Here is a 71,191-nt window from a genome sequence, read left to right as displayed (position 1 = left end):
GGGATGCACATATTTGAAGGCTATCACCCAGGAAGTCCAGAGAAATTCAAGTAAGGGAGCCCAGTTATCTAAAGATGTGTGACAGCTCTCAGGCAAACTTTTCCTCACCAATAGAAAGATTGGCAAATTTTGTGGAGCTGAGTGCTTCTGGAATCAGTTTTGGATGCCTTGGTCATTTTATGTCCTTCTCTCATAGTTCTTTCTCCTGGGAGGCCCAGTCTTCTGAGGTGTAGCACGGGGCTTTGAGATTAAAAAGAGAAATGTCCTTCTTGTATTAAGCATCTGTGGTTGCCAGAAATCAAAATAAAATTAGCCCTGCACATTTAAGAAATTTAAAGATTTGGCTTTGCAACTCTAAAAGGCCCACAGATTTAGTTTGATCTGGACATTTTTATTATGCAATAGTATGGGTGACATCTGGACTGAAGTACTATGCCAGGGGTTTGTGTTTTACTTCTATTCCTCAGCAACACCATCAGGGCAAAGTGGAAAATTTTGTGGTTGCAATTCTGAGTATGTTGGTAGACACCCCCTTTGTGACCTTCTGCAAGTCACTTTATCCCTCTGCAGAAGTTCTCCCCAATAAAACAAGGGAGAAAAAAACCTTTCCCTGCACCAGGAGCAGCTTCTGAAGATGCTGCCAGGATGTGAGAAGTTTAGAGGCCACTGAGATGGGGAATGGTCCAAGTGCTGAGGTCCACTGCCTGTGACTGAGGTGGAGGTGCAAAGGTTGAGGCAGCCGTGAAGCTGGAGACAAAACTGAGATGGAAAACCTGAATATTGTGACAATTTCTGTATTGATCCTCCTGTTTGTGTCCCTGAAGTGCAGCAGCAGAATTGTGGTGAAGTGCTGTATCCAGAGAGCTTTCGCAGTAGTGGGTGAGCATCAATCTCCAGAGATAAGGGACACTGCAAACACTCTGCTCTGTGACCTGCCCCTGCAGACAGCTATTCTCTGCCTCATAAGCTATTAATTACCAGATGTTAGAATTTATTTACTTTTCCTATAAAGAATTCTGACAGCATGGAGTCTTTAGAAAAGAATGGAGGAGAAAAAAAAAAAAAAAAGACTACTCGTTTAAAAATTCCTCTTCCTCCGGTTTTCTAAATGCTCCTGGGTTGCTGAGCTGTGAAATATGATGTCTTTTTAAGAGTTCCAAGATTTTTGCCCAGAAGGAAGAAAATACTGTTCAGGTTTGTCTCTTGAGGATTTAATGATCACATCGTAAATTTCTCTGGAGAAATGAAGTAGCAGTCAGTGGGTAATATCCCATCTAATGCAGTTTTCCCCTCTTTTCCTCCTCAAAGGCCCAGCCTCTCTCTTCAGACCTCTGGGATTTTCTGCATAATGGGAGGATGCAGACACAGGGTGATGTGCCCTTCACGAACCAATTTGACACACTCAAATATTATTCCTGCTCCAGCTTAAATCTTGCTGCTTGATCTAAACCCCTCTGTGCCCTAAAAACAACACTGTTCAGTGTCCTCAAAAGCCAGAGCAACTGAAATAAGGTGGGTTTTTTTTATATAGCTGGTGTATGATAGTCCAAACATCTGTGCTCCTGCATCCCAGCACGTTTCAGAGGGATTCATCTTTTACTGGAAGGACACAGATACTGGAGAATAATGATTTCCCATCTCTGTAAGGCATGTGAAACCAGCCTGACTCTTTGCTCAGAAAAGTCTACATGGAAACCTGTGAAAGAATGAGAGAAAGGTGCAAAAAAAGCTGATATTTTTTAAACATCAGCCACCAGCCATGGAATCAGGGTCTCACAGAATATCCTGAGCTGGAAGGAACCCACAAGGACCATTGAAAACCATCAGTCCAGCCCCTGGCTCTGCACAGGACAGCCCTAAGAATCCCATCATCACAGTTCAGCTGCTCAGCTTCATTCCTGGACACAGGCACAGCAACAACAATCCTTTTTGGATGCTGAGGGTTTTTTTTTCCCAGAGCCACGTGTAGAACAAAGGGAAAGTCCATCTTTTGGGGTAGAAACATTCATCAGACTATGACCAAATTCTATGTTTTAGTGTTGGCCTCCATACTTTCTCCACCTAAACCCTTCTTACTATCTTTTAGCTTAGAGTTTCTGGCTCTGGTGTTGGCTGCTCTGGGAGCCATTCGTCTTTACCCACCCTGCACCCAATTTTCATCAGAAATACTACACAATAAGAAGGAAGGATTTACTATTTGCAAGAGAATTGGTACTCTTGGGCTGAGGTCTCTCCCAGCCTCAGAATTTATGCATTTCACTATTTCCTAACCACCAGCAGTGTGTGACTCTTGGCCCTTTGTTTCCCAGGCACCTTCAATGGAAACAAGCACAAGACTCCCTTGTTATCTGGTTCCCGTCTTGCAGCACAAATCAGAGCTCTTCTCTATCCCACTGTATTTTTAGGTCACATCTTACCCTATTTGCTCATCTTTTTCCTGAACAGGGGTTATTTCCATATATGAACAGGCTGACCACTCACAGCAGCTGCATTAGAGAACACCATGGAGAAGATGAAAATTACATGAATGTATGAAACCCTGGCCTGAGACGGATGGAATCCCCCTCTCATCCAAATCACCAGTGCTGGTGTGGTTTGGGGGAGGAAAATGCCTGGATCTAAAGTAGGGGGGACCACTGCCCTCTCCTCACACCCACTCAGTGCTGAACTTCAATTTGCAAGGCAGATGATGAGTGGGTTTAATATCTTTGGGCAGATCTCTTTTTTGTTCTCCAGGTTCCCTGCTGCCTTGATAGTCAAGAATGCCAGAGTTTGTGGGCATGGGCAGGAGAGGTGGCAGGTCCCTACTCCAGCCTTCTCACTGCCTGATGGGGCTTAGGACAGGTCTTCCCTCCTTCAGCCCTTGGGGATTTGGTTTCCTTCTCCTTCCTGTGAGTCAATGTGCCTGATCACAAAATAAATATTGTACAATATTCCTTTGGAAAACACGGGGCATCGGTGCTGTACCCCACTCTTACTCTGAATAACCCATTTCTGCACAAGGGCATACTGACCTTGAAGGACTTGTTGAATGTCAGGGTGGGACACCAAGCCTTGGATGTTGTCTCCTGACCACTGGCTCTGACTTAACACAGAAAAACAAAAGGCACTTTACAGTGCACCTGGAGATGGGCCTAAGCCGCAGATTCAAATGTGAATGAAGACAGAAGGCATTTGGCTCCAGGGTTTTGGTTCAGGTCCTTAAATAAAGCAATTTAATTTACAGCGTGCCTGGCCCAGAGGAGCTTGTAAGAAGGAATGGAACTCCTCCACCAGAAGTTGTGGGTTTCATTTGGAACTCTGTGGAGGAGAGTCCTACAGCCTCTGCTATGAAAACATTGGGCCAAATCATCAGCCTTGTCATTTAAATCTCTGCTGCAACTTGACAACACTTTCACTTAACATTGGCACACAGCGTCTCCACACACCTACATAACTGTTTTATAAAATGCTCAGCCTGGCAGGATGCAATCCCAAAGGATAAATTAATAATAAGCCACATATGCAGACAACTAAATACTCCGAATTGCGTAACAGTTCCAGAGATGAACAATCCATATTGAGTTGGGAAAAACTACTCTGTTTCAGATCCCAAGTCAATGGGTACATTCCTACTTTGTGCTGCCAATATTTGCTGGGTTTTGTGTGGCACAGATAAGATGTGACTCATGGTAAAACAGGCAAACCCTGCCCAAACTAGAAGCATCCCATTTAGTGTGTTGAAAAGGCACCAAATTAGCTATTTCCTCAACATTTGCATAATTTTTTGCATGAAACACACTTCAGGGTGTATTCCCTCTCATAATCTTCTGATTTATTAATCTTCATGGCATGGGCATAATTATTTTCATGGTTCTGCCATGGTTTCTACAGGCAATAAGCATCACCATGTCAAAACAATTGTATCACCTTCTTCTCTTGCTTCCTCTGTAGCCTTCCAAAGCCAGTGCTCTCCTTCTCTTGGCAAAGCCTGATTTCCTCCTTTCTGTTCCCAACCCACCTGAAAGGAAAGGGATTAAGGTGGAGACAGCTGTGCCGGCTGCAAGTCTGGCTGTGGTGAGGAGAGACGGGATGGCTGCAAAGCTCCCACAAAGTGGAGGCTCCTTCCAGCCAGAGCTTCTACCTGGCACCCTCCAGACACAAGGGTGGAAAGGCAGGAACAGCCAAAAGCAGCCTCAGTCTGCTCTGTCAGGGCAAGGAAGGCGATTGTAGGAGGCCTGGAGAGAGACAAGGCTCTACCCTGAGGATTCAGAGTCAGTCAGGGCATTTCTGCAAAGGGTGCTTTAGGTACTGAGAATAAAAAGCTCCACACCCCCATGGCCTCACACTGTGCTCGTTTTCCTGAATGCACCCTGTAGGCTTCTTTCTTCAGGTTTCCCTGGCTGAGGTGCTGGGAGCTGATCTCAGGAACTCTCTGAGGAGCAGGGACAAAGGTGAGGTCCCCTCACTCCTTGCACCCATCTGACCATATTGGCAGGTCCTCCTCCTTCTGCTGGATTGGCCTTTCAGCCTTGACACCACAATGCTGGCAGGGTCTCCAAATGGTCTCTATCAACCAACTTCAGCCCTGTTCTTAATCGATTTCATGATATTTTCTGTCCTGGGGCAGAGCTGTGGGTTTGACTCAAGGTGGGTGTCAGGTTCCCTGTGTTTCTCCAGCACTTGGGGACAAGTCTTGTTTGAACATTTCAACCTATCAATGCCTGCTTGGAGAAGCCAGCCCATGCCTGCTGGCAAGCAGATTGTTTCAGAGCCCTGTTTTGTGAATGTCTCCTGCCTGGACCTTCTGGACAAGGGAAAACGGGAGACCAAGCTTACTTGAGCTCGTTGTGCTTGGTTCCAAATAGAAATCAGACCAAGAAATGAATGCACAGTGATGTCTGTGCCTAGAACACCCCAAAATCACACACTTTGAGTAATCAGAGCTCTCTTTACCACTGAGAAAAAAAATTAAATTCACATATTGGCTAAAAGCCGAGTGGCAGTGTTGGCAGCCGGTTGCTGCTGGTGCCAAACGAGCCGGTTTCCTGGCTGGCAACAACCGGCTGCATTCCCATCCAGAAAGCCAAACCTGCACCCGAGAATCAGAGCAGGCATGCAGGCAGCAAAGCAGGGGACTGTGATCCCACTTAGCACACAGCATACCCAAGTTATTCTAGTGGATTTCTTCCAAGCTCCTGCCAATAAAACTAAAATCACAGTCATCTAGTCATTGCTTGGTTCCAGGGCCATGGAAATATTTTCTGCTTGCTGCTGGGTGAGCTCTCCTCACTGTGCCTGTCACTGGGATATTTTTTTTGCCCCTCGCAGCAATGCTCAGGAGAAGATTGTAGACATAAAAGAGAAAATTAATTAGAGCCGTTACAAAAAAAAAATAGCAGTCTCTTCTCTGTGATTTTTATCTCAGGCAGACGGCAAACCCACACAGCTGGGTGCTGGTGTCTGCCCAGCCTGGGAAGAGGAGGGAAGGGCTGCTCTGGGTGAGGTGCCCACCTGTGCTGGCTGTAGAGGGGAGCACTGTGAGCTGCAGCAGGGCCTGGCAAGCAGCAGCCCCCGGAGAGTTCCTGTGGTGGCTGCTGACACAGCTCCCAGCCAGTCCTGCTCGATCCTGTGCCATCCTCGGGACCCAGGGGATGGAGCTGCGGCGCCGAGGCTGCTCAGTGGGGTGGACGGTGGGACGCGTGTGGTCCTTGCCCAGCATGCAAAACTCTGCTGACCCTGTGGACATTTCTCTTCAGGAAGAGAGGCAATGGCCTCAGACTGCACCAGGTTCAAGTTGAACATCAGGAAAAAATTCTTCACTGGAAGGGTTGTCAAGCGTTTGAACAGGCTGCCCGAGGAAATGGTGGATTCAACATCCCTGGAAGTGCTCAAGAAATGAGTGGACATGGCACTTGGTGCCGTGGTTTAGTTTGGCCAAAGGTTTGACTCAATGATGTCAAAGGTTTTTTCCAACTCTAATGATTCTCTAATTCTGCAGTGTTTGAGTGCACGGGGTGCCTGGTCCCAGCATCTTCATCCCTTGCACTGTCTTCCTCCTACCTCTCACCCAGTGCTGTGCCTTCACAGTGCCAAGGCCACAGCTTTAGTGCAGGTAAAACCTGTCCTGAGGGTTTTCCATCAGCATTCAGCTCTGGCCATGCTCAAATCACACCAAGGCTGGCTGTCACTGATGCTGAGGAATCAGAGCCCCTTTTCCTGCCTCTCTGTGCTGGAGGGGTCAGGCTCAGACCCAGTGCAGACTCCAGGAATAAAGCTGGCTCTGCTTCACCTTGTGGAAGGCTGTTCCCCCTCCTCCTAGGAACTGACAACTCTATTAGTGGCAAATGTCCTCATTGTCACTGGTGCCAGGCAAATCTGCCCTTGGGCACCATTTGGGTGAGTAGCTCCAGGGCCATTACTCCAGAGGCTTTTTCCTGGTAATGTTGCTGGCACAGTGTGTACTTGGGCAGGTCAGGTAGCTGTAGGACTGTCCCCAAAGCCTGTCTAAGTGCAATGACTTGCACCTGGATTGGGATTTTTGACAGGGAAATGAGTTTCCATGACATTAACCAACAAACTTAGAGCAAATTGCATTCCTTTGTGCTAGACACCTTCTGCTTCAGGCTGAAGGAAACCTCTGAGGATAAATGCAGAGGAGAACAGAGTGATAGTCAACTCTGCAACGTGCTGCTCTAGGGAGGGATGAGAAATAATCCCACGTATGAGTGACCCCCATCAGTGCTCTCAGTACTCACTGTCCCTGTGTGACTTTGCTGAGATAGGAGACTGAGGGTCTTTCAACAGCAGCTCAACACAGTTTGCAGAGCAGGGAAGCAGTTGTGAAAGACTTTGGGAAGAATAAAATCCCAGTTGGAAATTTCTCTACCAATATTTATGACGCAAAGCCGAAGGCTCTCATCAGGATTTGGTAAGACAAAGTCCTGTAGTCTCCCTCATGAGGGCACTGGGGACCTCAGCTGGTTTCTCTCCCAAGGCGTGACGCCAGGCATCTTGCACGATTCCCAGTTCCCACGTGTCTTTGCTCATGTTTGCAGGCTTTTGAGAGTTGCAAAATTTCCCCTTCTACCATCATCCCAAGGAGGGTGGACACTAGCACTGTTCCCAGCCCCAGGGTCAAATTGCTCAGCCTTTGAAGATATTTCCTTGGAGTCCTTGAGCCTGAGTTTCTTGGCCTCTTTGAAGTTTCCCCTTGATGTTAGTGCATCTCTGGGTGACTCAGTTCCCTCCCTCTCTGAGTGAGATCAGATCTTGTTTGCCAGCTTTGTCGTATATCCCCCTGCTCAGATATGTGATCTTGGGCCACTGAGACAAAGGGCTCTGAATTTATGGTGGACTCTGCATGCACCAGCATCATCTTGTTGCTTCCTGTTGGTAGCACATTTCCTTGGTACAGGGGTCTTTGGGGCATCCCTGCTTTCTGGAGGTGAAATTCTACAGCCCAGCTTCATAGGTCCCAGGACTCTCACCAACCATGAAAACCCTCATTTGCTCCCAGTTTTTCTGTGGGGGACTGAAATGAGGATGTGAGAGCCAAAACACCTCTCCTAGAGTTGTGAGGAAAATCCTTTTTATTCCTCCTTCAGGAATGACTCCTTTGCTCACATCTTTCCTGGAGAACTTTTCCAGCTGCACTTGTATCCTGAGGGTTGTTGTGGTCACCTACAACAGCAGGAATCGGCCTTGAGCTCTTCACAGTGCCCAAGGCTGGCACGAGCTGCACACTGGGTTCTGATGTCCATCCTGCAGGCACAGTGAGCATGCAGAGCTCACAGCCACACAGAGCCAGGTTTAAGGGGAGTTGCCCTTATCTGACATCCATTGATTTAGGCCTTTAACCTGGGAAGGAATTTGCTGCAGGTCACAGGAAGCCAATGGATAATCCCACAATCCTCATCACATCCCAGTCTTGCAGTGTCAGCCTCTCAGGCATGTTTTTCAACAATGCAGATATTTGTGTGCTCTGGATATGGAAACCAATCCCTCAACTCCTTACACCCACTGACCCCCAAAACCCAGAATCTTTTTTGGAAAAAGCAAGGATTTAAATGCTAACAGTCAGAGGGCAGAAAGCAGAGCCTGTCCCTAGCTCTGCTGGCACTGCTGGAATCAAGTGCCATGGAGTGAGAAGGATGAGATGGGGAAACCCAAGATAAACAGGCTCATATTAGTGCTGGTACTCCAAGCCAGCAGTGCCTCTGCTCCCACATGAGAGTAACCCTCCCTGAGCTGGGGAGCTGGAGTGCTTGTGGAGCTACAACAAAGGATTTAAACATGTTTCCTCTTGGAACAGGATGAAGCGAACCTTCTGCAACCCCATCCAGTGGGCAGGTTGTCATCTCCCCTCTCCCTGCCTCCCTCCAGAGAAGCAGCTCTGCTTCTCATCCACATCCATCCTCCCCTTTAAAAGCCAAGCTTCCTGCTCTGGGCTATTTCTGACCTCCAGAGCCAGGCTGCCAAGCGCCCAAGGATGAGCTAGCCAAGGGGATCTGGTGGGGCAGGGCAGGGACCTGGGGCGCCTGGGGGTCATTGAAACAACTTTTCTCATAGAAACAAGGCAAGATCACAGAATCATGGGATGGTTTGTGTAGGAAGGGATTTTGAATATCATCTCCTTCTATCTCTCAAGATGCTTTCCTGGTCAGCTGTGTCCAAGCAGACAAAGTTCTCCCACCCCCATCTCAAGGCAAACAAGGAATTGCCATTTCTTGGCCCTGATTTTCAGATGTTCTGGTGTTTCTGTATGTGCATTTATTCCCTCCTATTCACACGGATGTATAACCAGGCAGCAGCTGTAATGTAATACCAGAGTCCTGTATATAACTCTGAAAACACCACTGGAGCAGCCCTATTATCGTGAGACCAATCTGAGCAGGAAATATTATCATTACCAGGGGGCATTATTTTTTCCAATCACACTTCATATCAGTTGTCATCAAACCCTGTGTTTTATATAGTGTTACAATAGCCACAGTTGCCATGAATTGTCTCTGGATGGACTGTAAGTATTAAAAACAAAATAAGAAGCATATGTTGGAATGTCTGAAACTAGCAGACAAAACTCAAGGCTTTGACAATGTTACGGGTTTTTTGGAAGGAGCCAGATTTTAGCAATAACATTCCACTTTTGTGAGTCTACCCACCAGCATCTAACCTGCCCTATAACATCTCACTCGAGTTTACAATTTCCTTCACCTCCTGTTCCTCTCTAATGTAAACTCTCTGGCTTTTCTTGAACGGGTGCCTTGGAAGAGGAATAGCTCCAGTCTCCCAGGTGCCAACTGGAAATCTTCCTTTGCAGTGGACAAGCAAGAAAAAAACGTACAATCTAAAGAAAGTGCTCATCCATAGCTCATTTTTTTCCCCCCTTGCTCCTGTTCTAGCTGTAGCAAAATGTCAAAGGCATGATGCACGCATTCCTTTGAAGCCATTCCATCGCCTGATGATCCATTTTGCTTACGAAAGGAATGTACGCTCGGCGCTGTGATTTTTGTTGGAAGGCCTCAGCAGCAATGGAATAACTGCAAGGAAAACTGCCAGGTTTCCCCCCCCTTTCCCTGTGCATTCCAAAACATCCATCCAGCGAGCAATAAATAGCAAAAAAATATTAATTACCCAAAGGAAGAATTCTCTCCTGAACAAATATTGGCTTTGTGACAAGAAGGAGCTTGTGAAATGTGTGTTTGCCTACCAAGCCCACTCAGTCTATTTCTGATTCCCAAAGAACATAATGACCTCTGTGCCAGATTTTATTTGGGCTTTTTTCTTTTTTTTTCTTTTTTTTTTTTTTTCATGGCCAGCAAGAACTGTAACAAACATTCAGGAAGGAAAACACTCCATTGTTGCTTCTGGTCTTATGGTGGGTTTTGTTCTGTGCTTTTAACTGTGCTCCACTTCTGGAACTGCACAGAAAAAAAACCCTGTTATTCTTTATTAACTTATTCACCAGTTCTCCCAGCTTTTCCCGAATTCATTTACTGCTTAAAAGTGTTCAGTAAATGACCTTGGGAGAAATCAGTTTTGAGCTCTTATATGCCACACACAAACACAGAAGTACATGTATATACATATATATATATATATATATTTTCACAGATACATGAGTAGGGGCTTGATATTGGGGCCACATGGGCTAATTAAAAAAGTATAAATATAAAAAAGCCTTCAATCCACACTCCAAAGCAAAAATGGTGGTCTCCATCCTGTGCAAAGTGCGGTGCACAAGGCTCGGTCTTTGAAGAACTTGTTGCACATGAAGGTGAGCAGCTGATTTTTTGATCCTGTGGCAAACACCCTCATCCCTGCCAGCCAGCCTGCAGGAGCTCAGCTCATGGAGCTACTGCAAAGAGCATGAGAGTGGCTGGACTGGGACAGAAGGAAGGTCCAGCCTGCCTAGAGCCCAGCAGAGCCAAGCAGAGATGCTGTGGGAGGGATGGAAGATGCTGTCCCCAAGGTCTGCCCCAGCTTCAGCCCTTCTCAGCTCAGGGACTGAGGTGAGTGGGGGCTTTCTGCATTTAATAACACTTTGCCTTTGACTTCTCCAATCTCCCTTGAACCTGCAAACTGAGAAGCTTTCTGCAGACTGGGAGGGAAAGAGAATTGGAAAAAGGGGATGTTTCTGCTCTCACTTTAGTCTGCTGGATGCAAAAAAGTAGTGTAGCTCACCCTGCTGTAAAACTCCCATGGCATTTCCCCAGCAGGCCCCACAACCTTCACAGGCTACTTCCCTTTCTAACAGGCTCAAATCTTTTGGCCTATCAGGAGCTAAAAAACCATGTTGGCATTTGCTCCTTGCCTCTCTTGTTTTGGGGCTATTTTTTGGGGGAAAACAAACAAACAAGCATACAAAGAGCATCACTTGGACAGGCACTTGGAGGAAACCAGGAGGGAGGTCAGGTCTGTGTAGCCCCAGGGCTTGGTAACCACAGTCCCAGGACATGGAATGCCAGTGCTCTCCTGCAGAACAGCACAGCAGTGACATTTGGAGTTTAAGTAAAATGATGGCAGCCTTCCTGAAAGCAAAGCCTGCTTCAAAACACTCAGAAGAGACCACCCAGAGAAGACATGCCTGGAGTTCCCCATGAGCAAATCTCTTACATCCTAAGCTATCCCTCATCTAAGTTGCCCAAGGCAGGACAAGATCCATTCATAGGTTGTGCCCTTCCCTGCTGCGGGGAGCTGCTTGTATTGTAAAGGCAGTCAGCAGTTAGGAGCAGTTACATAGAATTATTTATCCACATAGAGATCTTTTCATGAACAGAATAGTAAATCTTTTCATTCAACAATTTTTAGACAAAAGCTATTTGTTAATGTGACATTTTTCAGCTGTATCAGTGCAAACATCCATCCATTTAGTTTTTCACACACAGAAAACTTCTTTCTTGCTGTTTGCAAAAAAAAAGAAAGAGAGGGAGGGTGAATGAAAACTGAATGTATTTTTGTTGTTGTTGTTGCTGTTGTTGTTTGGGGTATATTTTGCTGGAAAATAAAAAAAAAGGTCAAAATAAGAAGATGCTGTGAGTCTTTAATTTAGGGGAAAGGTCATTTTTAACCATCTAAAATCACTTGATTCAATAAGTGTTGCCCAGATCCAGTGTCATGCTTTGCTAATCAGATTTCGGGAGGCATTCAGCACAGTAAATCACGCTGCCATGTCTTATCAGCCAAACTAAACACTGTGGTTCCACCATGAGGAATGTCACAGCTGGAATACTCTGCACAGCTGGCTCTTGTAGGACCCTGAGCAATGATGCTGGTTTTGGGGGGTGTGCAGAAAAGAGGACCAAAAAGACAGGGAGCCCAGGAAAGGGATTGCAAAGGTCAGTAGCATTCACTGGGATTCCTCAGGGCTGAGATTCACCCAACTTTATCTTCCCTTCCTCACCTTCCCCACAGTGACTGTCTAATGGGAGGGAAGCCGCCCTCTCTGCTTGCCATGTTTGCCCTGAATTTGTGCTGTGGAGTTACAATTTCTGATCACTGTCTTTTTTTTTTTCCCCCTGTGCTTGTCTAGCCTTTCAACAGGATTCTTTTCCCCTCCACCAGCAGACATGAGAGTGGATTACAAAGTGATTCAGCTGGAAAAACTACCAGGAAATGAAACAAACAATTGATTAAATTGTTTTCTTCATAAAAATCCAAATTCTGGCTTGAATTTCTAGAGCTGTAATACCACCCAGGGGATTATGTGCAGTTATCTCCAACCACTGGGTATTCATCTTTCCTCCTAGCGTGTTTCTCTGATCATCAGTGGGTTGTAGGAGAAGATAAATTTCTTCCAGTTTGATGCTATTCCTGGGGCTTCTGTGGCGTTCCCACACAAAACTTTAATTGTCATAAACACCTTGAAATTTGCTGCACATAAAGAAATGAACTGATTTGATAAACAACACTCATCGCACCAAAGTAAGCACAGACTTGATTTCTATCATGCAAAATCAGATGTGGTGTCAGAGTCAGAATAGCAAACAGGAGGTTTCATGGGAAAGGCTGCTTGTTTGCAGCAGGTAGGATGCCTTTGAATGTTTCGGGTGTGACTCATTCGGCAAGAGGAGACACCCAAATTGCCCATCTGAGCAAGTCTCCCCAGTCTCACTTTGCAGCCACTGGAGATCTCATCAAGGGAGACTGGGACTCCACGAGCAGGCACCTAAGCCTGGCTTGGTGTCCTGTGCTCTCAAGCCTGACCATGGCAGAGGTGCTGGCTTGTAGCTCATGATGAGGTGAATGGTTTTCTTTCGTGCTGGAGCAAATTCTAGTGTTCTGGCATGATGCAGGGCATGTTAACAGCAAAAATGATAAACCCAGACCTTGTGCCTCTGCAGGAACAATCCCCTTGGTTCTGTGTCAGGTTTAACCCCACCCAAATCTGTGTTCAGTGTGAATTTTCTCATTTGGTGCAATGCATTTGTGAATACCTGGTGGTTTTTCACATTCCCATCACTCATGAGGTTGCACCCTCAGCTTGCTTGGGCTGCATGCAAAGCCTTGACTCTGCATGGAAGATCTGGCTAAAATCTCACTGTCCTTGGTCAGACCTTGAGTTGGCAGCTGGGTATCTTTGGGGTAAGATATTCCCCTCCCTGGTCCTGGTGTCCAGCTGAGTGGGGATCTGAGAGATTTCTCAGCACACCTTGGGCACTGGGGGAAGGACAGACCTCCTAAAATACTGACTCATGAAACCATGCAATGGTTTAGGTTGGAAAAGACCTTTAAGATTGTCCAGTCCAGCAGTGCCAAGTCCACCACTAAACCCTGTACCTCAGCATCACAGCTACACATCTTTTATGCACCTTCAGGAATGATTACTGCACCATTGCCCTGGACAGCCCCTTATGATGCCTGACAACACTTTCAATGAAGAATTTTTCCCTATATCCATTCTAAACCTCCCCTGGTGCAACTTGAGGCCATTTCCTTTTCCTATTAGACAACCATGGCCATGGGGAAGGTGAGGACATGGATCTAAAGCCAGATGGATCTTACTGAAGGATTAATTCCTCTGCTCCCCAAGCTTTGAGGGGAGTAACCTCCTGTCTTGCCAGCAGGAAAACATCTCTTTTTGGCCAAGGCAGTCCTGTAAACCTCTTGGAGTAGTCAGGATTTGCAAAGAAGAGCAGGTCTGGTTTAGCTGAAAGATAAATCACCGTTCCCAGCTGGCCCCTGGAGCTGTCAATACCCTCACCACACCTGGGCATTTCCAACAAAATGTCCAGTTTTCACCCATGCACTGCTTTGAAATCCAGCATAATGCATCCACCACAATTTCCACCTCCTGCTCTTCTTGTGTGGTGATGATCTGTGTTTGAGCTGCACAAGGACCTCAAGTGTGGCATGTATTTTCTCCTGCTAAGGCAGAGACAGCCTGTCTTATCCCTGTGTCCTGCATCCTCCAACACAGTGGGTGCCACTAATAATGAATCTGAAATTCATGTAGCATCAGACTTTTTAAAATCCAATCTTGGCCCACCTTTGTATTCTGAAGAGATTAGGGATTATTTTGCTGGTTTTATTATTTTATTTATTTATTATTTTTTTTTTTTAACAAAAGAAACCCTAACCCATTGAAAAATGTTAGAGGGAAATTGCAAATGTCATGCTTGTCTGAACAAGAGTCACTCTGGGAAACACACTACAAACACACTAATTTCTGAGAGAATCCCCCCCACCTTCCCCCCATCCTGTGTGTAACTCAGATGAGGAATGTTCTGGTTTAGCTTATTCCCATCTTCTAATGCACACAGACTGCTTATCAGAGATGCACTAGTTAAGGTGGAGGAAATTAAGGTGACCTCTACTAGTTCAGGTCCTTATGCAATTTGAGATGGTCATTAGTCACATATCTTGGCATGCAGTGAATTAAGGTCTCTGACTAACAGAGTATCTCAGACCTTTTGTTTTGTGTTTTGCTCTCCTTTGTGTGGCTGAACACCCAAGAAGGTTGTTTTATTCATGTGACTCTTAAGACTGATTACTTTATATAATTTTAAACAATAATATACAATTTAAAAATCTGTATGTCTTCTCTGGAGCTTTCACCTAATTATGTGTGAAAAGTCCTTCCAGACTTGGTGAGAAAAATGTTTCTCAGCTATTAATCAAGCCATTGATTTAGGAATTTTGCTCAAGGAAAGAACTTCGCCCTCATGCAGGGAAAGGACCATAAATCTGTGAGAGGAAGAACTTGTGGGGCTCTGTTACTCATCCTCTTCCTGCCTGTGTGAATGGAGTGACTTTTGCAGACCAGATGCAGCAGTCAGCAGCACAAGAGTGCCAGGGAAATCCCTGCTTCCCTCTCAGCATGAAGGAGACACAATTTGAACATGCTTGGCTGTGGCCAAAGAGGAAAAGGTGGAAAACAAGGTAAAAATCACCCCTGGGCTCTGCAGTTGCTGACACACAGAAGATGGACAGCAGAAAATGCTGCTGATGATATGATATGATATGATATGATATGATATGATATGATATGATATGATATGATATGATATGATATGATATCCAGAGCTGGAAGGGACTCACAAGGATCATCGAGTCCAACTCCTGGCCCTGCACAGGGACCCCCCAAGAGTCACACTGAGCACCTGAGAGCATTTTCCAAACAATTCTTGATATCTGTCAGGCTTGGTGCTGTGACCACTGCCCTGGGGAGCCTCCTGCAGCACCCAGCCACATTCTGGGTGAAGAACCTTTCCCAGTGAAGTGGTGGGACACCCACACCTGTACCACACATGGGTCTAAACACTGCACAATGAGATGCTGCCACACTTCCCTTTGCAACACACCTGGACCCACACCACCTTCCTAATCCCAAAGCTTCACAGACCACTTCCTCCTCTTCCACCCCCTCACTCCCCCTGGCCAGTGCTTCCACCAAGGCTGAGGTGCCCCTGGGGACAAAAACCCAACAAAAAAGCTCAGTAACTGCAAAAAAGAGCACCCAGGAATTGAGGGGAAGGTCCTGAATTTGTGCCTTTATGGCTAAAAAGGGCTGTGCTCAGCTGATTTGGGTAAGTTATCTCACTGTTAAAACAAATCTTCTTGTTTGGGAAAACATTGCTCAAGAGCAAAAGGGCCAGTAATTGCTTTTAGAAGCTGATTTTTTTGTGTGGGCTTACACACTTTTTGCCTCTGTCCTAAGAAGCACAACTCCCACTGGCTTACTAGAAATATTAAGAACTAGTGACTCAATTTCTAAGAATAATTTTGGGTGTTTCTATTTATAGACATCAGCCCTAAGCTCAAAAGCACTGGCAACACCCAATCATCTATTTTTCCATCATGCTTTGATATCACACTGAAATAGCCTGGAAATCAACACTTTCCACTGTTCCTTGTCTCTGGATATCTGCACTTTCCAATCCAGATAGCTCACAGCACTCAGGAAGGGACACGAGCCATCAATTATTTTCAGGAAGTGCCTGGAAGCCCAGTTTAAAATAGAAATGGAGATGCTGGTGGACAGATGCAAAGTTGTCCTGTGGTGGATTAAAGACATTTCAGAGCATTTCTGAGGGGCAGCAGGTGGGCTGGAAGTGTCACTGGTGGAAAGGGTGTGGGTAAAGGGAGTTCTTTCGTGGGGCTGAGCATGGAGAAGGAAAGGATGGAGGGGCAAGGCAGGGCATGCAGAGGTAGAGGTTGGAAAGGCAGGGCATGGATAATCAACCTTGAAATTATTTCAACTTGTGGCAATCAAAGTACCTTCACAAACATCCCCAAAGATGAATAAGCAGACCCACTCCAGTCACTTTTGACTGCACTTTTCAAATGTAACACATGATTTTTAGAGGAAAGGCAGAATCATAGAATCACTAAGGTTGGAAAAGCTCTCTGAGGTCATTGAGTCCAAGACTTAACCCATCACTGCCAAGCTGAACACTAAACCCTGTCTCCGAGTGCCACATCTACACATCCTTTAAATCTCTCCAGGGATGGTGATTCCACCATTGGCAGCATCAATAGTCACCACATATCAAAAAAAATTAGGCTAGAAAGTCACTCCTGAGCATTTAGACCAAAGAAATCTGTAGTGCTGTATATATGTATTAATATCTGTAACCAAACAATGAAAATAGACACCTACAGGATTTAAAAACTCTGCAGAAAGAAGAGACATCTGCATGTCACAGGAACCTCCTAAGCCAGTTAGTGTCCTTTTTTTAGGATTATAGCACACCTATTGCTTTAGGGCAAAAAACCTGCTTGCTCGTGTTTATCATGATCCCATTGGGAAGGTGTTAGGGGAGGGATGAGCTGTACTTCCCCCCTTCAGTGCAGCATCCCCACACCCACAGCCATTTCCAGCTCACCGAGGTGAGCTTACAGAAGAAACCCTGAATGTTCTCTTGCTCTTCCTCCGTGCTGCCCTGGGCTGGGGTGAGAGGCAGGATGCCGGATGTCAGCGCGTGACTCATTCTCTGGGAAACTGAGCGTGGTGTGGCTTTCTGAGGAAAGAACCCATGAGTAAGGGCTTTTAATTTTTTTTTTCCTCATTTTTTTTTTTCTCCTTCACTTGTTCTCTGTTTGTTTTTTTTTTATTTATTTTTTTTTTTATTTTCTCACTTTTTTTTTATTTTTTCAAGCGGAATTGGGCAATGCAGAACAGGTTACATCAGTTTGTCAGGGAAGAAGGGCTCTGCAAGAGCTCCAGTGCTTCCCCCGTGCTCAGAAGCCACAGAGTTTAATGCTGTGGTTGGAGAGGTGTTGCTTTCACAGGTTATAAAAGCTCATTTTGAGCAAAAGAAATAATAGGAAATAAAACACAATTGTTTCTCAGAAGTCATTGTCTCTCCTGAAAGGGTGGATTTGAACAATATTATTTTAATCAAGTGTTTGGCTGCTGCAGGATGTCGTAAGGAGGCTGGATACACATGGATCAAAACAGGTTTGAACCAGCTTTGCAAAACCAATAATGTGTATTTCCTTATAGGGCTTCAATTTTTTTTTTTTTTTTTTCAACCAGTTCTGCTTAATTACTGGTTTAGATGGAAAAACCAGTCCATCTCTGATTTTTAGGAGAGACGAAACAATCCTTCCAGTAACAGCACCTCCCTGCCACACCAGGTGCTGTGAACCTGTTGCTATTAGGAATTATTAGTCACGTAGAGACTGTCAGTGGCCTAACATGCCTGGATGGGTTATGATTTTTGTGGGGTATCCTCTGCTCAGCACCTTCTCTGAGCATCCTCCTGCCATCAGCCAGCCAGCCTGACTCACTGACTGCTCCTGGCACGGTGACACGAGTTAGCACTGTCCTAACCCTCACACCAGCTCATTTTGGCTGTCACAGCTGAGCCAACAGCCCCAAGGTTGGGAAGAAAGTGATCTCCAGGAGGGGCTGTGCTCGGTGTCATGGGGAAGGCTGGTGGGACCTGGCATCTTCTGCCAGCAGGGAGGGTCTGAGAGCTGATGTGAGCCCACAGCCCTGTCCACGGTGAGCTGGGGTCCTGCCAAAGAGCTCTCCCTGTGGCATTTCCCAAAAACAAAGCAGAAAGACAGGAAAAAGACAACCAAGTTTTCTAATACTTGCCAGAAGGCTGCAGTAGCTATTCCACCTACTCACATCATGCCCAAATAAGGGGTTAAAAATAAAAGGGAAGGAGTCAGGGCTCGGGTGACATCCCTGTGACAGGACAGCTTCCGTTAATGGGTCTGGGGAGGGGGATTGTGACAATATCCCCCCAAATAACTACCCAGCTTTTGCAGGAGAGATCACCCCACTGGCAGGGCTGGCACAGAGGTGGTTAAGGTTCGTGCAGGTGTTTCCCTGTAATAGGCACTGTCAGGTACCTTTGCAGCCTTGATTACCATCTGGTTACCATAAAGAATGGTTTATGGGATCTCATCCTGGCTTTTGATGACTATAACATAAGTATTGAGGGCCTGCAAGGTACAGCTTCATAAAAATAACAGCTTAATAATGAGAACGACTTTCCCCTTCCAGGACAGGGAAATTCAGGTGTATTTTCCCCTCTCATTAGGATTGTAAAATGAGACAAAAGAGTTGTCCAGGAGGGGGAAAAAAAACCACAATCCCACAAACTTCTTAGAACTTAAGCAAGGTGCAAGCACAACTCCCAGCTGTCTGCAGGGCAGGACTGAATCCCAGCCTCTGACGCAAAGAAGGGGAAACTGAGGCACAGAGGTGTGAAACAGCTGGGACAGCATCATCCAGGCAGCCAGTGATCAGCACAGGAACCTCAGCTCTCTCTTGCTCCTGCACTCCTGCAATTAAAGATATAAGCACAGCCACCCAAGGGTTGTCACCTTTAATCTTGGCTCTGATTTGATCTTTAAAACTAATTTTGAATTTCCCAAAAGCCCTTAACTCTCTTCAATTCCAGTTTCTCAGTGGTTTATAGAATATCAGGACAGTTTGTAAATACATGACTTTCTTCTTTCAAGAAATGCTTGCTATGTCTGGCCCAAAATTGTTTTATTGTCTCACAAAGGTATGGAGGAACTTCTGCTGTGCATTTCTTCAGGACACTGAAATCTTGAACGTGTAAAATCAATGGTTTGGAGGTTTTCTTTGGGCATTCCTCTCAAAAATATTTTTTTAATTTGCTCTTGCAAAAAAAATACCCCGAAACCAAACCAGAACAGAAAACAAACCAAACCAAAACAAGGCAAACAAGAAAAACTCCAGAAGTATTTCATGCAAGTATTTTGAAGGAAAGATTGAAATTCCAGTATCTGGATGTTTACAGGCAACAGAGACAGCAATTTCACCCGAAACCAGGGGTCTAGGACCATCCTTTGGAGGCACCTGGTTCTACAGAGAGGTGGGTTGGACAGACAAGGCCAAGGCTGATCCTTGAGGAAGTGGGATCAGCTGGAACTGCAGCCTCCCATGGAGCAGGGACATCCAAGCACCTGGTCCTCCCCTACCCCTTCTTTTGAAACCAATCCACAAAGAGTGGAGCCATCACGACACCAGACCTGGCCAAGGGCCAGGGCAGGCTGGGGCCTCCAGCCTGACCCTCCCAGCACTCATTCCCTGCTTGGATAGCACAGAGAACAGCCCCTTGTATGGGGGGCTTGGTGGTCCCAGAGGCAGGGACAGCATCACTCCCACCCTTTATCTGCCAGAGGAAACTCCCACTCTTTCTCCTTTTTAGAAGCAAGCCATCTCCTGAAGTCCTGAGATGGGCTAGGGGAGCTCTGGGGTGGGCCAGGGCACTGGAGACCATTGGTCTGGGAGGAGGTAGGGGTGGGATTATCTTTCTTATGCCTCCGGTTTGACCTCTTTGCCAGCAGATTGTTCTGATTTTCCACATGGAGGGATCTAGGGACCCTCGCGAAAGTTCAAACTCCCGACATCTCCAGCAGCAGAGCTCTGGGCAAAGCCCTCACAGGGAGCTGGGCTGCACAGCAGCATCACTGACCCACATTGCTTCATGCACAAATTTGGGTGTTTCATGACTTTTTTGCACTGGGCCATGCGAGTCAGAAATTTCCATGGAAAAGAGGGAATTCGGGTTTGCATTTTTTTGTTGTTGTTGTTTTCTACCACCTCTCCAAAAGACCTGAGGGAAATTGCTGAGATGATTTCAAGTCGAAGCAATTCCATTTTTCTTATTGCAACAGAATTTTCTTGCAAAATTTGCGAGCAGTTAACAACCAAGAAGCTTAACAAGTGAAAAACAAGAAACAGGGTTGTTTCTTTCAGATTTTTCCTCAGCTAAGAAAAGCAAAACATTTCCATCTTTAGTCAACCTGAATTCATACAATTTTTTATTTTTGCTTTTGACTTGCTTGAGTCAGCCAGCAAACCTGAAAGATCAGCTCTTTGCAGAGCTTTATCTGACAACCTCCTTGACTTCCTCTGCGCTGGTGTAAAACCCTGGGCTTGGCTTAGCCAAGTATTGTCCATCAGCACAGCACAACACAAAGCTGTAGAACACGTGGGAATATCAAGCACTGTCCTTCTGCCCTTTCCAGCTCAAAGGAAGCACTGGGGCATCTAAAACCAGAATTTCCCAGCCCGTAGCTGGAGCACAGAGTCTCCACAATCACATATCTTAATAACAGGTCTGACCCAGCACAGGAGTGCTCTGTGGCGTGCACATTATTGCTCCATCTGCCCTGGCTGCAAACATTTATTATTCTCTGTGACACACGTTGTAAAGCTGCACTGAGGGAACCACGTCTAGTTAGTAATTTCCATTCAGATGAGCTGAAGGAATTAATGAATTTGGAAGATCTCAGATCTTTGGAGATAAGGACAGGCGATGGCACGCTTGAAAATAATCACCCTCAACTGCACAAGCTTGAAACCAGCCTACTAATCACAGGCAGGCAGAGTGCTTATCGGGGCAGAGGGAGAGCTCAAGCACCATTCAAACTCTCTAATAATGGTAAATGATTCCGCAAATGCACGTGTTCAGGGCTCGGACTGCTTCCAAAGCTAAGTGCTTATGAAAACTTGAAGTGCTCCACTGGTTTTAAATCACTGTGCAGGGCTGACTGATTTAAAATACCAGAGCACTACTCTTTTCCTTGCATTTTCTTTTCTTCCCCCCCACCCCCCCCCACCTCCCCTTTCCCCCTTTTTTTTTTATTTTGTCTTTTCTCTCTTTTTTTTTTTATGAACTCTTCTATTTGGAAGCCAGTCAAACACTTCAGTTTAGCGGTTCGAGACCATATTGAACCGATTTAGAAATATGTCAGAAAAAGAAACAGTAAATTACAGTTTAAAACCCTCGTGTTTCAGAGCATTTAAGAAGCAGAGGCTGCAGCTAGAGCTGGGATGTATTAGCAGGGCTGGAAGACAGTGCTGGTTGAAGGCATGGACACTTATCTGTTTGATCACATACCTACTGCAGGACAGATCTGCCCATGTGCTGCTCCCTGCCCTGCACCTTTGATGTGCTGACTTTTCCCTCTGATCCTCAGTGGCCTCTTGCTGCAACTGGAAAAATTCCTCTGTTGTAGGTGCAGCGCTAAAAAGGGCCCGAAATGTAAGTGCTGTGCATGGAAAAGGGAAAGGATGCATCCCTCATAAGGGGTTTTTAAATGAGCAGTGTTGGAGCCTTGGCAGCTTCCAACACCGACAGCATCACAGCCCGAAAGTGAAACTTTCCGGTGGATTCATAACTCTCAAAAGACAGAATAAAACTGAAGCAGACAGCATAAATAATGGAAATGTGAATTAGACTTTAAAAATTCTGTCCTGTTTAATAATTCAGAATGATTATAACATGCTGAAAGGAACTTTTTTTTTAATTACTTCTAGCCTGGCAATCTCCCATTAGTGCACACACATCTCCATCAAAAACCATCAGCTAACAAGAGCTGCATTAGTGCGAGACAAGTGGCAAAGTACATCCCTTTGGATGTTTATTCACACCAAGGACATGCCCTGCACACACTTCCCACACCTACAGATGTTCGGGGTGGAGGAGATGCCACGGCCCCCAGGACCACAGCCCTGCCCTGGCTGCATAAAACATTCCAAACAGAACTGCCTGGCAGCCAGTAAATGGAAGCTGCCTGTCGCCCTGGCTGGGACACGAGCGCACGGTCGCAGGCGTGAGCTGAGGTTTCCCTCTCATGTCATGTGGCGAGGCTGAGGCACTGGTACAGCCACAGCCAGTGGGGGAACTGAGGCCATGGGAGCACATCAGGCTGAGTGCTGAAGGCAACATCAGCACAGCCTGAATGATGAGCCCTCCGTCTCTAAAATGATGGCAATCCTTGTTTGGTGACTCAGGCTGTGCACCCTGCCTTAGGATGCTGTAGGGTAGTGAGAGGTGTTGGCAGCTGCTGGCGTTGACAGTGGAGGCTGAAACACAGGCAGACCATCAGCATTCCCATCACCCAGAGCCACGTTTTCCTCCTACCAGAGCAAGAAGCTCCGGTGGTGAGAGCAGGGAAGCATTTCCCAGGTGATGCTTTCTGTGAAATGTGGAACCAAATGGCATGTGGGTGAGGAGCAAAGCTCTGGAGATGTCAGAAAGGAGGAGAGCAGATGGCAGGAGACAAGAGGTAGGTGTTATGATTGATAGCTAAGAGCTCTAGGTGGCTGAGTCCAGCTGAGTCACAAGCACTGGCACGGCTGGAGGCAATGGGACAGTGGAGTAGCCGAGGAGTGCACGCCTGAGGAGCAGGAGAAAATGCACAAAAGACTCTTTTATACTGGAAGGTGAGCGTGGCTCTGCTTGCACGACTCAAACCTGTGGTCACAGGAGCCCGGCTGTGCTCTGAGGCTGCAGCAGACTCATTTAGCGTTTTGAGGTCCGTAATTTACAAGCAAATATAAATACTGGCCACCCACAGAATATACCCAGCTCCTGCAGCAAAGCTGGTGGGTGAGGTAGCACGGCCACCCCTCAGCCACTGCCTTCCTGTGCCATCTGGCTCGCTGTTGCCAGGCCCATGATGGCCATCTGCCTTGGAGCTGCCATGGAGAAAGTTAATTATATATTTCTGTAGAGTCGCCACGGCAGCTGGAGATGCCAACCCAGCATAAGTGAATAAATCACACCCAAATTCCATTGCCAGAACTCAAAGGGAAGTTGTTTCTGCGTTAGCCATGCTTCAGCCCCACCACACCAGCAAGGACAAAGCTTTCTAAGTGTTTAGGAGCTGCTGCTGGGTCATGCTCAGGCTTTGCCATGATGCTTCAGTGTGAGGGAAGCTCTCCTCCATCAGAGGATGTGTGGTGGGGCAGCCTGCTTCAAATCCTGCCTGGACTTGCCGGGGGACAGGAGGAAACACCCCTTCATCTGATCTCCCAGTTCCCACATCCATCAAGAGAACACAGCCATTCCCACTTCCTTTGAAAAATGCCTCAAGCAGGAAATAATAGTGTAAGGATGAAGTACAAGAAAAACAGAGCTTTCCTTGGCTCTGCTAAAATGCCTGTGGGACAACACAGCTCTGCAGGGGGACTGAACAAATCATTTTATTTGCAAAACCTCCCCTTTTTGTAGCAACCAAGATTCATTAGCCACCTTCAGCCTAATCACAACTCACAGACACCCTCACTACCACCACTGGCACATTAGTACAGTCCTGAGCCCAAACTGAGCATCTTGGCTTTGGCTTTTGGGGTACAGAGGCAATGTCACACTCCTGCACCGAGGCCGTTCCAGGCTGGCATCCCTGCACTCACCATCCCGTGCTGTGCTGACATAACTGCATCTTTTCATTTTGCTTCATAGGTGAGCCTCCAGGGATCAGACCTTTCCTCCCCTGTGATTCTCAGGGCACCAAACATATTCTGACAGACACTCAAGGGTCCTGTTTTCATTTAGGTCTGGAGGAAGCTGTGTTGTCCTCACACAAAAGGAGCACCAGGGCATGGATTAAACCCTCTCCAGAGACGGGAGTTTTCCAAACTGCCTCATAAAGGGAGCAGCACGTTGTGAGAGAGAAAGCTCCTTTGTTTTGGATAGCAGCTGTAATCTCCACATCAAGCACGTTGGAATTCGTAAGTGGCCATTTAGCCATATTCTGACAGCAGAACAAGGAACCTCGGGGCGGCAGCCAGGCCTATTTATAGAGAGGAGGTTTGAGGTAATATCCTTACCTTGGATGCACTGTCTCCACTTAAGAGCCCAGCTTATGAGGGAAAGTGGTGCCAGACAGGCAGCCAGCAAGGAAGGAAGAGAGTCACAGCTCACTCTGCCTGGTTTGCTCTGCAGCAGAGCAAATTACATTTTACAGCAACAACAGAATTCTCTGAAAACTCAGTTTCTTCCCAGGCCTAACAGGAAAACGAATGGCAGAAGATAAACAACTGGAAAGATTCCTCAGGCCGAACCTGCACAAGCTTTTCAAGTTAATGTATCAATGTTGTCACAGCACAGGAGTATTGGGAAATCATGAGCTGCCCAGGAGGTCAGAGATCTGCCCACAAAATGTGCTGACCTTTTCCTTGCTGACGTTACTGATGACACCCAATGGCTCAGGAAAGCTCGTGGGACACTCATTGAGTGCCACCATGGATCGGGGCTGTCCCCCCATATTGCGTCAAAGATCGATGCTTTGAGCCCCCTAAGGCCAAGGTATTTGGTGAAGCTCAAGCAATGCCAGCTTAGGTGTCCCATACACATGGGCTGGGACCCAAGCCCAGCTGAAATCACAGGGCTGGTCTGGGACATCTGAGAAATGTGGGTTACTCCAAAACAAACAGGAACTGGGAGCCCATGGAAAGCACGAGAAGGGAAGAGGACACCAAGGTGGTGGTGAGACGCCTTTGGTGAGCGGAGATCTTTGAAAGGCTGTACTCAGAATAACAGGGTGAAGATATGACAATTCAAGGGTAAACTGTGGCTGGGAACAAGGCATGGTGGGATGAGATTCAGCTCACAGACAAAAAAAATAAAAATCTAAATGTAGCCATTTCATTTAAATTTGTTGCTGCACTACCTGTAGGTCAGCTACAGATGCTGCCTGGAGAGGGATCCCACTGGCCCAGGTGAGTGGTTACCTTCAGGTATGTTGCACAGATGAGGTCTTTATTCAACACTGGCCAGCCCAGCACTGATTTTTCCAAAGGAAGGATGTTCCTTTGTACTGACTCTTGAAACCATGCCAGTGCACCTTGAACCTTTAGGTCATACCTGTAATTAACCTGGTCTACTTCTGAAACTCCCCCTCCATGGAAGTAGGATGATTTCCCAGTATTTATTTTCCCAGGGAACCAGTATTTTATTCATCAGGTAAAGGAAAGAGGAACATGTATAGGAGTATATATTTGTAGGAATATCAATTCTAAGATCAAAGTTGCTTTAAGGAGTTGTAAGAAGTTCCCAGGAGCACATGGGAATGGGGGGAATACCCTCTGAGTCCTGCTCTCCTCCAGGTTAAAGTTGCTGCTGCTGCTGCTTCTGCAGGGACAGCTGGAAAAATCCTGGTGTGGGAAAGCGGGAGGAGCTGGCAGATATCCAGCACCAGCTTCTGCCATGGGGGAGTGTCCTGCTTTCCAGCAGATGTTTGGCTTTTACAGCTCCTGAGCCCAGTTCCTTTATCTTCCTAGGACATCTCCAGCTACTCCTTTACTGCCTGAATCAAACAGAAGCAGGGATTGAAGTGGGAGTATGCAGATTGTCTAATGTGCACACAACAAGCAGCAGACTGAGGAGAAAATCCACATGCACATACACACACACACACGTGTGGGCACATTGCCTGCACACTGAGCTGCTAAAAATGACCATCATCCTAGGGCTGATACCAGTTACAGACCAAAAAATTAAAAGAAATAATTTAAGGAAAAATGTGACTGATTATTACAAGTTCAGTGAAGCATACTTTGCCTTTGCCTCAAAATGCATATGCACTGCCTAAAGGGTGATGTCTGGGTGACCACTGACAGAGTCAAACACTCAGAGGAAAAAAAAAAGGTTATTTTAACAATAAGTAAAAAGGAGAAGTAAGAAACTGTAGGATATTGATGAAAGAGGCAAAAGGACAGAGGGAATAATTGTTTGGTGACTGCCTCTGTGCTGCATTGGTGAAACAGCCCAGTGACAGAGTCTTATTGTGTGTTGAAAATTAAATACCTCTGCTCCACCAATACTTGTTGTGGTCATTAAGCAGTAAGTGACTCAAGCTAAATGGATAACTTGAACCCCAGGATTTTCACCAAGATGCCTGAGGGCTATTAGTATTGAATTTCATTATTTCCAGAGTGTCTGCGAGTTACAATTGGAGACTGTATCAATTGTAGCACAATAATAAACCGCTGATAAGTACATCAGTTCAAATGTACCAGATTAATAAAGACACTAATGTAGTCAATACCAATCAGCACCGGTTCATGGAAAGGAGATCCTGTCAAAGTAAACTTACCTTTTCCTTGTTGATAGGGACAACAGTGCTAATAGAGTTGGCACTTTATAAAGGTATCAGTAGCACAAGGTATTTTAAGCTGATTAAATCCACTTGGCATACGTAAAATCTGTTAAGAACTGGACATTTGATAGATCTCAAACTCTAATTGCAACAGGAGACAGTTCATTGAGCTCCTGTGCTTCTAGTGGTGTTTTGCAGAGCTGTTTGGGTCTTATACTTCAACCTCTTTTACTGATATTCTGGAGAAAAACATGTTATTACTGTCTGCAAATGATGGGGAAACCTGGGAACTGCCAGAGAAAGAAGAGATTGGGGTAGTGGCACCCTGGATTGGTTGCTGTGCTCATTGCAGGCAATCAATATTTAATATATATTGTACATCTATCTTTTGAGAAATGAAGATTTTCTGTTCACATTTACTGTGCAGCACAGCTTCCCAGGATGCAAAAATTTTGGAGAACACCTTCCAGGGGTTTAGAGGGCAAATTGAAGAAGTGTTAATAAATTGGAGGGAATCACAGGACTGATGAAGGGATTTAAAAATATATCTGGCTTGCACTGAAAGGCTTAAAGGGCTCTCAAGATGTATAGGAAAGCAAGGAGACAGCTAAGGGGTGGCTTGATTCTGGTAGGACATCAAAAGATGACAGAAGGATATTCTGACATGGGCATAATAAGATCGGACATCAAAAAATTGAGATGGACAAATTTGTATTAGAAACAATATTTATTTATTTGTTTTTTTTCTTTTTCCGACAATAAGAACTGTCAATACCAAAAACAAATTTCTAGGCTTTGTATTTGATTTTCCATCTACAGAATTTTTTTTTTAATCACATGTTTTTCTTTTTTCCTAAATTATATACATTTAAATGATAAACCCAAGAATTATTTCCTCCTGGCCATACAATGAATAAACCTAAATAAAATGTAAATCTATTAAGTTTATATTTGCCCAGATTCCAGGAGATACCTAAGGGACCATGAAGTAACCTACTCTGCCTTAGACCTGGGCTGGAAAGCCAGGATCCAAGTGATCACCTGATGGAAAATTCACAGCTAAATCAGTTCTTCTGGAGGTCAGTCTTTATCTGCCAGGTCATGGACATTGTCTCCAGTGTGTTTTGTCATTCTGCCTTTCAGGTTGTGCAGGATTTACCCGGATTCCATGGTGTGCCTGAACCCCTGGATGTGTTCATCCAAACAGAAGAATAGAGGGAATAAATCTGGAGTATTTCTGCCATGTCCTCTAGTCTGGCTCTACTGAGTCATCACTTAATGACATATTTAATCACATAAATGTTTTCCCTAGTCCTGGTGAGACTTACTTGTGTGCTTAACTTCATGCTTTACCAGGTTGACCTACTATTTAATGTAAACCAGGTACCACCTGGAACTTCCTCCCTCTGAGCTCAGATAAATTTATCTCCTAATGCCTTATGGTTACTGTGTCACATGCAAGCAGAACATGATAGCTGGATTTTTTTAATTAATTAGTTTGTCAAGCTTATTTTAAAAAGGAGAAACCCGAGCCTAAGTTTGCCTGTCAAGCAAAAAAAAAAAAATACTATGGCTAGGTAGATTTTCCAAAGCATGAAATTCAAGAGGAGTTAGGTTTCCTTTTGTGCCTTTGAAGAGCTCTCCTTCGTGTCCAAGAGCTTCATCTTGGCTAAAATGCTCCAGGCACTTCCCCACAGCCATTCCTGGGATGTTTGGCTGTTTCCAGGAGGCCCTGTGACCAAAGGACTCCTGTGCTGCCAAAATGTCACTGTGCTTATTGCAGCATCCCTAAGGTTCATCCCCATTTTTTTTTTTTCCCCCCTATATTTAAAGACTCAGTCACAGAAATGCCTTTGGCTACACACTGGGAATCAGACCACAGCATGATGACTCTGACCTATTTTTCTGTCACAGCACATGTCTGCTTGACAGCACTGCCTCAAGAGCCCTGGAGTTTTCCAGCCAGCTGGGCTCGGAGCAAGGACAGTGGATACTTGACAGTGCACATGGAGAGTGGCCTTCCCAGCCTCTTCAGTCAGTCCCAAACAAGATTTGAATACAAGCTGCTGTGGTTTTAATTAGGTAAGCAGGGTCTGGGTAGCTTGCACGTGATACCCATATAAAACATCTTATTTTCTCATTCTCAGCAGTGATTCCAACAAAGCTGCTTTGCTGCGGGAGAAAAGGGAAATTCTCCATCTCACCAGAACATCCCAGGATCCAAAGATGAGGGGGAACCTATTGCAATACCAGCTCAGATGTTTTCGGAGTGAAGTTCAGCTGAATGGTAGAAAAAAAAAAAAGATATTTCTATTTACTGGTTAAACTAATTTTATTAAATAGGTGACTCATTATGGGAAAATGATGCAAACAAACTCACACAAAGATGTTAAAACAAAGATTGGAAACATGTTATGAGAGGTTTGTCATCTCAGGATATCATCTCCTGGAATTATCTCCTGCTTTGAGTTGGAAGGGACCTTAAACATCATCTACTTCCAGCCCTCTGCCATTGGCAGGAACACCTTCCACTATCCCAGGTTACTCCAAACCCCATCCAGCCTGGCCTTGGACACTTCCAGGGATCCAAGGGTAGCCACAGCTTCTCTGGGCACCCTGTGCTGGTGTCTCACAGAGAAGAATTTATTCCAGAAAGCCAGTCTAAACCTACTTTCTTAGTTTTAATTTCTTCCACTGCTTCTGCTGTTGGGGAGGACTCTAGTTTGCTTTCCAATCTCAGTGAGCCTTGCCTTGTATGTGTGTCTTAAAACTTTCTATTCTCCTTCTGAGAGGGCATTTTCAATGTCAATGCTCCTTAAAACATGAAAATTAACCTTCAAAACAACCCTGCAAGATGAATCCAGATGCTCCTCATGTAGCACATCCTTCCTGATGTGCTCCCATGTATGTTCCTTCTCCCTTTTTCCTAGCACTCTTTGCCCTTATGGAAACTGAAGTGCAGAATCCAACCTGGAAGCACAGGAGCCACATTTTGCCATTTTCCTTAAATTAAAATCTCCAATCCCTCTGCAGGGAGCCCAGACAGCTTCAGTGGAGCCAGGTGACAACCAAGATATACCCACAAACTAGGAATTCCAGAGCACCCTTCAAACATTACAGGCTCAGGAGCACACCCCCATCCTAAGGAGTTTCCAGCCAGAACAGAGGAAGAGCGAGAAGTGAGATGAAGTGCAGCAAAGGCTAATTCGTTCAGTGAACACTGATGTATCATGTATATTTTATTATTCCCGCTTTGTAGGATTCCCATAGGATTTCCTGGGAAAAAATTATGCAGCACATGAATATCCCAGGCTTGTCAGACTGCTGAAAATGCTCTGTGTGGATGGGCTGAGCACACAGAACATCTGTGGCTGGGGCAGGCTGAAATCCCAGGCAAGTGTCTGACATCCCAAACACACAGAGCCTTGATCTCCGCTCAGAGACACTCAGCTGAGAAAACCTGGGGAAATATTAACCTCCCCCATTCCTCTCTCCTTTTTATTTCCTTACTTTGAAGTTTTATAAGGAACCAAGACATCAGTTTTTAAGGATTGTTAGGGGGGGAAGGGAGTTCATTGTGGCCGGCCATAGCTCAAAGAAGGCTTTAGGCACCTGGAGCCATATCTGATGTTTTGCCTAAATGTGATGCTGATTTAGCTGCTTATTTTCCTTTTAATATGTTTTTTCTTAGCCTTTAGGGACCATCTTTAATTCCAGCCAGAGAGTTTGACTGTGGCTACAGCACCAAACCAAGCAGGGGCAGACTGACACTGACCCAGACACACCTGGCCTTAGAGATAAATAAAAGAACATGGCTCATATCTGCAGAGTTACCTCCTCCCTGAAACTTCAAAACATCCCACAGAGTGGTCTTGCCTATGAGGTCACACCCCCTGACCCTTGCAATGCCCTGAACATTGCCCAGATGGGAGCCTGAGCATGGGCCAAAAGCGATGCCAGGGAATGAGAGCATCTTGGTGCTCCTGGGAGGGTGTTTGATGCTGTGCCCAGGCTCTGGGGAGTTACCAGAGCGTTCAGACCACCTACAACCAAGCCTCATTCAAGTGCTGCCATCACCTCCCTCCACGAGGCCCGGGAGGAAGCAGGAACCAGCCTGCCAGCCCGGGGTAGCAGGAGCCCCTTTGATCTCTGGTGCCCTGGTGACGACATGTGTAGGCAGCCTGGCTGTGACCTGAGTTCATCTATCATCAGCCTCTCCTGACAAGCTCTGTCTGGGACAGGGAAGTGTTATTGCTGTGTTTATACCTGATGGAGATCACCTGGGAAGGCAGACAAAGCCATCCTACACGTCTCTCTGCCTCCCCTGGGTTGCACCAGGTGGGTTCAGCCCCGCTCTGTTCCCCTCTGCAGCTTAATCTGAGGGTGCCTATCAGTGACTTTGCCCTGCCAAGATGATGGAAACATTCTGCCTTGGGGCTCAGCCTGTTATTCCTTCATGGTGTTTTCTAGTGAGAATATTTATTAATATGCCACCACTGCCTCTATTGTATTCTGGAGTGGGGAGAAGGATGTTGTGTTTTCATTTGCAGTTAGACATGAAGACTCAGCATGAAAAGCTTCAAACTTTTCATCTCTAATGCCAGAGGAGCACAGAGGGCTGTTTTTCAGAGCCAGGCTGGCTAGGAAGCCTTGGGAATACATGAAGCTATTTCAATACTTAGTCAAGCAACTTTCAGATAATAAGGAGAATTTCTTTACCAGACCTTAAACTGTGCTTTCCAACTGATGTCTAAGAAAACTGAACCCTTTATTTTTAGATTTTAAATTATAATTTTTTAAGGGCTCTGTCTAGTAGGATGTGCAATGTAGAAATAACTTGCATGGCTTCTAACGATGCCAGTGTCATATGTTAAGTTTTAGGCCCCTTTTTTATTTAATGACAAAATAGGGATTCAACCTGCAGCTGTAGCCCCATTTATCATGCCCATTTTCACCCTGCTGCAGCAGCAAAGTTGATTTGTTAATGAGGCACTGGCAAATTGGATAATATTTGTGCTCTTACTGCTTTTTTTTGTGCTTCACAAGATCTTGGGAACTTTATGTTTTATTGATGATTTTTTGGCCTTTCTGAATGTGAAGGAAAGCTCCTTAACCTACTAGGGAGTCATCTGCAGATTCAGAAACCAGAAGGCATGAGCAGAACTTAAAAAGCTGAAGATTTTCCATGAAAAAAATGAAAAACTTGTGATTCTTAAGTCAATCTTTTCCTTTCAGTGGGGGCTCATGAAGCTGAGATCTGACACGACCACAGGTAGATTTTGCTTCCAGTGAAGAAGATATAAGGCATAAACTGCAAAGGGGTGATCTGCTCCCAACTCCCCCAGCCTCACTGCTGAGGGACAGGAAAACTCAGCTCTGGCTCATTATGGACTTGATGGTATCTACTTTGTAAGTTACTAATCCCATTTTGTTCATTTTGCAACACATCAATTTTATGGCTGAGGTTGAAGTATTTACTCGTCCTTGGGGTTTGCAGTTGTTGAGATACAGGACGGAAAAGCAGCCTGTATGTAAAATGTGGCTGAACTCTGCTATCCATTCAACAGAGAGTCAATAGTTCAGGAGTTAATTCATGAGAAGAAGGGAGTAAAAACACACCAAGGTCAGGATCTCATGACCCACAGGCTGTCTATAGCTCCATCTGAAAGACCTTGTAATAGATAGGTATGTGGCTTGAAAAATGCATAATATTGTGGTTAAGCGAGGCATTTCACAAGTTTTGTAACATCACACTCCTGGCAAACCTTCTTGAGTGCATATCATATTCAGATCAGAGCTCTCTTCAGGATGGGAAACGTTAGGGTGATGAAGGTTTTAAATCTCATGACACACAAATTGATACGCCAGAAAAATATTTACAAGCTGGTGAGTGTCCCATAAACTCCTGGCAAAGATTTTTCTCTTCAGGAGCTGTGCTGATTTACACCAGAGCTCTGGTCCTCTCGGTACCATATCCCAGGAGCCAGGAAGTGCCAATCCCAGGTAGTTTCTCCCAGTTGCCCACTTGCTGCTCCTCCTCACAGCGCCATGAGATTTGTGTAGTGTCAGCACTGACAGCCAATTTCCTGCCTTTCCCTCAGCTCATCGCTGGTGTGGTGCAGATAAGGTTCAGGTTTCCAGCTCTGCAGATCCCAAAGTGCAACAACCCCACCTCCAAGCAGGATTTCAAGGAATCCTCCTTCCCACCTTGCCTTTAAAACAGCAAACTGCCCCAGCCCAGGAGAGGAGACTGTAGAGAGCAACCACATCTATAGTGAAACATGGACCTGGTGAGGAGAGCAGAGCTGAGTTCAGCAGGGCTCATGGGTTGTGTGCTTCCTGCCTGTCCTTCTCCTGGTCTGGAGACCCTGGGATTCCAGGCACCAGCCTTGCTCCAGTCCATCACTTGCAAGCTGGAAGGGGCTGGAAATGTTCTAAGAGCTGGAACACCTTTGCAGTGTGGACAGTGGGTTTGATCCTTAAAGGCTGCAGTGATGGCACCCAAGGGGTTGATGGCATGGTCACACTTGGCCAGATGCTCTCTGCCATCTCTGACCTGGATCCACTCTCCTAACTGGAGATGGAGATGATCTAGCTTCAAAAAAGAAAGGGAAGGGAATGGAAGACCAGGTTTCCAAAATCTTGGGTCCTTGAGTGGGAAGGGAGCAGGGATGCCATGGCAGGGGAGGTGTGAGGGAGCAGGGAGGATGGCAAGGAGGGAGCAGGGAGGATGTGGCAGAGAGTGTCTCTTGCTGTGTGACAGTGCACAGCTCTCAGCACCACAAGCTCCCTTCAGGGCCCGAGCTGCTGCTGGAGAATTAATTCAGAACAAGATTTGCACCCCAGCCCTCAACACAGCCTGTGCCCATGGAGGGCCCCTCCTCTCCCACTTGCAGGTTTTTCTTGCAGCAGTTTGAAAAGCAAGGGGTAGGAGGAGGGAGGGAGAGAGCATTAATGGAACAAACGCTCCAAAAGCGGTTCCAAAAACATTTCCATCTTCCGGCAGCATAGCAGCTGTGGCATGTCCTACGCTGTGTTCAGCATAATGGTCACCAGCTGTGAGGAGCTGCTTTTTTATTGACCAGAGCATTTCCTTGGGGCTGCAATGGATACCAAACACCTCCAGCTCCAAGTTTTGCAGGTGCCCGGAGCTGGCTGTGCCTTTGTTGTGCCTTGCCAAGGAACTCCTGGGGCTGAATTTCCCCCGTGCCACCCCTCTGCCCACACTGCCCTTCAGCTCCAAGCGGCAACAGCCTCACTCAGGATGGGAGAGCTGGTGCTGAGCTCTCCTTGCCCAATGCTCCCCGAAGCCAAATGCTCCCCAGCCCTAAAGCCACAGTAATTAAAGGACATTTAATGAGGTAATACCCAAGATAAATCATATGGCAATAATAATTTAAAAATAATAAAAGCTAAGGCTTTTATTTCAGGAAGACCTTTTGAGGAGGGGGGCTGGATGTAATCTTTTTGAGTGCTCTATTATAGGCTCTGAGTTATAAATAAATCCATATTTTAACATCTGGGATTCATAACATCTTGCTGACAGTCAAATCTCATAAAAGATGTGGTGACTTCTACAGATGTGGGAAACCTCATTCAATGAGCTGCGTAACAAAGGAAATCTAGTTCTTTTTCATTATTTACAGTTAAATCTGTGTCTCTCTGGCTCCAGAGAGGGAGCAAAGCTGTGGGGTCACCCGTTCTTAAATGCACCTTTGCTAGGAAACTGAAGAGCAAAAGCATTGCCTGAAAGCCAGGGGTGAAAACAGCACTCTGTGGATCGTGGGCTGCCTGCAGGATTTTGATCCCTCCCTGATGCTCCAGGCTGGGTGCTCATGCAATAACAAGCAGACCCTGGAAAGCTGGCAAATGGTGGGGGATGAGAAGGTAAGCACTGCCTGGGCACCAAAGACCTGAGGATTGGCATGAATCCCTTCAGTCCCAGTTTGGGATTTTAACAAAGTGAAAGAGGGGAAAGGTAAAAGAAGGGAAAAGGCAGGACACCCCATCTCCCCATGTCCAAACTCTCACAAGCAACTGACTCCTCAGTGAGGATGTAACTAATCAAGGCTACAGCTCCAATACTTTACAATTAGCTACAATTCCAAAGGAGGGAGGGGAAAATATTGAAGTATTTTCCAGCAAAACTTGGTAACAGCAACCATATCCCCACACACTACACCCAACACTTGCACTGGCACAGGCGTTACAGCAAACTGGAATCTCCATTCTGCTGGGTAAACCCAAAGAAAGTAAACAGTTTATTATGGTCACATTTAATTTGGGTTTATACAAAGCTGGAGCACTGCAGCCTGTGTTTAATGCAGTTGTGGTGGTGGGGATTTGTTTTTCTCCCTCCCCAAATAGCTCGCTATTGATTTTCCTCTTAACAAGTGCTCTTGTTCTGACAGTCCATCCCACTCTCTGTGTTCAGACTAAGAGGTTGTAATCTCCATGTGGGTGATACCTGAATCCTCTGGCCATGGGCATCTTATGTTTTCACTAAAATAGGATTATGACCTATTAATCAATAAAGATGAAGTGGGTTAGCCGAGCTGTGACAAAGACGTGATTATTTTGCACGGTCCTGGAAGAGCAGGCAGGTGTCAGGCATGAAAGAAAACAGCATTTCAGCAGCCTCATCCTGGGCTTTCTGTGTCCAACAGAAATGGGTGGTGTAAATAAAAAAAGTCACACAGAGAGCTGCTGTTTGTCTTTGAGTGATCAATCTGCCCTTTTGCTGGGACCCACACAGGAGGAAATGCTTCCCTGCTCTTCTCAGTGCCAAAACTCAAAGCACTCTATAGCAGAGAACAGAAATCTCTGCATTGGACAGAGGAGGAAACCGAGGCAGGCAAAGGTGGTGGGATTTGTTGGTGAGCCTATAGGAAATGGGAGCCAGGGCTGGATAGCAGAAAATAGGCTTTGTGTGTTTAGTGAGTCCAGCCCAGCTGGCTGCATTGTGTGACTTGCACTAAGAGGCTGGCAGGGCTCTAGAGCTGAGCTAAAGCACTGGAACTATGAACTTCCAAGCATTCAAATATTTGGATAGCCTATAAAAATAATTTTAAGCTCCTAATCCCTCCCTGTCAAACGGTATAATTTTTTTACCTCCTTTTTGGTTTCAACCTTCCTTCTCTTTTGGTTTTGTTAAAGCAGCCTCAGCTCTGACATCATCTGAGAATTTCATTTAACAAAATGTTTTGAATCATTTGTACTGGTTCTGGCGACTTTGCCAATGGAAACATACCCTGCAGCAAGTGATTTTAAACCTTTAATATGATTTTTTTTTCCCCTCCTGTAGTTATATTCAGAGCAATACTGTTCCCTTGACTTCTGGCCAAATGACCCAGAGGAAAGGGTTGCATTGGGATGTCAGGAGAACATGGTTTGCACAACCTGGGAGAGACCATCTGATGACAGGGCAGCTTCCACCCATGTCCCTGATCCCTCTCAGTCCTCCTGGGTGGGTAAGAGGAGGACGAGGATGGGCTGAGGGAATGTTTGGGCATTTTTGGGGCTGCATCACAAAGCGCTGGTGAGACCCACAACTGGTAAAGGGAGAGGGCACAGCTGGGAATGAAAGCTGTGACCAAGCCATACTCTATTCCTATCAATATTATGTTTATTATTATGGCAGTGTTTGCACCTTCTGCTAACCAATGCTGCTCCAGAAATTGATGTTCTTGCATTGGGTTCTCCTTCACCCTCTTTTCAGTGGTCATGGAAAGCTGGAACATCATCTCCTGGAGCCAAACAAGGCAGCCATGCAGGGTCCCATCCTGGAGGCCACATTTAATACTCAACAGCCTTCAGATATCAAAAACAAGCAAAACAACCCAATGTGGCCCTCAGATATCCCTGATGATCCCTGCCAGATGTCCTCCTTGTCATGATGCACAAATATTTGGTGCTTGAGGTCCTTAGGAAGCAGGAATACCTTGCAGTACCTTGCATATCCTTGACCCTCCACAGCATGTCTGTGACCTACCAAACCCAAAAGGCACACATTAAAAGCCTGGCACTAAAAGATCAGGACTGGGGGAGTGAAGTTATAGGTTATTTCCAAACAAAATGCTCCCTGAGTCCTTCTGCACCCTGGAACCACCCCATGAAACCTTTGGGTGAGGCAACTCCTCTCTTCCAGCAGCAAAAGAGACTCCAAAAGGGGAGATGTGGGAGATTTTATGGCACCACTGTGGCTCTAGTGATATTATTTGAAGTAAATGCAAACACACTCAGGCTTATAATAAGAGGGTGTAATAGATAGTAAGTGCAAATGACTCATTCACTGAGATTTTCCTGGATTAGACAGCAGCAGAAGGACGACAGCTGTGTAAAATGGACTTTAAAAAATAATCTTCTAATAAGATTTTAATAAACCTGTTAGTAAATTATAATGCTTGACTTCAAGAACTATTTCTCCCCTGCAGTGTTCCTCTGTGGAGCTGAAGCTCTGGTGTTCTCCAAGTGTGCATGATAAAGACTTGACTGCACCCCAGGCAGGGCAGGGATTCCTCAGGTCCATGGACGAACAGAAAATCACACCTGTGGGCAGAAGCTGAGCCCTGAAAAGCTGCTTCAGGCTTCCTCCAACATTAACTTCCTGAATTAAATTCAACCTCAGTTTTTATACTATTCTTGCCACCTTTTTTCTTTCTGTTGCCTTGAGTAGATTAATTTCAAAAATAAAATAAAATAAATAGTGTTTTACGAAACAAAAAGCCTGTTCTTTTCATTGCACTCCAGACTGCATGTAGTCAGTGCTGGCTTACCAAAGCCTTCCCCTAAATCCCATGTCTGGACACGCATGTGCACATTGCCACAGTTTTGGTCCTTTCCTCAGCGCTCTGTCTCCTGGGGTCGTGTCATTACGTGGCAATCTCAGCTTTTGCTTGGAAGAGAGAACTCGTTTTTGCAGCTGCCACAGTTTAGGAGCAAATCCTGTATATGCAAATATTTAGGAACTCAAAAACCAGAATGGAAACCAAATGGACTCAGGTTTATTTCCCTTCCTTAATCCTCTCTGAATTGCAGCATGGTTGGGTTTAAGCTGGACTAGCCAAGCTGCTCCCATTTCCTATGAGTTTGTGAGTATTTCAGCCTCAACAGGAGAGTGTTCATCTCCATTTGTCCCTCTGTCTCTTGTTAAGTGAGGTGTCAATCACCTGTTATCCTGCTGTCTCACAGAGCTTTCTACCAACCACAGATGTCACCACAACCTAGACACTGTGTTAATAAGTGTATCTGTGCGTGCACTCTCACTTACATCATCTTTACTCTTTGGGGAAAGCTAAGGGGCAGAAACATAAATGCAGCTCCTCAGTTTTACAGGATGATGGGGGAAAATAACCTTCATGTGGGGTGAGATGCATCAAACCCCAAACCATCCATCCCGCTGCACTGGGGACAGGTTATGTTGTGGGGGTGTCTGGCTCCCTAAGACCTTTGCAGGGTTAGTGGGGCACTGTGTGAACCAGAAGGTTTTGTCCTCCAGGACTGTGAGCACTGCAGACTTAGGAGATGTTCATACCCCTGATGGAGAGTCCCAAAAGTGAGGTGTCCCTTCATGCAGGGGCACGAGGCCAGCTTAGCCCAGCATTGCCCGCCAGACGAGACCTGAGGCGCATTGTCACCACCACCATGACGTTTGCCACCCCTTTTGTGGGTTTTGATTTATAGCAAGGATTGTAATGGCTCCGACAGAGCAGTCCCAGTGAGGCAGGAGGTCTCCCTGTGCCCCAATTCCTGCCTTTTGCACCCCACATGAGGGCAGGGGATGCTGAGATGGTGGAGCCATAGCCCCAGCCCACGGTGGGGCACAGCCCCGTTCCACGCTGGGGGCACAGCCCCGTTCCACGCTGGATCTGCAGCAGGAATCACCTCCTGCAGACTCAGCAGCAGCAGCTGAGGGCTGTGTAACCTTTCAGAGCACAGCAGCTGCTGCTCCGTGAAGAGGAGCCAGAGCTGAACAGCATCTCGAGGTAAGTGCAGTGTGCCAGGGGCCAGCCTTCACAGGGAAGCTGGAGAGGAAAAGCCCAGCTCAGTCACAAATTAACAAAACTGATGCAGGTGGCTCCTGTCTACAGATGGGAGGAGAGGTGGGTGCTCCCAGGTCCTCTGAGGTCAGGCCTCCAGGTTTTCAAGGTCATCTCTTTTATCTGGCAATAAAATTACCAAAGGCTCAGTATTTTGCCATAAACTATTCAGTGGGGGTTTTCCTTTGCAGCTTCCACCTTGCAAGGTGGTGCTTGTCCTACCTGAGTACCTGTGCTCAGCAGGTGCCTGCAGTTTAGGATTCCTACAGAAATTCCTGAGCTCCTGCACAGGGAAACCCAGAGTCCCTGTTTCTGGAGCTCTTCCCCTGCACTGAAATCAGAGCAGCTTGGCAATAGCTGGTTTAGGCTCAGCCTCAAAACCTTGGCCCTGTGCCCACCCTTCTGCCTCAGCTTCCCACTGGTAAAAGTGGGGGTAAGAGGCAGGGCCTTGTCCCCTGGAACAATAAGGGTGGCACAGTTACACTGGGAGCACCGAGACCCCTGGACATGGCAGCTCTGTCAGTGGCCTTGCTGGGAGTTAAAGAGCTTTATAGCAGATGAGATTTTGGCTCAGAAGTCCCAACATTGACCACAAGGACTCTGGGAGCATGACCTGCCACCAAACCCATATAGAATATGCCAAGACAAATAATAATTAGCCCTCTGTGCTTAATTCCACACAGCTGACCTTTTCAGAGCAAGTTTTTCACACCACCAGGATCTGACTCTAAAACCCAGTGACTCTGGGCATCCTGCAAGTGACAGAAGGGTAATGACACCTCACAGATAAAAAAAGCACACAAATGTGGACCTGGTGCCCTTTTGGGAGCTTCCAGTTTTAAACAAGCGCCATCATCTAGAGCTCTGGAACTGAGGAAAAAGCATCACTTGTAGCCACTGTGGCCACCAAATGCTGCTCCAGCTCTTAGTGATGAAGAAGCAGCATTTTTTTAGCTGGGAGATTTGCAGTTATTTCTGTCCATCAAGTAAAAGATAAAGAGATGCACACACACACACCCACCTGTATATATAATTTCCACATGGATTTTACTGCTGTTTCAGTCCAGCTCAAGCATCATAAGAGCTACTCAGGGGAAGTGATGCCATTGCCCCATACTGTGAGCTTGTGAAAACCTTTGTTAGAGGAGAAAATTGAGCTCTACTCATACTGCTATTTTTAATGGATTTGGATCCTGACTTCTCTGCTCTGAAACTCTATTTTTAAGGAGCCACTGCAGCCCTGTCCTGTGCTGGAGGCTTCACACCAGCACTCAGGGGGGCAGGTGTGCAGCACCTCAGATGTTCCCATTCACAGTCCAGCCCATTTGCTCCGACTTTGCATCAAAATAGGATCATCCTGAGATCCCGGATTCAACTCATCGCCTTTGCTGGAGGCAGGGGGGTAGTAACTTTTTCAGACAGCTCAGGTATTTCCTCCAGATCTTGCCTGTCACATCACTGCAAACATGCCTGCTCTGGATGGGTTTTGCTGGTTAAGAAAGGGGTGTGATGAAGGTTTAGGGTGCTTCTTGCAAGGAGGGCAGGGACTGGTGGGGGCCTGCAGGAAAAAGCCAGACAAAGCAAGTGAGACTGGGGTTGTGATCTTGCCATTGTGAGGCACCAAAGTGACAGGGCAGGGGCTTACCAAAGCTCACAGGGAGAGGCTGGCAAGGGGAGGAAATGAATCCCCAGTGGTGTCTGGCCAACCCCATCACCCTACACAGCTCGGGGTCTAGAGCAGCTTCACTGCAAAGAGACAAACAGACAACAAAAATCGCTTTTTCTCTCTAAATGCTGTCACCAGCCAGCCCAGCAGAAGTGAAATAACCCTCTCACCCTATAGTTTAGTCTCCCCTATAGTTTATGATAAAGAGCCTTTTGTTGCAATTTAATATGCAAACTTTCTCTTCTCTGCCATTCTCATGTGCCACGGTTCCGGAGACTCATATAAGTATTTTTACAAGAAATGCTTTCAGACAAATAAGTCTGGGGAGGTTTGTAATTTCTATTACCTCATGGTGACTCCATTGATAGACAGCAGCACACCTTGGGAGAATTAGAGAGCATAAAGTAATGGAGGTTTTTGTCCTCTCAAGACAGAGCTGCGAGTGCTGCCTGGCTGACAGCCAACACCACCAATTACCGACCTGGAGCAGGAGACAGGTCCTAGCGCTGAAAAATTACATTTTTTCCAGCAGGCCTGGTAATGATGGAGCTGTGCTGTGAGCTGCCATTTCCTCCTGGGCCTGTTAGGCAGCCAGGACTGTGCAGGTTTTGGGCCACCTCAATGTTTAGGGATAGTTGTTGTCCTTTGAGGGGAAAAGGATGGAGTTTGTGTTGCTTCCTCTTGTCTTTGCTGCCACTCACAACTCTTCCCTCGGCTTATTTTTACAGAAGCCCTTTCTGCCAGGAGACAGAACAGTCGAGCATAAAGAAGCAATTTCAGAGGCACTGTCATTGGCAATTATGCTTGAAAGCCAGAGATTTAATTATTGTGTGAGAGCGATACCCTTGAAAGAGAAATTGCAGCGGTCCCATCTCTTGAGACGTTTCAGCGCTAAAACAGACGACTCACGAAATGTCAAGGAGCGAAAAACGCAGCACTCCTGTGCTTCCCACCTCCAAACCCTGGTGTGAGGCTTTCTGATGGCACCAAAGTTAACTGTGAGCTGGGTTAATTGAGGACACAGGTGCCCCACTTGAATCCAGCTGTCTGCATAACATGGGGTTTTGTCGTATTTATTTTCCTTGCTCGCCAACCATCGCTGGCGAGTGGCTGAAGCGATGCGGCGCTTTCACAATTCCCATTTCATGCCTGCATTTTAAATTAACACTTATTCGCTCAAGGTGATGTTTTTTGTGTGTTTGTTGGGAATCTAACAATTATATCAGCGCAAACTGGTCACATTCTGCATCTCTCTCAGGCTGACAGGGCACCTGTAGGTGTAGGAGAGCACTGAGTTACCCTGTCCCGATCTCTGCCAAGGACTGACAGCATGAATAAAGCACATTTTGGTAAATGCATTAATAATTACCCAGCAGGTCTATAACAGCACAGCACACAGGGCTTTAAATCCTATAGATGTGACTCTCTTAGAGAGCATCAGCTCAAAACAGGAGAAACTTTGCAGAAGATGGTGGGGTTGTGTTGGTCTAAAATCAACGAGGAGCAGGGTCAGGAGGCAAGCTGGGGACACAGGGGTGATACTGGACATCTGACTGCTCAAGCTGGGTTGGTTTAGCCACAATTTCTTTTCCCATGTCCCCATGTTGTCACTCTGAGATGTGTTGTTACAGTACCCAGCAACACAACCACAGCCAGATACAGCTGATAAGCTTCTTTAGAACTGCAGTAGGGATGTGACATAAAACTACGAAAAAAATTCCTGTCTCCAAGCCCAGATACTCCTCCTGTATCCATCCTTAAGCACCAAGAGGCTTTTAAATGCAGGAAAGGCGCTTCTCCTGCTGCAGGGAAAGCACAAAACCAGCAGCGAGGAGCTTGACATCCCGGGCTTGTCCAGCTCACACCTCTTATCTCACCGCTCTTGTACCACACCAAATCCTCCCCCGGTCCTTTCCCGCTGGGCTCCCCGCTCCCTGCGCTTGCTCTGCGGCCGCTGCTCCGTGCCAGGGCACTTATCCCTGCCTCGGACGGTCAGCAGGGAATTTCCTCCTGCTGGAGCAGCGCTCGTGTGGCGCCCAGCCAGGGAAACCAGCTCCAGGCCTCTGTGCCAGCAGCCCTTGCCAAAGCAGAGAGGGCTTTCCTGGGCGCAGGGGCTGCGAGCTGCTCCGCAGGGAAAGGAGGATGCTCCTTGAGAGCTGAAAAAACCGAGTTAGAAACCTCACCAATCTGGCTCAGGGTAAAGAGAAACTGATTTTTTTTTTTTTTCCCCTCTCTCCCCTTCTCATGAATTAATTTGTTGGAGGAACAAAGCTCAGAAAAGAAATAACAAAATACATGTTGAGTCAAACTGAGATATTTCTTTTAACCTATTTCTTTCAACACAGGAAAGCATCTTAGATTGGTTGAGGGCTATTTATCCTCCTGTGTAAGCTTCCAGTTATTGAAGTAGTAGTGCTTTTAGGTTGATTTAAAAAAAAAAATAAAATAAAAATTGTCACTTGAAAAATAAGTTTTGTTTCAACTCCCCCTTCTCTTTCACACACGCAGAGCTATGGGCAGCGTGGAGGCAGAATTGTTCATCGCCTGACTGAATCACTAAATAATTTCTGCCCTGTGTGGGACTCTTATCTCATAGTGGCTTTATTTCATTAAAACTATTAGCAGCCAAAGAGAAAATGGGTAACCTGGGGGTTGCTGGCAGCCTTTCCGGCTGTTTTCCAGGATATCCCTTTTTCCCCATACCCTGGTTTTCATGCCAAACTCAGCTCGGGGAGGGCAGCAAGTGACCCCCACTTCATCCCACAGACACAGTGTAGAGGCAGGTGACATTATACCCTGATCTAGTCCCTGGAAGCTCTCTGGATCCCTGGGGGCTGTGTGGTGACACCTCCCTGGCGCCAGGACCCGTTCTGGGCTGAGCCCAGGGCGATCGCGAGGTTGGCAAGGAGGGTGTAGCCTCTGAGGCAGAGGAAGTGAGGAGCCGGTGTACAACCTGAACTTGGCTACCCTCGACCCAAACCCCGAAGAGGAAAGCCTGTATGCATGACATCTTCCTGTTAGGAAATATTAATCATGGCCATGTCCAAACATGGTAAGTGAAACCTCAGGGAAACCGCTCCTCTGGCCATGGAGGGCTGTGCGCTGGTATATTCAGGAAGGCCCTTGTGCATCAAAGACAGGACCCACCCATCATCAGGGCACCACCTCAATTTATGGATTGACTGCCTGATATTTGAGGCAAAATCTCAGCTCATGCCCCCTGTGCCTCTGTACCCAGCTGTTGTTTCATTGGCTCAGGAGAGAGGCATGGGGTGAGCCAGGGAGAGGGGTGAAGCACGAGGAGAGAAGAGGAATCAACCAGCAGGAAAATCAGCTTGAGAGTGTCCTCAGCTCACCCTCGCCCTTGCAGTGGTGTTGTTGGGGTGACCAGTAGGGATGTCATGCCCACAGGAATCACTGACACACACCAGGGCAAGACCAGAAACGAAAATCCTGATGGCACCACTTCCCGTGAGACACCTGTATTACAAAAACAAACAAACAACAACAAAAAAAAACCTAGGAAGAAAACAAACAAACAAAAAAAGAAACCATGAGAGGCATCCCAAGAGGTTTACAAGTAAAATAATGTTCCTGGAAAGAAGTGTCAGCACTCTGGCTTGCAGCACTGTGTGGGAAGCCTCTTGGAGCTAAGGAGCCCACAATGGAGCACGGGAATAATCCCACACACCCCAATCCAGCTCCATCCACCTTCTTAGGAAAGGCAAATCCAACCTGACTCCCAGGTCAGGATCACAACCACCAGGGGCCAAAACCCTTTTTGGGGCTAATTCTTGCTTGTGGGCCAAGCCCCTGGACCTCAACCCAGTGTGGAGGCCAAGATTCTCCTGTGGAACTCGAACGTATTATAGGGCTCAAATTCTTTTGTGGGGGCCACATCCTGCTTGTGGATCCCTAATACCTGTGGGACCAACTATCCTGTGAGGCTCAAATTTGTTCCAGGCTCCAAGTCTTTCTCATGGGTCCCAAATTACCTGTGGTGTGTGTTCTGGGATCCAAGCCTTGCCTGTGGGTCCCCATTCATCTGTGGGGTCCAGACAGTTTCCAGGGGTCAAGTCTGCTTGTGGGTCCCAAACCATTGTGGAGTTCAAAGCCCCTGTGATGCCCAAATCTCTTTTGGGGTCAAGCTTTGCTTTTGAGTCCCCATCCCCTTGTGGCCTCCAAGCCCTTTGAAACAACTGCATCTGTTCTGGGGTCCAAGTTGTGCCTGTGGGTCCCAAATCCCAGGCAGAGATCCAAGCCATCTGTGGGGTCCAAATCCCTTTCAGAGCCCAAGCCTACTTTTGGGTCCCAAGCTCCCTGTGGGACTCAAATCTGTTTGGAGTCCAACCCTTGTGTGGGTTGCCAAGCCTTTGCATGGCTCAAACTCCCTGTGGGACCCAAATGTGTGTAAGGGTCCAGGCTTTGCCTGTAGGTGCCCAATCCTTCAGCCCTTGAAGCATCCAAACCTTTTTTGGGGTTCACACCTGCTTCAGGTTCCCAAGCCCCTGTGGTATTTAAATACATTCTGGAGTCCAAGTTGTGCCCATGGGTCCCAAATCCCAAACTTTTGCAGGGACCCAAACTCTCAGAAAGGTCAAAATCCCTTTCGGGTTCCAATCCTGCTTGGGGGTCCCCAACCCCCTGTGGTGCCCGAATCTGTTTTGGGGTCCAACCTTTGACATGTAGGTGTCTAGCTCCTTGCAAGACCCAAAGCCCCTGTGGTACCCAAATTTGTTTTGGGGTCCAAGTTTTCCCGGTGGATTCACAACCTTTTGTGAGTTCTGACATCCTTAAAGCTGCCAACACCCTCTTGCTTTGGAGTCCCCATGTGTTTTGGGGCCCATGCTGTGGCTGTGGTTCCCCATCTCCTTGAGGGACACAGCTTCCCCGTGGGACTCAAACCCATTTTGGGGTTCCCAGCACCCCATGACCACTTGTGGGTCCAAGCAGTACCCATGGCTTCCCAAGCCCTTGTAGCATAGATACCCCTCATTGGGACCTAAATCCTTTTGGGGTCCTCAGGCCTCTGTGCTACTCAGACCCACTTTGGGGTCCAACTTGTCCCTATGGCTCCTCAATCTCTCATGGGACACAGCTCCACGGCAGGACCCGTAGCGGTGCGGAGGGATGCGGGGCGGTGCGGAACGATGAGGGGGGATGAGGGGGGACGCGGGGCGGTGCGGGGCGGTGCGGGGCGGTGCGGAGAGATGCGGGGCGGTGCGGAGAGATGCGGGGCGGTGCGGGGCGGTGCGGAGAGATGCGGGGCGGTGCGGGGCGGTGCGGAGAGATGCGGGGCGGTGCGGAACGATGCGGGGCGGTGCGGAACGATGCGGGGCGGTGCCTCCCGCCACTCCTGCCTCAGCGCCCCGCCCGGCGGGGGCAGGAGGCCGGGCGGGCCGGCCGGCCCCGCTCCTGTCACCGCCTGCGTCAGAGCCCGGAGTTTTCCACTGACGGAAAAGGGCAGCGCGGGGCGGCGCAGCCCGGCCCGGCCCCGGCAGCGGAGCGGGAGGCGCGGCGCCAGGCACCACCGCTGCAGCCGGAGCCGCCGCGCCGACACCGCCGCCGCAGGTAGGGACCACCGCGGCCAGCCGGCGCCGGGATGGGGATGAGGGGAGACGGCGCGGGGAGCGAGGGGGAGGCTCGCCGTTCACCACCGGGTTCTGCGACCGCCGGCTCCGGTCGGTGCCTGCCCGGCGCGGGGGGGTGGCCGCCGGGAGCCGGCTCGGAGGCGTGCCGCCGGCCCGGGGGCGCTGGCGGTGCCGGGGGTCGCTGCCGGTGCCGGGGGTCGCTGCCGGTGCCCGCAGCCCGTTCCCGGCGGTCGCGCCGCCCCGGCGCCGTCTGGCCGCGCTGCTCCTGCCCGCGGGCGAGCGGAGCCCGGCGGGGCTGCGGCTGCGGCTGTGCCGCCGGGGGGCTCCCGGGGCCGCCGGGGCAGCGGGACGGCGTTCCTTGGGGGAAGCGTGGGGGTTTGCTGCGCCCCCGACCCGCTCCCACTCCGCACTTTGCCGTGGGCTGTGCTGTACAGACGCCCGGACACCTTTATAATATGTATTAGGAGTAGCGCAGAGTTCCGCTCTCACCCCCGCCCCGGTAAGTCCAGGCTCCGCTCCATCCCCGCGGCCGCGGTACCAATTTTTTTTGATGTTGAGAGGAAGGTTGCGGGGGGAGGCAGGGGGAGCCTTGCCGGCTCGCTCTTCCCCAAATCCGCCCGGCTGGGGATGCTTTCCCGTCGCTACAGCAACACCTACCGACGGGCGCACGGAGGGACCGACGGGCGGACAGACGGAGCGGGGCACCCCCCACACCCCCCGCCTCCCGAAATAAAACATCGCGGCTTTTACAGCCCACCTGAAAAAAATGGAGGATTAAAAAAAACCAAACAGGATACCCCGTACCCCCGCCCCCAGCTACTAAGTTTTCTCAGGTTTTTATAATTTTTTTTCGCCTGCCCCCCCCCACTCCTTCCTCTACCCCCGGCATCCTCAAAAGTGTCTGTCACCTCCGAGTTACATAATGTCGCTGTAGGAAGAGGCTGACACACAGGGACGGCCCTTTCCTAAAGCAGCTCAGCCTTACTAACGCCTGGAATGCCAACGCCTGGGTGGGATGGATGGAGAGAAAACCCCCACGGCCGTTTACAAACCTCGAAGTCACAGAACGGGGGAATCCTTAAGGCTGGAAAAGCCCTCTAAGAACCCTGAGTCCAACCCTTAACCCAGCACTGCCAGATTAAGTCTTGTCATTTACTACCAGCAATTGCTCACCAATTACTATTTTATTTTATTACTTTATTTTTTTCATGAAAATCATTTTAGTTTTCCTCTGCCGAGCAGTTTGCAGATGTAAAGGTGTGTGTGTGGGGGGCGGGGAGTGCAGGGTTATTTTCAGGATGGTTGGGTTTGTTCTCCTCCTGGAGAGACTCCGCAGCTCCCAGCAAAGGCTTTAATAATTCAGCGCAGGAAATGTGTGCGTATATATAGCAGGGAAGGTAACGCACAGCGTGTACCTACAGGAGGACAAATGTGGAAACCTGGTGTGAATTATTCATGAGGTGTGATCAAATAGAGGATTTTCCTAGACAAAGCACACTTCGCTGTTTTCCTGTTTGTTACAGCACAATCTGCACTGAGTACATTTGAACCTCCTTTCATTTTGGGCCATGTCAGATAACCTTTAATGTACTTGCTAAAATTTCTTATTTACCTTTCAAGCTGTCAGCAAGGAGTAAGGGCTTGGTAGAAAAATCTGACAAGTCTTTTTTTTTTTTTTTTTTTTTCCTTTTTGGCCTTCCAAAAATTAGGAGATGGAGTAAACACTTCTGCTGCTCTTTCTGGGGAAGGTGTTTCGCTTGTTCAGTCTCTGACAGGAGCATAAACTCGTGGTGCTACGGACTGATTCACGCTCCCACTCCGCAGCACGATGTACTTTTGGTTTTGCTGTTGCATAGTAGGCAGAGGCTATTTTTAACCAGAGCAAGGTTATGAAACCTTAGACCCAGCTGGGTGAAAATAATCTGGTCTGAACTGGAAAGCACAGCTTTATGTGGCTGGGAACACGCGTGGGAATGCCCCCGGAGGGTCCTGGTGGGATGATCCGGCTCTCCTTGGCTCCAGTCAGCCCCGAAATTGGGAAGTGTTGTCATCGGGAGGCTGTCACAGGGGAAACCACTTAAGTAAATATGCAAAGAATTAAAATAGCTAAATGATCAAGCAATGAATCAGTGCTGATAGCGTGGCGATTATTAAATAACCCAGAGGTGTTACTGGGATCAGCACTGGGACAGCTGAGCGGGGAGCTCAGCTCCGCAGCACTTTTTGGTGATTCTCACACCGAGATCCCTTTGCCCACAATAAACGGGAGCGTGCAAACAAACAGCAACCCCAGCAGCTCCCCCGGCGCTGCTCCTCCAGCTGCCTCTGGAGCCGTACCTGGCTGAAATATGCAGTGGTGTTTTTTAAACTAATATTTACTCCTGCTAGACCTGCACAGCCGCTGTGGTTCAGGGGGAGGGAGTGGGAGCCGCTCTGACTCACGGCTCAGCGCGGTCCTGAGCTCGCTCCCAGCACCAGAGCCCTCGTCCCGGTGTGCTGGGAAGAGTCCACCTTGATGTCCTGCAGTAAGTCCACTTTGTCTTCCTGGGCTGCAGGCAGATGGCTGAGCCTTCAAGTCAGCAAACCAGCTCCAAAAGTCACTAGAAAACAAATGAGTTTTGGGGGGTCGGAGGGATTGTTGTTTTCTTGGTGTTCCCTAAAGCGCTTGGCAAAAGAAGCTTTGCTTTCGATAGCTCATGCACAGATTCAGGATCCTGCCATTCTTTAGGACGCTCCACTGACATAACCCCCAAAATTTGAAATATTCTTGCTCCTGGGTGTTCTCCTGCAATACCATGGGAATTGTGGCACAAGCAAAGGCAGCTGCTGGACTCGCTGTGAGGAGTTTCCTTTGCTTTGCTTGCACTGCTGCGATCGCCTGACGCTTCAAAGCACATCTACAGCCCCAAAATACAACACTGAAACATCTCCTCATAATAGTGCCCAAAGCCACGATGCCTCTTTGTGCAGTCTCCTGGAGACTGGACACTGGTAGGGGTTTTTAGTTGCCTTCCTCTACACTTGGCTAAACAAATGCCAAACCTTCTTAAATCTAAATTACTCGAAATATTTACTGTTGAGACGTCGTCCAAGAGGAGGATAGTTAAAACATTAATTCCTTGCATTCCAGTGTATTAGGGCTTTACCCTGCAACTTGCTGGGTGCCAGAAATGGGACTTTGCAGATTGGATTCCCTTCCCCCCAACTACACTGCTCCCCCCTATTCCCCCCACCCAAACCTTAATGCTTTAAAAAAAAAAAAAAAAAAAAAGAAAGAAAAAAAGGAGGGAGAGAGAAAGAAAGGAATGCACATCTGGGCTAAATATTTGTTAGAAAGTATTCCCAGGATAGTGGGAGTTCTGGTGCCAGAGAGGAATTCCTGCGGGTTTGATCCATTGCATTATGTACTTGTTCCAAAAGCTGTTTTCAGTAAAATAGATGAGTAAGAAGTCTTAGCCAAGAACAGAATGTCTTTTTTGGCAACTGAAAGGAAGATAGGATTATTTTATTTCAGGTTATGTAAAAAAAAAAAAAAAAAGAGAAAGAGAAGGTGGTAAAATCCTGCACTCAGTGGTGCCTGCAGAGATTTGCAATGGCAAACTCAGATACAAATATTTATTTTTTCCATGCCACTGTGGGCTTTTTTGGGACTCCCTTGTAAGACACAGCTGTGGGTTTAAGGTTCCTTGCAGAATTAACTGCAATTAAAATATCCTCACTGTGGCTGAACGGGCCTCTGGGCTTTTTTGGCTGAGTGACCAGTGGCCTTGCTGACATGGCTTTAAAGGCAGCATCCAAATTGCTGGTGTGAATTCTGTCTCCACATGCCAGGGCAAGGAGGGGAGCAGAGGATCATCCTGGCTTTGACAGTAAAATGCCCCTCTGGAGGATTTTTTGGGGTAGGGTAGAAGCAGACACTGATGGGTGCAGCTTCACTGCATCGCTCCTGAGATGGATTTGAAAACTTGGAAAACGTCACAGCCATAAATCAGCAATGAGGGGGAAGGTGTAACAGGAGAAAATTATGATATTTTGGCTGGTGGGCAGCAGGTTCACCAGCTTTTTCCCATTAGCTGGGAATCCTGTTTGCACAACACCTCCTTTGCATTAACAAAACAATAGGTGTCTTGAAGAAGACATCGTGCCAAAAGTGAGTTTTTTCCCTATCCATTTGGCTCATTCTCATAGATGGGGAGCTGCACACATCCCCCCCTTCATCTTCCTGGCTGGTGGTAGTATTTAAAAAATAAAAAAATAGAATTGCACCATCTTATGCACAGCTTGCCTTGGCTCTGGCATGGTGTTTGTGTTAGCTGGGTTCTCTGGCTGCAGGAGAGGGCTCTGCTTTCCCTGTGGGGTTGGTTTGGGGGGATGTGGTGCAGCCCCTGGTGGTTTGGCAGGTGACCTGAGCATCAGGGCTGCTGCATCTTTGGTGCAGACCTGGGAGTTACCCCTGTCTCAGCAGCATGCTCTTGGCTGCTCCAGCATCCTCTGTTGTCTCCCATGGGATTTGGATGTGGTCAGCGTCACATCTCTGAGGGTGTTTGCTGTTGGACGTCCTACAGGCATTTTAGGGAGCTGGTTTCTCTCTCCCTTGGCCATAGTGGCATGCCTCACTGTCATCCCTCACTGTCCTTTGGAGCATTCAATCTGCAGCAGGAAGAGGAACTGATACTCTTTCAAGCCACATGTGGGATTTTTTTTTTTTATTTTTTTAAAGTTTTTGCATGTTCCAGGTGGACAGTGGGGTCTGCAAACCTCTGGCTGCAGCCCAAGCTTTGATTTGGACCCTTGCCATGGCTTTGGAGGTTTTTTGCTCCTGGGTGTTTCTTAAAGCAAACATGAGGCAAAGCAGAAGGCACATGCACAAAAATAATACAAATAAAAGGTTTGTTATTTGCTGTTTTGTGGCTGCCTGTGAGCTCAGCTCAGCCATGGAGCAGGCAGGAAAAGGGTTAATCCAGGTGTCGGGTAGGACATGTGCTGCTGGGCCTGGAGGGTGGCCAAATCCACCTTTTCTGCATCTATTTTGGATTAAGGCCAAAAAAACAACAACCCCTCTGTGGCAAAACCACCTGCAGCTCCAGGTCTGCTGAGGAGGAGGAGGAGGAGGGATGGAGGGATCACTTCTCCCCAGGTTCAGGGCGACGTACTGGCCCTGTAAGCGCGCCTTGCAGCAAATGATTAACTTCTCCAGGCCAGGGAAGTGCTTCATCCAGGGACTTTTTTGACCTTTTAGGTGACTATTGTCTCCTGGGAAGTTGATGGTAAACATAATTAGGGAGGGTTGGTGCAGGGCTTGGAAGGAACTGTGCGTGCTCCTGTCCTGCAATGTGATACTGCTTGGTGCTGTCGGGACACTGAAAATCCCATCAGTGGGGAGGTTCTGAAACTGGTGTGGTCTGTGCTGCCTCCTCAGGTCTGTCAGAAGGGAAGGTTTAGTAGGTTTGTTTTGTTTTTTTTTTTTCTTTTATTTTTCGGAGACTTAAATTAACTTCAGACATGCAAAGTGGAGTGAGAAAGTGTTTGGGTTGCAAAGAATGAATTTGGCCAGTGGTGGGAGGGGATGTGGACTGAGTGTCTGGCACCTCTGTATCTGCAATGTCACCATCCCAGGGCTGTCTCCTGTCCCAGCATTATCCAAATTCTAAGGATGCTTTAGCTTTTGTGTATTTTGGGATGGCTGGTAGCATCCCACATTGCTGGGGCTCTCCCCTCCTTGCTGGGAGGAGTTCCTGGGCTGGGGCTGAATCCCTCCCACCGTGGTTGTGCCTTCCAGCCTGGTGGGATGGGGTCAGAGCAAGTCACCCCTCAGGCAGCAGCCTGCCTCTCAGCTCTGGGGGTGGCTCACTGGCTCCCAGATAACCTGGCAGTGGCTTCTGCAGGAGCAGGGGGAGCTGAGGTGGTGTTGCCAGAGTCTAAAAGGTGGAACGATCCATCATCAGTGCAGGAGCATCCCAGGTTGGGTGGGTGCTGATGTCCATTAGAATAATAGAATATCCTGAGTTGAAGGGTACCTACAAGGATCATCAAGTCCCAACTCCTGGCCATGCACAGGACCACCCCAAGAATCCCACCCTGTGCCTGACAGCATTGTCCAAATGTACAATAGGCAAAGTCTGTAGCTTTTATGAGGTTTTTTTCATCTCCCGAATTTGCACAAACTTTACAAAAGCAAAGTTTAAAAGATGCAACGCAGTTATTTTTGGCATTCTTTTATTTTTTTTTCCTTTAAGATGAGCAGGGGCAAAGCATGCGGGAAATTTAGGAATCTAGGCAAGTACAGAGCTCCTTTGTTTTTAATTAGCTACGTTGTTTTTAATTGCTTCTATGCTTGATACATAACCCAGCCTAAACAAGAATAGCTTATTGAATGGGGGACTGACTATGAAAGGCACCGTGAGGAGAAGGGCTGTTCTTCACAGTTGATATATTTGTATTTCAGTGCTTCATTTAATAAGTCTGTTTCCCCGGGGGGCTGTAGTGAGTAAATCATGCCAACAGATTGTTTTCTGCAAACTGGCTTATTTTTGTAATTAGCAAAACGTTAAAGCTGTAACTGCATAGAAAGCGATCTGGGTGAAGAGTGAACATAAAAGAATTAGTAAGCAAAATGTAATACTTACTGTTTGATGACATTTGTGTTGATTGGATTGGTTTCTGGACAGTTTGTTGTCTGGGATAGTCAGTTTCTGTAAAATGGGAGAGAAATTCACAGGTGTGCACAGCGAGTGTAGTGAGATGAGATGTTTTAGGGGCAGCACTTTTTGGGAATCACATCTGCATGGCCAGTTGGATCTGATGGGGAAGCCTTGCTGGGGGTTACAGCTGTCCTGCTCATCACCAGAAACTGCCAGGATTTCCCTGGCTTCATGTTGCTTTATTCCTTTGTTTTCCAGTTGTATGACAAAAACGGCGTCACCATGAGTGGAGTATTGAAAAGGAAGTATGAAGAGCTGGGGGATGACAGCACCTACTGCTCCTCCTCCTCCTGCTCCCCCCTCTCCTCCTCAGCATCCTCAGGCTGGGACACTGATGAGGAGAATTCCCGTGGAGAGCCCAAGCCCAGCTCTGCCTTAATGTCCAGCTTCACCCGTGAGTATCTCTGGCTTTCCCAGGATCAGCCTTTCCTCTGCATGGGTTTTTGGTAGGGTGGTGGTGGGTCATCACCACACAGAGACCCCCTTGGGGCACACCTTTATAGGTAAAAGTGGCAGCGGTGCCAGCTACCTGTCATGACACTGATTTATAATCATCCAGCCTCCTCACAGTGGTCTTCCTCAACCCTTCCTTCCAGTATTTATTATTCCTTTGGAATATTTTTGCTGAAGTCCAGGCTTCCAGGAGCAGAAACCCAAGGATGGGTGTGCAGAGACATGTGGGTGCCTCCAAGCCTGTGCTGCAGGACCATCCCACCAGCCCTCAATTCCCTGTCAAGCTGTTTCACAGGCAAAACCTAATCAGACGGCGAAAGCCTGTAATGCTGTTTTTTTTAAAAATGATTAACCAGTAGCGTAATTACCATTTCAGAACTTGTTTCCTACGTAAGTTGGGTACTTTGCCAAAGAACATGACACGTTTGACATTGCCTCCGCTGCTAGTGCAGATAAAAGCTATTTTGTTTTCCCAGCAATGTAAGTTTTGAGAGCTTTTAGGAAAACACACAGAAGGCAGTGTTGTAAAGCCCTTTATCTGCCGTGTGAAGGGAAAAATAAAAAGTACAATAGAGGGACATCTTCATGGAGGAGAAATAGTCCAACCTAGTAAATTATACTGAACACCCACTGTATATAGCAGTTAAGGTCCACTTAGCCGACATACACAAACATGCAGCGGTCTGAAAAGGCTTTAGAAGTCTTGTAAAAATAAAGAGTCTCATTCTTGCTTGTCTTCCCAGGTTTTGTGACAAAACAATGAACTTTTTGTATTCTCTGGCTCAATTGGAAAAGGGTCAGGAATGGGAAAACAATTTTGGAGGAGGGGTGCAGGGAGAGAGAAGCAAATGCCAAAGTGCAGCAGCTCGGCCGATAGATGATCGTGGTGGTTAACTTGCCTTCTGATAAAGAGCTCATGTTTTAGGAGATTGAGTCAAGGTTATTGTGAAAATGCAATGCACAGTGCAAAGATATGATCACAGTGACTGCAGGGCCCAGTGTGAACCCCCAACTGTTGAGCAGAAGCTGCTGACACAGCTGGGTGAACGCTTCTTTTTTCTCTCTTTTTTTTTTTTTTATGTGAAACCGAAACACTATATTTTGGCAAGTGAGACCTGTGAAATGTGGCTGCAGTTAACTGTCCAGTCTTGCACTTTCACAGCCTTTGGGGCCCACCAAACCAGCTGAGCCCCTTGGGTTGTTGCAGTCTTTTCCTTGGGTCCCACTGTAAGGCTGTTTGTGGCTCTGCTTCCCAAAGAGCAGAGCCTGAGCTCTGCAGCAGTCACCCATCCTTTCTGGGCTATTTTCTTCCATGGAGGCAACCAAAGCACCCATGCACCAGCAGCAAATGGGACCAGAAATACCTCCCCACCACAAATTTGGGTGTAGCTGGCTCTTGTTCCTGCCACACTCACGTGGCTGTGCCTTGCTTTAATTTCTTGGCCAGCCACACTCGTGGAAACTCACTGACTCTGAACCTGCCCTGACTAATTAGTCCCCCTCCATCTACTGTGTTTGCATGTGCAGCTGTGCAGAGCCAGGTATCTCTGGAGAGGCTCTGCTGTAAGTGGTGTGTAGCGTGTTTCAGCAGTTTAAGATAAACCAGAGTCATGTATTGCCATGTTTACCCGGGGATCACCTGCACAAAGATTAACATCTTTGCAGCTGCTCTCAAATGAGTCTCTTGAGAATAAGCCATAGATTCAGAGTTCCTCCCACTGGATGGTGAAAGGAAGTACCAGAAAAAGCAGCCCTTCGGGCTGTTTTCTGCCCTGCCACAAAAGCTGGAGCCATGAAGCACTGGGGATGCCAGTGCCCTGGCATCCCGGGAGCAGAGCAGGGGCTCCTGAGCGTGGGGCAGAGTGGGTTTGGAGAGACAGATGTGCAGGATGGCTGGTTGCTTGTTCGTTATGCTCTGCCACACGTGAAGAATAAGCAAATGGATGTTCCTGGGGGAAGTCAAGTGGGATGGAGAAGCAGGAGCCACCTCATAAGGTGAATCTCATGGGTGACTCTGATGCAGCAGGGCTTGGCTTCGCTTCCTCTCCATCCTCATCCCACCTCGGAAGTGTTAGCTCCTAAAACACCACCAAGCAATGTTGTAGCCTTGTCCCATTGTGTCCCTGTTGGGAGAGCAATTGCAAGTCCTGCCTGTTGGCAATATTTCTATTCCATCTGCAGCATGGCAGCACTGACTTAGTGTTTTTTCCTTTTTTAATTCTCCCCTTTTTTAGCCACGTCAATCCTGAAGAAATCCAAGCGGCTAAAGAAGAACAATGTGGAGTTTGACCGGGTCACTGTGTTTTACTTCCCACGCTGCCAGGGCTTCACGAGCGTGCCTAGCCGTGGGGGCTGTACCCTGGGGATGGTGAGCAAACACAGCTCCTCCCGGCAGTTCACGCTGGCAGAGTTTTCAAAGGAGCAGGAAAACGTCCGTCGGGGCAAACTCGAAGAGAAATTAAAAGAGGAGAAGTTGGAAGCGTTGAAATGGAAAGTGAGTTAGAGCGTGGGGCTGGGTTGATGAGGAGCTGGGTTGATGGATGTCATTAGTTAAGTGGGCAGTTTTCAGTAAGAGCTTCTGAGACCTGGGGGCATCAGTCCTTAGCTCTTGTTTTGGGTCTCCAAAAAACGCAGGCTCCAGTGGGGGATTTTCATTTAGTTCTCCACCTCTGAAAAGTGAAAAGACACAGAAGACATTTTTGCTCTTTTGGTAGTACCTTTCTGTCCTGGGATCCACTTGAGACTCTTCCTGGCATCTCCCAAAGTCTTTTCATTTCTGATTTTGATACTTAATATCCCAGGACAAATCCCCAGTCAGGTGTCAGGTCTTTGTGGGCTCTGGCTGAGATGTTGATCCTGTGGTTGGCCACCATGGGGGAGAGGTCATTCCTTTCTTGTCTCCCCTCATCTGGGGGTTCCAATGGCTCTGAGTCCCAAGCAGGCCCCTAATGCTATGCCCATTTTTTGCCCTCAGCTAACCATGAACGGCACGAAGGAGTCCGAAGAGGCCAACCAGCTCACCATCGACGACATCTCCGACGACGACATCGACGTCAGCAGCGTGGACCTGGAGGACGGCTTCTTCCTGCAGCCCTACCCCGCCAAGAAGAGGCGCGCGCTGCTGAAGGCCGTGGGGGTGAAGAAGATCGACAAGGAGGAGAAGAGGGAGCTGCACAACATCCGCCTGTCCCGGGAGGACTGCGGCTGCGACTGCCGCGAGGTCTGCGACCCCGAGACCTGCAGCTGCAGCTTGGCAGGCATTAAATGCCAGGTACTGCCCTCACCCCTGGGCACGGGGGGACACCGCGGCTCCAGCTGCGCGTTAGAGCAGGGGGGTGTAAGCAAGTTGGACAAAGCTGGGGCAGCCAGTGAACCCTTCTGCTCCCTCCTGCGCTTGGAGCTGAGGAAGGCTCTTGGAGCATCCCTCAGGCTGCAAGGCAGACACTGCTCCAAAGCGTCCTCTTCCCAAATCACACGTACAGCCATCCCCACACTGCCAGAGCCTGCAGTGAGAATGTCCCTGCTGTATGTCCCCACGAGACCCATACCTGCTTGATCTCCTTTTGGAGATTCACACATTCCCACGTGGGAATGTCTGCAAGGAAGAGCTCCTTGCTCCTCACACGAGGCTGCGCTTTCTCCCCCTCCCCCAGGTTTTATTTTTAATTCCTTTTTCTTTTGCTGTGTGCCACAAATCCCAGCACGCTCAGGCAAACGTGGGAGTGTCAGATGAGCCTCAGCTCACAGCGAGCTGTGCAGGCCACCTGCACAGTGGGATAATCGCTCTGTATTCAATTAGTGAGTTATATTTTTCAGGGTATTTTTTGCAGGTGCCTGCCCAGCTGTATTTGGGGAGCCTCATTCCCTATTCTGGGTGCCACTCGCTCCCACGGTGCCGTGTTTGGAGGCAGGGGGTGGCGGAGGTGGGTGCACATGGGTGCTCCATGTGTGTGTCACAGCCCCCCTCTAGTGGCTGCTGCAGATCAGATAGTGTGATCATTTAATAGCAATAAAGAAACAACTCACTTTTGACCCCTTATGTCTCCTTTTGGACCATTATATTTTGCTTTTTTTTTTTTTTTGAATCTTTTAATTTTCTTCGCTTGTACTGAAATCAAGCTTTTTATGGCACCTCTTCAAAAGAGCAGGGTGCCTTTTTTTTTAACTTGGTCTCTCAGGGCAGACAAGTCACGGACAATTTTGGTTTTATGCTGCTGGGGTCAATCCTAATCCTCCCCCTCTGCTTCTCCCTGTGCCAGATGGATCACACCTCCTTCCCCTGCGGCTGCACCAAGGACGGCTGTGGCAACACCGAGGGCAGAATCGAGTTCAACCAGGCCCGAGTGCAGACACATTTCATCCACACCATCATGAAGCTGGAGCTGGAGAAGCAGCAGCAGAGCAGCGAGAAGGTGGCGGAGGCTGAGCCCCCTTTCCGGGAGCGGCTCCCACCGCTGGGATGCGCGGCGGGGAAGGGCTCCTTGGAGGAGCGTGCGGTGCCGCTGGCACCTGCCTTCCAGTTCAGCCCTGACCTGGAGGCCCTGGGGGAGAACAGCTGCAGCAGTGACATGACAGACTCCTCCATCTCCTCCCACCCCAGCGAGGACCTGGAGGAGCCCTACGAGAGCCTCCCCTCTGACAAGTCCCAGTCGGACGTGGACGACGATGGCTTGGCGCGCATCCTCCACTTCAATGACTCGGATGCTGAGGAGGAGAGCGGGCGTGGCCAGGATGACCTCGGCTGCTTCCACCCCACCGACTTCTTCATCGAGGACCACAGCAGCGAGGCCAAGCCTGTCCCTGGCCACTTGCCCCACCTTTCGGAGTGCCTGGATGAGAATGCCAACCAGGACAGCGGGGGTTTGCTGGAGGATGCAGCCCACGTGAAGTGCGATGGGCTGTCCTGCTGCGCCTCATCCTCCACTGAGCCCTGCTCCAAGAGCTACGCTGACCTCAGCCTTTCCTCCGATTCCTTGGATTTCTTCCAGTCCTTCTCGGACTATAACTTGGGACCCCTTTACAACTCCTTAAAGGAGTATGAGAACCTGGATAACTTCTCAGCGTTACAGTTTCAGTTGCCTAATTTCCCTGGCTTCCCGCAAGCTGGAGATCAGGGCTCCTGTTTCTTGGAGTCCCTCATTGGTTTGTCTGAATCTGTCCCCGAAACCCCAGCCCCTTTCACAGACAATCAACTTTTGGAGGATGCCATCAAGTCATCGCTGATGGAGACAGTGAAAGTGTGAAACACCCATGTGGCTCTGGCAAGGACTGATGCCGAAAGGAAAACAGAGGAACAGTTGGACAGGCAAACTTTCACTCAAAGGATGGTGTACTACTCAAATATAAGGAGGAAAAAAACAGCAACAGCAGAAGACTCTCTAAAAAAATTATTTTTGGTCTTTATAGAACGTGGACATTTTGACATACTGCAGCTACAATCAGTTCTCTCGCTGTTTGTGCAAAAGTTTCTAAACTTTCATGACGGGGTGGGGAAGGGTGGGGAGGGAGAAAGACTTCCACATGAGAATTTCCTTGTGTTTTGTATGAAAAGACCTGTTGAGAAAAATACTCCTCGCTAATGTTGCCAGTCGTCCATACAGCCCCTTCTAGAAACGTTTCAGTGTTGCAGGAACTTTTTAAGGCAACTTTTTGAAGCTGTATTTATTGTGAAAATTTGTGGTTTGCGTAAGAGTCGGCCCAACACACTCTTACGTTTAAACCTGACAAGGTTTACAGAAGAGATCCATACACTATATACATAATCATTCTTCATCTATTTATTGCAAATTCCAGAATTTAACTAGCCACTGAAGCTTGAACTAGCATGAAACCTTATTTAAATTGGTAATACCTCAGATGTATTATGTGTACAATCATATTTTTTTGCATAATATATCTGTATTTATTTATTTTCTACCTGTAGTACGTGAATAGCACTGTGGTTTGTCAATGACCTGGAAGGGCAATAAGGTCTTCAAGAGGAAGATGACCCTGGTTTCTCTGAGTCTGAATGATGTTGGCTGTTTGGTCTTCACTTCACATTTCTAAAAACACTGAACAGAAGTGGCGTGGGAGGGGAGGGACAAGTTCTTGCACCATCCCTTGGTTTCTCCCAGCCTCGTTGTGGACATGAGAATGGTGTCTGGTCTCCATAATATCACTGTGGAGAGCAAAGCAAGCAAAACCTTCAACTATTTAAGAAGTAACATTAATACTAGCTCTAAACAAAACCCAACCCCTTTTTGTAAATTATTTTATAATTTATTTAATTTCCTTAGGATTTGGCCATGAGATCTTTCCCCATCGGTTATGGTGCCTGAATGTGCAGAGCCACTGTCAGCAACGGTGGGGAGGTGCAACCATAAGGACCTTGGCAGCCCCTGTGGGGGCTTTGGGAGAGCAAAGCCAAAACAGCAACACTGCTCAAGCTCCTCAGCAAGTGCTCCTTAGGACTCCCCAGCACCGAGGATGTCTCAGCTCCAAAATCCAGTGGGTCACACTGATTGTACTATATTTTTACATAGGTGAATCGAGTAATTCAAGCAAAACAGATGGAAATGAAGTTCATTGGGTTATTTATCCTGTGAGTACAGTTTTTGAAGACCTGAAGACCGAGCTGAAAAACTGAAGGCTTTTGGTTTTTAAAATGAGATAAATCTTTGTGTTTAGGAAGGATGCTGGAGGCTGCCTTGGCCTTTCGCTATATGTAAGTCAGTCTGAGAGCATGACACTGTTTGGCCACGAGATGTAACTGGACAAAAAAATCTGTGCATCAGTGATACACTAAGTGCCTACACCAGTGGTATGGAAAAAGAAAAATGGATTTAAAACCTACTGGCTTTAGATTCCCCATTGGAGGATTTGGTGACAGGAGTGATTCCTGGCATTACCAGCACAGGAGGAGGAGACAATTCTGGTGTCCCAGCCCCGCTGCCCTGGGAGCAGCTGGAGGGAACTTCTGAGGGTACAGAGACACACAGACAAGGGAAACAACCCCGAAACACGGATCTGAGGATTTTTCTGTTGGCTGAACTGTTTCTATCCCCGACCACAGGGATGGTGCTCTTGGATACCTGCTCATTGACAGGTGCCTCACTGCAAACCTGCCGGCAATTTGGGAAACTTGTGGCGTACGAAACATGGGTTGCTTGGGGTTTTTAAAAAATCCTTTTTATTGCTATTTAATTGTACATCTTCTCTGGGATTGAGCCGGTCAACTGCGAATTGGAGCTGACCCTCCCACAGCCACGAGCGGCTCCTGAGCCCGCGCTCGCCACCGCTGCCTCCGCAAGGCATCGCCCCCGGGGCAGGAGGGCGACTGTAGGAATACTACTGGCAGATGGAGGATTTCCTGGATATATCTATTATTATTATTATTATAATTATAATTATTATTATTATTTTTATTATTATTTTTCATTGTCGTCATTGTTTCTTTAGACTGAAAAATCCCCCTTTCAGTTATCTCCTAGGTGGTAGTTCCTTATCCTTCAGACTGCATCAAAAATACTGACAGTTGAAAGTCTGGTAGTGTTCTGTATTTATTGGCACTAATATATTTTGTAACATTCCTAGGTTTCCTCTGCATATATATATTTATATATATAAAATATATACCTATATTTTATATATATATATATACACACACACTTTTTTTTAATGAATGATTGGGATTGACTCCTGCCTTTGTGGATTTTTTTTTCAATAATTTATTCTTTTTGTGTTGGTGCCAAAAAAGAAAAAAAAAAGATTTTTTTTTTTTCTCCCTTTTTTTTTTCCCTGGGGCACTGAATTGTAAATATATAATTTTTTTTTTCTTCTTGGTATCTGTGTAAAAAGTTGCCTGTTAAACAGTTTAAAAACTGGGTATTTATTGACACAATCTGTAATTATCTAATGTATTGGTTGAAACGCTTTGGTTTCAACATAGCTTTATTTTAGCTTTCTTTGTGTATATATTGTGATTATGTTGCTTAAAGGTACAAGTTAAAAAAAATGCTTTATTTTTACCTTATCCATTTGCATTTGTTTATAAAAAAAAGCATATTTGTCTACAGCTGCTGTCTCTCATTTCATCAAAGCAATATGAAGAAATTTCCATTACACTTTCAATAAAAGAATTTTGTTTGAATACGGCAGTGTCTTCACTAATGTCCTTTGTCTGACACAATTACCTTTTCTCTTTTCCCTAAATAAAGTAAAAAACAGTGCATGGGATGTGGTTTTCCCAGTCTTTTTGGGTTTGTGGATGGTGGCTGTTTGTCTCTAAGGGATGATTGAATAGACAACAGTCATGGTGGCATCCACATCACCAAGGAGAAATCTTGGGAAACCCTGGAAACCACTTTCCCTCATGGGTTACAAACCATCTCTCATTGCCCCATGGCCCCCCTGGGACCTGGAGGGATGCAGCTGGACAGAAACATCACCATGGTCCTGTGCCCCTGGGGAAAACCAGAAAAAATACTCTTGGTCATGGCAACAGCACAGAAAGAAGAGAGTTGCATGTGAAGCAGCCCATGGTACAAAGGAAAAAAGATGAATAAATCTCAGGAATCTAGGTGGGGAAAAACACACCTCTCCCGTGGGTCTGTGGCTGTCAGCACAGGCATAAATCATAACCACTGCCATTGACCTGAAAGCAAGGGAAATTGGCCAAAGAATGCCATTGTCTAGTTTTCCATTGGGAGTCCATTTTTAAAGGTTGCCATCTGCCCCCAGAGCAGAGAAGCTCAATTAATTGAATAAACTATTTGTTACAAATTATTTGCTGAGCTGTAAAAGCAGAAATACTGAATAAGAGGCTCACCCATGGAGGCTCTGCAGCATGAGGTGAAGCTCAGCCTGTTTACCTACCCAGAGGGATGTGTAGTAGGTTTGGGGGTTTTTTTGAGTTTTTTTTGAGGAGTTTTTGGTGGGTTTTTTTATTTATTTTTATTTTATAGGCTTTATGTCTGTCATTCCCTCTTACATTAACTATTTTCTGACTGGGAGAGGAATAGTCCCCAACATACAGCTCCAGCTGCAGCACTGGTGGCTTTTTGGCTCACGGTGATGACTTTGTGTCATGCCCTGGCACAAGACATCATCTCCAGGGGACCCAACACCCCCAATGGACAGTGCTGAAACAGCCCCAAGGTGCTGCATCCCATCAACCAGCCTCTGACATGGGCATCCCCACGAGGAATCACAGAATCCTAGAATGCTTTGGTTGGAAGGGATTATGTTAAAGACCACCTAGTTCAACCTCTCCCCCGATGCCTTTCACTTCACCACGTTGCCCTAAGCCTCATCCAGCATGGCTTTGAACACTTCCAGGAATGGGGCATTTACAGCTTCTCTGGGAAACCTGTACCTCACCACACTCAGAGTAATTAATTTCCTCCTAATATCTAATGTAATTTGTCCTCTGTCGGTTTAAAGCCAGCTTCTCTGTCCTATCACTCCGTGCCCTTGTCCAAAGTCCCTCTCCAGCTCCTTTAGGCACACTGCTTTGGATGCAGCCCAGAATGTGGCTGGGGCTTCCTGGGCTGCCAGTGCACATTGCCAGATTGTGTCCAGCCTTTCATCTATCAACACCCCAAGCTCTTCTCCCCAGGGCTGCTCTGCATCCATTCTCCACCAAACCCATGTCTGTGTTTGGGATTGCCCTGACCCAGGTGTAGGAAGGACCTTGAGGTTTTTCCCATCCCAGTGACAAAACTCAAATGGGAACATGCCAATATTTGGCGATTCTGCAGTGCTCTTTCCCTGGGAAAGCAAAGCTGACCTCCAGGTCTGAGTTAAAGCCTCAGCTCTGGCAAACTTCTGCTGAATTCCATGGAAAATGCTCTTGGATGGGCAGAGGAAGTGCATGTTGCAGTCACACGGGTCTTGGAGCCCCAGGAATGTTTCTTTTTGCCTCTGCCGAAGATCTAAGAAACCCTTTCCCACTGCAGTGTCACGCTGCTCAGACACGCTTTACAAACCTGCCCTTTTCCTTCTATCAGCCGAAGTGACGAGAAAAGATTTCCCCCAAATCTCCTGCCTGCAAGGCAAGCACAGGACCCTCAGGGCTGCAGAGCCAGCACCCCTGCCCTCACCTTGCAGCTCCTGGTTGTTCGGGGTTTTTTTTGTTTGTTTGTTTTTCCTCTGACGGGGCTAAAGTCCATCCTATCCGTCATTTTATAGCTGCTCCTGACGAGAAAAGTCCTCGGGACTGTCATTCCGGCCGGCGCCAGGTCTGGAGTCACGGAGCCTGGCGTCACAGCCCGTTCCCGGCTCGCCGTGACTCATCCATCGCTTTTCCGGAGGCGGCTCCGCCACCCGGGGACAGAACCCGGGACAGAACCGGGACAGAACCGGGACAGAACCCGGGACAGAACCGGGACAGAACCCGGGACAGAACCGGGACAGAACCGGGACAGAACCCGGGACAGAACCGGGACAGAACCCGGGACAGAACCCGGGACAGAACCCGGGACAGAACCGGGACAGAACCCGGGACAGAACCGGGACGGAACCGGGACAGAACCGGGACGGAACCGGGACAGAACCGGGACGGAACCTTTCTGCTCTGTGCCGCCCGCACTGCCCCTGACACTCCTGCTGGCTCCTCGGCACCAAAGCATGCGGGCCATGAGTGATGCTGTGCCTCCCGGCGCTGCGAGCGGGGGGAAAAGGGAGATAAATGGAAATGAAGAGGGCGGTGAAGCCCTAAGCAAGGCGGGGAGTGCACGGACGGGTTTATCTGGGGTCAGTGAATCAGCGATTGCCAGGGATGGGAAGGAGCAGCGCTGGCTGGTGCCATCAGGGGCGGGAGAGCCGGCGGAGTGTCACCGGGCTGGGACAGGTCTGTGTGCTCACAGCCGGCTGCTTTCAGCCCTGACAAAGGGGAGAGTGCTGGGTTGCAGCTGGCTGGACCTTTCCCAGGTGCAGCTCTGTAAAAGCAGAGTGAGAGCAGCTTTAACAGCAGCACCTTGTGGAGAGACCATCTCCAACCAGGCCAGAAACTCCTCCAGGACTTCTCTGGCCTCACGCTTCAAGGGAAACATAAATTCCTCCTGGCAGAGAAGCTGTGATAAACTGCTGCTTGCAGGCCATGGGGATGCTCCGAGAGCTGGAGCCTCTCCGCTCTGGAGCCAGGCTGGGAGAGATGGAGGTGCTCACCTGGAGAAGGGAAGGGACCTTAGAGCCCCTTCCAGAGCCTAAAGATGTTACAGGAGAGCTGGAGAGGGACTTGGGACAAGAGCATGGCGTGATGGGACAAGGGGAAATGGCTTTAAAATGAAAAGGGAGAATGGCTTTCAACTGAAAGAGGGAAGATTGGGATTAGATAGAAATTCATCCCTGTGAGGGTGGTGAGAACCTGCCCAGAGCAGTTCTGGATTCCCCATCCCTGGAAGTGTCTAAGTCCAGTCTGGATGGGGCTCTGAGCACCTGGTCTAATGGAAGGTGTCCCAGTTCGTGGCAGGGAGTGGGAACTCGATGATCTTTAAGGTCCCTTTCAACCCAAACCAGGAGATGATTCTATGATTTTCCTTCACAGCTATGACCATCAGGAATTTTCAGGGCTGCTTAATCCACACATTCCCATCAGCTTGTTTTACCCCTGCCAGCCTGCTGCTGAATAAATGGCAGTATTGCCATCTACTGGGCAGCTGCCTCCTTCTCCCAGCCTCTCAGCTGGCCAAACTGCTCCTGGGCAGTGCTTGTCCTCCTCTGTGGGACCAGACACACCACATATCTCACTAAGATACCACAGTAAAAGAAAAAAAAATACAGCTTAAATGGCCCACTGGGTTTGGAGGAGAGATGGGGGTCTCCTGGGGCTTGACTGGCCCAGCACACACATTCTCAGCTGGGTGAAACCTTCTCCAGAAGGTAAATTCTCCACCACCCCATTGGATGCACCTCTATTTTAACCAGGGAAGCTGAGTGAGGACAAAATGTGCTGGGTATGCCTGACTCCATTATATCAGTAGAAGCATGAAACCCACCAAAACTGGAATATCTGCAACCACAGAGCTGAAATATCCTGTCACAAGCACAGAGGCTTTTAGTCAGCCCAGCTGAGAAGGCTGAAAGTTTTGAGAGTCCCTGCGGGCCACATGAGCGACACTCTGGGTTAAAACATTACAGAATTAATAACACACAAGGATCTCCCTCCAAAATAAACCTGCTCCCCTGAGAGCCTCTGCAAAGGAAACTATTATCTATTACATTTCCCTGGAAATAAATTCTTGGCTACTACTTTGGAGTAAATAGAGATGGAAACTTAATGGTACCTAAGTGCTTTCCATAGTCAAAGCATCCCAAAGTGCTCTCTGGTAATTAAGGCTGAATGGCTGCCAGGAGGCAACAGGGCCCCTTGTAGCCACACTCCCAAATATCCATCACTTTTTGCCTGAGAGTGAGCAAGAATTGATTGGTGAAGGGCTGGTACAACTTCAGCTGCAGAGGTTTTGGGGGTTATCCTGATAAAGGACAGCAGTGCCAGGGTAGGATTGGGATGAGGAGATGTCTGTAATGAGAACATTTTTTGCAGCCATGGTGTGGCTGAGGGCCCTGTTGCTGAGCTTAGCTCTGTGTGACTTGAGAGGTCCCCAGATCTGTTGTGTTTTGGGCCAGCTGAGGTGCTCAAGAGTATGAAGACACACCCATGGGGGTGGTGAGATGGGATGACCTCAGGAGAGCAGCGCCCTTTTGACACAGGAGGATGGGATGGGATGGGATGGGATGGGATGGGATGGGATGGGATGGGATGGGATGGGATGGGATGGGATGGGATGGGATGGGATGGGATGGGATGGGATGGGATGGGATGGGATGGGATGGGATGGGATGGGATGTTCTCAGCTGTTTCTAGTGGCACTGACCCCTATATTTGATCTGTGCATCCCCTGTTTCACAGCATCTGCAGCCTCACCTCCCAAAATATCCCAAAGTGCTGCAGCCAGCCTTACACCTCACCAGAGCACCCTACACCTGGTAGAGCCAGCCAGGAGCTAATTCTCCTGTTGCCATGGTTGTCTCCATTTATCTGCTCTTCATAAACACTTGAACAGCACCAGTTTTCCAAAATTTAGTTAATTCCCTGGTTCAGCTGCACCCTCACGGCTCAGTTTTGGGGCAAAGGATGTGGACATTCCCTATGAGCATTATAACACTGCCCAGATGTGTTTTCCCCGTAGATATCCCATTGGATATTATATTGCTGTTAAACCTATCATCTCCACACAGTAAATCCTGTGGATTGCTGCATTTTCCACAGGCTTTCCAAGGTGGGCTCCTGGGATCAGAGTTTTGCCCAGCAGTGCTGAGGAACATGCAGCTCCAGCCAGCCTCTTGGATAGTGAGAGGGAAATGAGGCACAGGAGAGGCACACATGCCCTGCCCCTGTGCTGCCAGCTCCCACCTCCCTCTTATCCTACACAATAAATCATGGCTGAGCAGCACAAGCTGTTCCTGTCAGCAAAACACAGAAGGAAAATGCTGCTCTTGGCACCGGGGACATGATAATGACCCTGAATTAGAGCTGTATGTCTCCAGCGCCTGATTCTCCTGCTCCTGTGGGTACAGACTGAGATTTCTCCTCCTGGCAGTTGTAAGAACAGGTCCAGGACTTGTTTATGTGGAGGAAGGATTTAAAGGAGCAATGTCCAGCCTGGATTTCAGGGCAGCTTGTGACCAGAGGTTTCAAGCACCTGATGCCCTGTGGAGAGCACAGGGGTAGTTGCACAATTGTGGGCAGAAGCAGGGACAGCCTGTCACTGCTGTCACATCAGGGCACAAAGAGGGGATGGTTGTGGTGTTTTGGGTAGTGGAAAGGCACATGCACACTCACTAAATTCCTGATGTAGTCCCAGTAGCAACAACATCCCCAGTGATTCCCAGCTCTGCCCAGCCCTGGCCAGGGATGGAGGCTGATGAGAAATTGGGACCCTCTGGGACATCCACAAATCCACCTTACACCAAGCACACAGGGTTAGACCCCCAGCCCAGGCATCAGATGCAGTAATACTTCACTCCTCAGCATCTGAGTAATTTTTGGAAGTAGTTTGAGAGGCTCCCTTTGCAAGTTGTCATTTCTCAACCACTTTGATCTTGTTTTTAATTCCTTCTGCAGCTCAAAGGAAAAGCTTGAATACAGCCAGTGAGCTCCTGACAGATGGCTGCTGAGTGCTCTTAGGATGGCCATTCCTGGGACAGGGCACACCCAGGCTCCTTCAGAAGTGTCCCTGTCCATGGCAGGGGGGCTGGAATTAGATGATAACTTTAAGGTGGCTTCCAACCCAGACCATTATGGGATTCTATGAGGTAGCAGCAGAAATCACATGTGCTCTCTTAAAAGAAGCAAGAACCATTCAGTACTATTAAGGGGTAGAAAAACTGATATTCAGAGGCTTTTAATTTATCAGAAGAGAACTGCCAAAATACTGAGCACCCAGGAGACACTGCCAAGTGCAGCATAATAAAGTTGAGAGCCAAGAATACAGCCAGGACTTTGCTCCTTTACAAGCCTTATAGAAAACACCCCTGGTTTCATTTTCGTTTGCCATTATAAGGAAGATTTAACTGTTTGCAGAGCAGAGCTCTGGGAAACAGAGGTGAAAAGCAGCTCCTGTGTGGCATTGCTTATCTGTGAGTCTGCAAGCAAACAGGGAGGGCAGAGTGCAAGGCTGAGACATGGCACGGTATCAGTCTTGGCCCACAGAACTCCTTCAGCAGTCGATGATAACCATGTGGGACATTCCTTTGGTTGGCCAATGCCCTCTAGTGGCTTCTGGAGAAGAGAATTGTGCATTCCCCAGAGGATTTTGCTAAAATGGTGCTGTGCTCCAGGTGCGTGCAGGTTTTAGGAGAGATAGGACATAGGTGGTTTAAAATTATTAAAGACCTAAACCGAAACCCTTCACCCATAAATGTGCATCTCACACACAGCAAAAGGGAGAGAGGGGAGGTTGTGGGATTCCCTGTGTTTTCCAAGAGGATGGTTTTGTAGTTTATAGAACCATAAAATGATTTGGGTTGGAAGACACCTTAAAGGTCACCTCATTCCAACCTCCCTGCCATGGGCAGGGACACCTTCCACTATCTCAGGTGGCTCCAAGCCCCATCCAACCTGGCCTTGAACTCTTCCAGGGATGGAGAAGGGATGGTTTTGCAGATCATCAAAAGACAAATCTTGTTTTATTATTCACATGCATCTTTTCCTCTGTCTCCCCCTTTCCCTCCCTTTACCTGCTCTGCTGTGTGTCTAATAGGGAGTGGACAATATTTGGAAATATTATTCACTGTAGACAGCTGACTGAATAAGGGCCCCTGCACACCTAACAGCACAGGGGATTGTTGTACATGGAATTTATTTCTTCCTGCCTAGAAGAGCGCGCACCAGAAATGCCCTTTTCTATGTTCTCAGTCTTAAAAATCATCCTGTCTGTACAGAGTGAATTTAAGAACAAGTTGGATGGATTATGCTTTCTATGGGTTGAGTTTGCCAATACACTGGAGGCAAATGCTCTCTCTAGGAGCATCTCTGTGACTGAAGCTGTTTGTTTGGGAATATGAAGGGAACCCAGTTCTGCAAGCAAAACCTCAGCTGGCTGCTGTGAGAATAGATCAGGGCAGGAGCATTCATACAGTTGCCCAGCACCATCACACATCGCTCTGCTCCCACTGACCTGGAAGCATTGAGCTGACCACGTCTGTCTCTGGTGGGGTTATCCCTAAGGAACCCCTCACCGAAGAAAATCCATCATGACCATTTTCTGCAGGTTTGGTGCCAAAATGACAGCCTTGCCCAGCCCCAGGTTAAAGGCACTGTCACAAACTGGGGCATTCCCTGACCCTCCTTCCCTGCTGACAGGGTTGGACCCACTGCCTAAGGCAGAGCAAAAATACCAACAGGCTGCACTCACTGAGACTTTATTACACCAATATTAGCCAAATCTTGCTGTTAATAACCCAGAGAGGTGCAGAAAGGATGAGAAGAGGGTTAAAGAGCACAGCTACTTAATTTTATCTCATATATTCATGCACCAAGCGATCCTTCTCTAGAAACTTCCATTATTCTCCATAGTCTGGAAAGCAAAAAACTGATTAATTCAGCAGAGAGGCAGAATAAGGCAAGTCTCCATCCCAGGGAATGGTCTGAAGAAGGGCTTGTTCCCAGCTGAGCCAGGGGACTGCTCTAACAACCTATTCCCACCCAAAAATGTTTATGGACCACAGTAGCCTCTCTCTACTCCATGCTGATTTAAAATACCCCTCCTCACCTTTCTTTCCAGAAGAACCCACAATTTACAGAAGCTTTTCCACAAAACCCTGTGCCTGGGAAAAGGCTGCTTCTTATGCCAGTCATTATTTATGGAGAAAAGAAATTGTTGTTCATTCCCAAATGTGAAGCTGAGGGTGGATAGTGCAGCACTGCAGGATTTGCACTTTTAGAGATGCTTTATGTTTGCTGCATTTCCCATCCAGCTAATTCCTCCCGTGGTATCCTGCAGCAAGGTTTTGCCTGGGTGAATGGTGATGATAATTTTTTGGACACAGAGCCCTGTTCCTGCCTGGTTTGAATTTTCTCTGTGGCCCTCAGCAGATCATTTCAGCTCTGAGGCAGCAGCTGCTCCCTTAAAATTGACTGCACCAAAAGTAGCATCAAATATCCTGATTTTAGACCTCCCCAGATCTCCCTGTTCTACTTCTAATGGTTTAATAAACAAAAAACTACTCTGAATGAAAGGAAAACCACTCTGAAAAATAAAGGAAAAATCCTGTGGCCAACCCCTTGCTTTCAGGGGAGATGCACAGGCATGAAGCAACTGTTGGGAGAATTTACCAGTCCTTGTAGGCTGACACATGTGTGAAGACTGTGGGCTTCTGGTAGGGGTTACAGTAGGGAACCAACACAAAACTCACAAAAATGCCATGGACTTCCCAGTGATCATCCCTGTAGCAGCTGAGAGGGCCCCCAGAGTCCCCCTGGATTGGAGGAAGGAAAGGAAATATTCAGCCAAATTATCTGAGCAATGAATGGGTAGGATAAAGGAGTACTAGAGACTTAAAATATGTGAGAAGATAAAGGCTCTTCCTTGGCTCACAACCTGATTTGTAACAAGGTTCTGACATAATTAAATCACTCACACACACGAAAAAAAAAATACACTAAACATCTACAGACCTATAATTATCCTGTACCTATAACTGTACTATGTAAAATTGTACAACCTGCTTTATTTCTGTATGTTTCTATATTCCTATATTTACTTAATCACACATTATGTATTTTCCCACAATTTTTTAAGGGCTCTGCATGGTTGCTTTTATTAAAAGCCACCTTTGCAGTGAAGGGAATACAGGAAGAGATAACAAGTATTTCTTGACTTCTCATGCCAAACCTCCTTGCCTTGATGCTGAGGCCACCTGGATCCTCTGGGATAATGGGAACCTCACAATATCTTCTTTTTCCACCTCTGGGCCAGAGAAAGCTGTTGGACATAGCCCAAACTTGCAGCAAGCTCAGCTGCAAACAGAGTGGATAGGAAGGAGAAGGTTGACAAGCAGAAGGTAGCAATGCCTGGCTCAGGGTACAACAAAACAAAACAGCAGCACTGGAAGAGTGGAAAAACTTCCTTGTAGCTTCACCCTTTGGGTCAGGGCAGAGGTGATTGCCAAAGTCTCACCCTTGTCCCCAGGATCTGGAACTTGGGACATGCTGCTGAGAGACAGGGACAATCTACTCTCCAGAATCAGAGGGGAGAGGTGCACCCTGAGGAGCTGGAGGTTTTTCTCTCTGCTTGCTGATCTCTGGAGGAATGTGGAGAAGGCCTGGTTCAGAAGATATTCAGCAGAAAGCAGCAAAAAGGGGCCAAGATTTGCAGGAGAACTACTGCAGGTGAAGAAATGGCAAAACCAGAACTTGAGGCACAGCAAGGTGAGAAAGAAGGGAGAAAGAAAGAGGGCAGCTTGAAACGCCTCTGATTATAAGAGCTCTTACATCCTGCATCCTGCCCTCACACCATCTCCACCTGCACAGAGCATGCTGTCTTTGCCTGGGATCCCCACCAGCCCTCCTGGGAGCAGGGATATTGTGGTCCACCACTGGCAGCATCACCTCCTGCAGCCTGTCCACGCTGCCACCACCCACTGCACAGCAGAGGGGACATGAGAAAGGGTGACAGCTTGACCCAGCAGCTCCAGGGGTTGAGGAAAGAAGCTTTATCTGTATGGTGGTCCCCCTGGACCATCCTCCTTCCCCCTCACTCACCACTGACCACTCCCCAGCCAGTAACACAGCAGGAATAGTCATTGGGCAAAATTTCTCCCTTAGGTGGAAGCACTCCCAGCTCAACGAACCCGTTGGCATTGGCAGGAGATTCGAGGCACAGCAGGGCAATGTCAGAGCTGAAACAGGGCACAGGTGAGAGATTCCTTACTGAAAATCCTGGATGAGGCATG

General features: G+C 47.6%; 1 protein-coding gene across 2 annotated transcripts; it reads left to right on the top strand.

The window, feature by feature from the left end:
• The first annotated feature begins 45,501 nt into the window (after positions 1 to 45,501).
• On the top strand, positions 45,502 to 60,884 carry CSRNP1 (cysteine and serine rich nuclear protein 1). 2 transcript variants are annotated; one of them, XM_014256782.2, is made up of 5 exons: positions 45,502 to 45,579; positions 52,499 to 52,694; positions 54,988 to 55,247; positions 55,728 to 56,024; positions 57,013 to 60,884. In XM_014256782.2, the coding sequence occupies exons 2-5, from the start codon at positions 52,523 to 52,525 to the stop codon at positions 57,994 to 57,996; spliced, it is 1,713 nt and encodes a 570-aa protein (XP_014112257.1). In that variant the 5' UTR covers positions 45,502 to 45,579; positions 52,499 to 52,522; the 3' UTR covers positions 57,997 to 60,884. The 2 variants fall into 2 exon arrangements, with proteins under 2 accessions (XP_014112257.1, XP_005527822.2); XM_005527765.3 differs by lacking the exon at positions 45,502 to 45,579 and having other exon boundaries at positions 52,472 to 52,694.
• The last annotated feature ends 10,307 nt before the right edge of the window (positions 60,885 to 71,191 follow it).

This window comes from Pseudopodoces humilis, chromosome 1, assembly GCF_049639895.1.
Source record: "Pseudopodoces humilis isolate 2021_Gansu_Grassland_sample_001 chromosome 1, ASM4963989v1, whole genome shotgun sequence".
Classification (NCBI taxonomy): Eukaryota; Metazoa; Chordata; class Aves; order Passeriformes; family Paridae; genus Pseudopodoces; species Pseudopodoces humilis.
Note: the sequence above shows the minus strand (reverse complement) of the source record. Positions and strands in the feature narration are given on the sequence as shown.

What these genes read in the sequence shown, in the direction of transcription:
- CSRNP1 (XM_005527765.3), top strand. Translation starts at nt 52,472, where the DNA reads ATGTTGCTTTATTCCTTTGTTTTCCAGTTGTATGACAAAAACGGCGTC. An exon ending in TGGAAGCGTTGAAATGGAAA is followed by an intron (nt 55,248 to 55,727) that starts GTGAGTTAGAGC and finishes TTTTGCCCTCAG; the next exon opens with CTAACCATGAACGGCACGAA. An exon ending in TGGCAGGCATTAAATGCCAG is followed by an intron (nt 56,025 to 57,012) that starts GTACTGCCCTCA and finishes TCCCTGTGCCAG; the next exon opens with ATGGATCACACCTCCTTCCC.